This window comes from Bos javanicus, chromosome 16, assembly GCF_032452875.1.
Source record: "Bos javanicus breed banteng chromosome 16, ARS-OSU_banteng_1.0, whole genome shotgun sequence".
Lineage (NCBI taxonomy): Eukaryota > Metazoa > Chordata > Mammalia > Artiodactyla > Bovidae > Bos > Bos javanicus.
In genome coordinates, this window is record NC_083883.1 from 60,151,460 (window position 1) to 60,207,496 (window position 56,037).

General features: G+C 43.5%; 1 protein-coding gene across 1 annotated transcript; it reads right to left on the bottom strand.

Annotated features, from left to right (window-relative positions):
• Nucleotides 1–250: 250 nt before the first annotated feature.
• Nucleotides 251–32,834, bottom strand: LOC133228030 (quinone oxidoreductase-like protein 2). The gene is made up of 10 exons (XM_061383296.1): nucleotides 32,583–32,834; nucleotides 32,393–32,501; nucleotides 30,261–30,357; nucleotides 27,910–27,968; nucleotides 27,037–27,102; nucleotides 26,171–26,280; nucleotides 24,691–24,772; nucleotides 19,866–20,047; nucleotides 17,644–17,872; nucleotides 251–1,981 (listed from the first exon to the last, which is right to left on the bottom strand). The coding sequence occupies exons 1-10, from the start codon at nucleotides 32,756–32,758 to the stop codon at nucleotides 1,913–1,915; spliced, it is 1,179 nt and encodes a 392-aa protein (XP_061239280.1). The 5' UTR covers nucleotides 32,759–32,834; the 3' UTR covers nucleotides 251–1,912.
• Between the last annotated feature and the right edge of the window lie 23,203 nt (nucleotides 32,835–56,037).

Below are 56,037 nucleotides of genomic sequence, written 5' to 3' on the forward strand. Positions count from 1 at the left end.
GAACTGGAGCTCATCAAAAACAAGTAGAAGTACTTCCATTCCAGTGGTATCGGGTGTGTGTTTTTGCCCCCATCTTACTTCCCTCCTTTTAAGTGGCAATAAGGAGGACTGGAGAACAATGTTTATAACCAAAAAAGAAAGGACCTCTCCCCACAGACCAGGACTCAGGCAGAGACAGGAGCATCCTTCAACCTAAGCCAGTCACTCTCCTTACTCTCTGCTCTCTTCTCTGAATAAAGTCACTCAGATGTGAGGGTAATATATTCTTTTATTTTTTATTTTGATAAAATATATGCAATATGAAATTGGCCCTTTTAGCCATTTTTAAGTGAACAGGTCAGTAGCATTAACTATGTTTACATTGTTTTGCAGCCACTGTTCATCTCCAAAACTTTCTCATCTTCCCAAACTGGAACTTTAGACCCATTAAACAATAACTCCCCATTTCCTCCCCTCCACCCCAGGCCCTGGCAAGCACAATTTTACTTTCTGTTTCTAGGAATCTGACATTTCTAGGTACTTCACATAAGTGGAATTAAACAGTATTTGGCTTACTTCAATTTGCACAATGTTCTCAGGGTTCATCCATGTTCTGAATGTGTCAGAATTTCCTTCTTTCTCAAGGTTGAATAGTACTCCACTGTATGTATATACATTGGTCTGTTGGTGAACATCTGGGCTGTTCCCAAGGTAACATGTTCTTAATTTAATCCCACAACTTAAGACTTTCAGATCATTCAAATTCAATTCAGTTCAAGGGTAACTCACTGTGCTAGGTGTGTGTGGTACAAAGGTGACTCAGACGTGGTACCTGCTCTCTAGGAACTTACGCTATCTTGGGAAGGGAAGAAAGAAAGAACTCAAGTAACTAGCAAGTGCTAATCACCTACTGTGTGCCGGTGCTTTGCCCAATCACTGCATGTATTGCTCAGAATAACTTTGTGAGGTGGAGACTGTAACATCCACTTTTCAGGAGAAAATGAAAGCTTGAAGACCTTAAGTAACCACCTCCAACGTGCTGAGACTGAGATTCAAACCCACCTCTTGAATTCAGAATCCTGTGTTCATTCCTTTAGACATGCCACTCCTGCTGGTACAAGGCAGAATGTGACACAGCCTGAGGGAGGTGCTATAGGAAAGTAGAGAAGAGATGGCCACGCACCTGAGGGGGCAAGCTCGTGGCAGAGGTAGGTCTCAGAGGCCAGGAAGGCTTATGTTTAACAAAGATAAGGGAGAAGAGGAAATAGCTTGAGAAGAGGAAGGTGGAGGAGACAAGCAATCTCAGTGTACACTGAGAGACCAACGCTGCTGTCCAATATGGGCCGGAAAGCAGAGAGGGGCAAAATCCTGGTCGTGGTGAAATGCTCGCTCAAGGAGTCCAAACACCACCACGGAGACAATGGTGAGCCATTGTAGGGTTCTGAGACAACACACAATTGTAGCTGCACTTTGGGAAGGTCACCAAGGCAATAACATATAACAAGAATGGAGAGGGAGGGGGTAGATTAAAGGTAGGAAAGTTAGGAGGTCACTGGAATTAGCAGATATGACGTGATTAGTCAGAATGGAAAACAGGATGTGGTGTGTAAGACTTCTTAGAGGTGGAGATGACAGAACTTGGCCATGGATGCGTTATGAATAGGTGATCATACATCTTGGGACACCTGTTCTCCTGGTGTAATTACTTACAGCATCCTTTCACTCTCAACTGTGTCCAAGTCTGGACAATAAAGTACATGATCACACTATCTAGGAATAAGAAAACAGAATAAAAGATGACTCTAAAAGATCTTGAAACTGGATTAATAAGGAAGGTGGTAATATGGGGAAAAAAACATGGATGGGAAATCAGGTTTCTTTGGAAAGATGATGAGTTTGGGTTTAGACATGCTGAGTTTGCTGAAGTGAAAATTTATTTAAGGGAGAGAAGCACCTTGCCTGTGGATTTACGCTGTGTGACATGAAGGAAGGCATCATTGACCTAAAAAGAAAATCCAAAAATATGTGGTCAGACTTGCAACTATGCATATTTCAACAAAGATTTGTTACTGGATCAATTCTTAAAATAGCTAAAGTATTATCATGTCTCCAGCAAAATGTAGGTAACTATCTAATGCAATATTAACTAAGTAACTGATCACCACAAACTCAAAGGAAAACAATGAGGATAATCTAACCTCAGAATTTTTCTGTCTAAACTATAATTTTTAATATTATCAGATAAATAACATCAGGTTAAAACTCTTCAGGCCTGCCCATACTCTACTGTAATATTTCTGAATATTCTAGCTTTTGAAAAGAATGGAGCCACTGCCAGAAGGATCAATAATGTAATTTTTTACAATTTTTTTCTTTTTCTTTTTCTTTTTAATTACCTTGTTTTCAGTGCAACTGAAATTACAATCTCTCTGAAATCCTTTTTTAGAAATACAAAGATATAAAACATAAATTAAAAATTAGCCACAGTAATCAAGATTGTGACAGTGGTGTAAGAATAAACAAACAGGTCAATGGAACTATTACAGAACCAAAAAATAGACCCACACAAATACAGTCAGCTGATCTTTGACAAAGGAGCAAAAGCAATTCAATGGAGAAAGAATACTCTTAAAAAAAAAAAAAAAAGGTGCTAGAACAAATGAACATCCAATGCAAAAAAAATTAATCAAGACACTGTCCTTATGTCTTTCACCAAATTAACTCACAGTGAATCTTACACATAAATGTAAAAAGCAAAACTATAAAACTTCCAGAAGAAAACAAGAAAAAAAATCTAAGGCATCTTATGCTTGGCAATGAGTTTTTTAATATAACATCAAAGCATAATCTAGGAAAATAAAAATTGGTAGGACTGCCCTGATGGTACAGTGGATTAGAATCTGCCTGCCCATGCAGGGGATTACAGGTTCAATCCCTGGTCTGGGAAGATTCCACACGCCGTGCAGCAACTAAGCCTGTGTGCCACAACTACTGAGCCCAAGCTCTAGAGCCCGTCAGCTCCAGCTAGAGCTACTACAGCCCATACTCCAAAACAAGAGGAGCCACCACATGAGAAGTCCCTGCACTGCGACGAGAGAGTAGCTCCCCAGCCCTCTACAACCAGAGAAAGTCCTCAAACAGCAAAAAAGACCCAATAAATAAATAAAATGAATTAAGTTTTTAAAAATTGGTAAGTTGGACATCATTAAAACTAAAAACTGCTGTCTGCAAAAGACACTTCAAAGAATAAAAATATAAAACACAGCCTGGGATAAAAGTATTTGCAAAATGTATATCTGATAAAGAACTTTTATCTAAAATCCACAAAGAATTCTTAAACCTCAACAATAAGAAAACAAACAACCCCATTTAAGAATGTGCAAAAGGTCTAGGCAGACATTTTACTAAAGAAGACATACAGACAGTAAGTAAGCCTACGAAAGACATTCATCATATGTCATTAGAGAATTAAAACAACAGTGAGATCCTACTACACACCTGTTGGAACGTCTAAAATTCAAAACTAAGCATCAAATGCTGATAACAATGTGGAGCAATGGCAACTTTCATTCATCATTGGTGGGAATCGTAGTTGCAAAATGATATAGCTACTTTGGAAGATAGTTCAGCAGTTTCTTATAAAGCTAAACATATTCTTACCATATGATCCAGTAATTGTGTTCCTAAGTATTTACCCAAATGAGTTGAAAACTTGTATCTACACAAAAACCTACACAAGAGTGTTTATAGCAGCTTTGTTTATATTTGCCAAAACTTGAGAGCAACCAAGATGTCCCTCTGAAGGGGAATGGGCAAACAAGCTGTAGTATATCCATACCACGTAATATTATTCAGTGATAAGAAGAAATGAGCTATCAAGTCATGAAAAGTTATGGAGGAAACTTAACAAGATATAAGATGAACTTACAAAAATTATTAATATTTCTCTATATCAAAAATAATCAACTAGAAAACACAACAGAAAATATTGTTCTCAAGAGCAACAAAAACAAAAAGTACTTGTAATTAACATAACTCAGGCAATCCAGAAGACTTTAAGGAGAAAAACTTTAAATTCTATTTAAAAACAGGAATGATCTGAATAAATAGCAAAATGTCCCTGTTGACAAATTACAGAACTTAAAACTGTAAAACTATCACTTCTCCCCCAAATTAATCTGTAAAGTCAACACAGTTCCATTCAAAAGTTCAGCTAGAATTTTGAGGAACTTAAGAAATTTATTTCAAAATTTTTCTAAAAGGATAAAGATTCACAAATATCTAAGTCATATTTGAAAAAGAAGAACAGGTGGAAGAGTTACTCTTCCAGATACTGAAACATACTTCAAAGCTATAAATATAAAACAGTGAAATACTATTACAGGAATAAACATGTGAACCAGGAAACAGAATGGAAAGCAGAGTGCAGACACACACATGTGTACCTGGGAACTTAAAATAAGACAAAGGCAGTATCACAAATCAATAGAGAAACAATGAACTACTGAGTCTGATAAAGCAAGCTCATTATAAGGAGAAAAATTAAAATTGATTACCTAATTTATATCTAAATCAAAGGTAATTTCAGATGGATTTAAATCCTTAAATGTGAAACGAAAGTACAAAGTTAAAAAAGAAAAATAGAGAAGAAAATCACTGTGAACCAGGGATGACAAAGGACTTATGAAATAGCTCCAAATAGCACTAATCACAAGGCAAAACATTGATGTGTTTGCTTATATTAAATGCAAACAAAGGTGACACACACTTGACAACTCTGGAAGGACAGACTTTCTCAAAGCCTCAACATTGTCGTTTTAGTCAATTCTTTTGCAACTCTAGGGACTGTAGCCCGCCAGGCTCCTCTGTCCATGGGAATTCCCAGGCAAGAAAACTGGAGCGGGTTGCTACTTCCTTCTCCAGGGGATCTTCCTGACCCAGGAATTGAACCCACATCTCCTGCTTGGTAGGTGGATTCTTAACCACTGAGCCACCTGGGATGCCCCCAAACTAACACGTAGAACCTTGTTAATCACATTGTGGTTCAGGACCACAGGCTTCTGCATCATCTGGGAGCTTATTAGAAATGCACAGCCTTAAGCCCCACCCCACTCTTATTGAATTATAATGTGTATCTTAACATGATTCCTGTGCACATTAAAGTTTGAGAACCATAGGTTATACAGGAACTTTTGCAAATTAGTAAGAAAGAGCAATCTCCCATAGAAAACTTCCACAGGGCTAAATTACAGTTCAAAGAATTGAAGACCTGAAAGGCTTGCAAATATACAAAGAGATGCTAAAAATAATTAGAAACCAGGGAAATGCAAATTAAAATGGTAAAATACCACTTTATGCTTATAAATTTGAATAAGCCATCAGAAAGCTGGAAAGAAAGTGAAAGTCAAAGTTGCTCAGTCATGTTCGACTAGTCGCAACCCCGTGGACTATACAGTCCATGGAATTCTCCAGGCCATAATACTGGAGTGGGTAGCCATTCCCTTCTCCAGCGGATCTTCCCAACCCAGGGATCGAAATCAAGGTCTCCCGCATTGCGGGTGGATTCTTCACCAGCTGAGCCACCATGCTATATACCGACGGGTGGTAAATAAATAAAAACATTCTCATGCATTGCTGGTAGAGGCATAGACAGGGCAAGTCATTCTGGAGAACAGTTGGCAGTCAGATAAAATAGGCATACACCCTATGACCCAACTACTTTATTCCTGGGAAAATACTCCCCTAGCAACACTTGCACAAGTCCTAACAGTCACCCATGAGGCTGTTCATTATAGCACCAATCACAGGGGCAGGCAATCACATCAATTTTATCTTTAGGGAAGGGATCTGTAAACCATGGTAGATGCAGAGACTACTATGCAGCAATGAAGGGTAATGAACTGGACATAGGAACAGCAATGTGAGGCGATCTTTAAAAGACAGCACTGGGACTTCCCTGGTGGTCCAGTGGCTAAGACTACACTTCCCAATGCAGGGGGCCCAGATTTGATTTCTGGTCAGGAAACTAGAGATCAAAGATCCCAAGGGCCACAACTAAGACCTGGAGCAGCCAAATAAATGAATATTTTTTTTAAAAGATGGCACTGCATGAAAAAATAAAAAACAGAATAAGATCTACCGCACATTTACATCACTTGAAAATAGATTAGCACACAAAATGATTCTGTGTGTTTTACAGAGAAATTTAAATCCAAAGATAAGCATCAAATACATTATAAAGACTGACTCTGAGGGGAGGAAAGGAAGATAAGGGAGTAAGTAAATAGAGACAGCCATAAATATACAGACATAAAAGCCAAAGAGGGGCCTTGTGTGGTCCAACAATGAAAATGTGCTTTGAAAGAGGATTTTGATTAACCAAGCCTTTCCCCTTGAAATCCTCCCCCAAAAGCATAAGAAAAATAACTAAATAAAAATAAGCACAGAAGCAAATCAATCGTGGCAATCTCCCCGCAGCATGAAATGCCTGGTTTCTCAGGAACATGTGTCTTTCAGGGCTTTGTGCCTTACAGAGACCTTCCCAATCTATGCAGATTTAGATATACTCAGAGGAGGTGGGAGATGTCTCAGACAGATGTCTGAAACACTCATCTTCACCCTGTCAATAACTCAAAGATACGTCTCCAGGTGATTCACAGCTGCATCACTCTCCCTGTCAGTTAGAAGTCGCTTGTTCCCGGAGATCTGTCACAGGCCAACAACAGAAAATACTTGGGGAAACAAACATAACTGAAGAGAGTGGTATTTCTCTTCAGCTGGCATCCTAGACACATGAGGAATCCTCTGCAAATGAATGTTAACATAAAAAGAGAGCTGTCCCTTCAAATGTTAAAACTTATTTTGAATCTGTCTGCATATAAATCTTCATAAAAATGTAGCACATTTATCTAACTTCTTTAAAAGATAATATGGGGGATGGAAGGAAATAGAACTTTTTGTTCCATGACTTGGGAATCTCGTAATTCTGAATATCCATTATTCTGCCTTTTGTTTTTTAGATGCTCTGTTAACTCTATGTCCAGATGCTACCTCTGTTGTGACAGCTGCTTCTAAAAATAACCCAGCTCTGTCCCTTTCTACCTTTCGATTTCTATCTGGGCTAGGAAAATAGACAACTGGTGGTGTTGAAACTAGATATTTAATGAGTGATAAGACTCTCAGTCAGAGACTAGGAAGTGAAGCACACGGCTTTAGACCAGAGTCTTTTGATAGATAATTCAGATAGCTGGGGACATCCCTGCCCCCCCAACCTCTTCTGTATCCTACAGGCTGTGTCACAGAGAGAGAGGCTGCTCCATACTGATGCCTAGATAGATACACAGACTGTATCCAGCACCCTGGTTCTCTGCCCTGCCGTGGCTGAAGTCAATTACATTTGTCTCTGGAGATAAGCAACCTGGAATGTAGGGGCAGGGTGAGAACCTGTTTTAGGTTCTGCTGTTGGAATTTTTAATTAGCTCATTAGACAGGAGTAATCAGAGTAACCTGTGTGTGTGTGTTTGTGCTAAGTCACTTCAGTTGTGTCCAACTCTGTGTGACCTTATGGACTGTAGCCTGCCAGGCTTCTCTGTCCATGGGATTCTCCAGGGAGGAATACTGGAGTGGGCAGCCATGCCTTCCTTCAGGGGATCTTCCTGACTCAGGGATAGAACCCAGGTCTCTTAAGTCTCCTGCATTGGCAGGCGAGTTCTTTACCACTAGCACCACCTGGGAACCCCAGTCAGCGTAACCTACAGTTCCCTAAATATATTATGCTGATTCATGTTTCCCATTAGAAAGCAGCTCTTCCTCCCAACACAGCACTGTCCTGAGACTGTCCCAACCAAAAAAAAAAAAATTCCTTAAGTCTTACAGAATGTACCCAGCAAACATTTGATGAATAAAACAAACTCATGAATGAATAAGTATATCGGGGACTGAGTGGGATTGTTTTTAAAAGGTAGAAATGTTTAGTCAATGATACACTGTCATAGTTGAATTATATTTATCAGACCACTGCTCTGATAGAAGCAAACCTGAATCTTCTTTTACAAGTCAGTCAGTGCATTTCACCAGAAAAGATACAGCTGGCAAAGGAGCATATGAAAAGATATTCAGGATCACTATTCATTAGAGAAATGCAAATTAAACCGAGAATCAAATACCACACTACGCACCCACTGAACGGATGGATTTAAAGACAACAGCTGACAACACTAAGTTCTGGCAGGGGCAAAGCAACGTTCCTGCATTGTTGGGGGACATGCAAAATATTACAACCACTCGGATAAACAGTTTGATAGTTATTAAAAGGTAAACATATCATATCAGACCAGTAAAATGCTCGTACTGAAATGTCCACACAGACAGTCGTTGCCATTTCCTTCTCTAGGGGATCTTCCCAATCCAGGAGTCGAACCCAAGTCTCCTGCATTGCAGGTGGATTCTCTACCACTGAGCCACCTGGGAAGGCCGTATATTGAAGCACCAGTTTCTAATCCAGAATATACGAAAAGAAAGAAAATCTATGTACTATGGGCTTTGAAAGAAATGCAATAGTAGCAACCTTGCCTTCAAAATCATGGGCTGTAGAGCCTGTAACAGAATTGCTTCTCAGCAGCTGAGGTATAGAGAGCAAAATACTGATTTGTCTAGCTTGCCCTTCCTTGAGGAGCATAAGCACGTTATATTTAGAATTCTGCATAGATTGCTTTTAAACTGACGTTCTTTTTTTTTACTTGAGATATAGTTGATTTACAACATGTTAGTTTCTGATATACAGCAAAGTGACTCAGTTATGAATGCGTGCTAAGTCACTTCAGTCACGTCTGATTCTTTGCAACCCTGTGGACTATATAGCTCACAAGTCTCCTCTGTCCATGGGATTCTCCAGGCAAGAATACCGGAGTGAGTTGCCATTTCCTTCTCCAGGGGATCTTCCCGACCCAGGGTCAAACCTGTGTCACTTATGTCTCCTGCATTGGCAGCCGGGTTCTATTAACACTAGCACCACCTGGGGAGCCCCCATTCAGTTAAAGATATATATTTTTTCATAGTCATTTCCATTATGGTTTATTACAGAATATTGAATGTAGTTACCTGTACTATATACATATATATATATATACACACACATATATATCAGAACTTTGTTGTTTATCCATTTTACATATAACAGTTTGCATCTATTTATCTCAAACTCCCAATCCATTCCTCCTCACCCCTTCCCCAAATGGGAGGATGTTCTGTTCTCTATCAGAGAGTCTTAAATTGGTATTGCTATCTAATGATGTTATCTAGCCACCACTGTAGACTGGGAGGGGCAGTCAGGGGATCTGCTGCTCAATAAATAAAGCCAATTAAATGTGTAAATTAAAAAAAAAAAAAAGGTTAAGCATAACACTTACCACATGACCTAGAAATCTCAGTCATAAAGTAAATAAAAATGTTCAGTTCAGTTCAGTTGTGTCTGACTCTTTGCGACCCCATGGACTGCAGCATTCCAGGCCTCCCTGTCCATCCCCAACTCCCAGAGTTTACTCAAACTCTGTCCATCAAGTCGGTGATGCCATCCAACCATCTCATCCTCTGTCGTCCCCTTCTTCTCCACCTTCAATCTTTCCCAGCATCCAGGTCTTTTCAAATGAGTCAGTTCAGTTCAAAGGAACTTTCTGGAGTGACAGACATGATCTGCATTTTGACTGCAGGGTGGCGCTTACATGACTGTATGTTTGTCAAAGCTAGACAAAGTTTTACTATATGCTTCCCCGGTGGCTCAGCTGGTAAAAGAACCCACCTACAATGAGGGAGACCTGGCTTCAATCCCTGGGTTGGAAAGATCCCCTGCAGAAGGAGGATCCCCACTCCAGTACTCTGGCCTGGAGAATTCCACGGACTGTACAGTCCATGGGATCAAAAACAGTCGGACGTGACTGAGCGACTTTCACTACTACATGCAGTTCAGTTCGGTCGCTGAGTCATGTCCGACTCTTTGAGACCCCCGCATGCCAGGCTTCTCTGTCCATCACCAACTCCCAGAGCTTGCTCAAACTCATGTCCATTGAGTCGGTGATGCCATCCAACCATCTCATCCTCTGTCGTCCCCTTCTCCTTCCACCTTCAATCTTTCCCAGCATCAGGGTCTTTTCCAATGAGTCAGTTCTTTGCATCAGGTGACCAAAGTATTGGAGCTTCAGCATCAGTCCTTCCAATGAATATTCAGGACTGATTTCCTTTAAGATGGACTGGTTGGATCTCCTTGCAGTCCAGGCAACTCTCAGCACGACAGTTCAGAAGCATCAATTCTTCAGCGCTTAGCTTTCTTTAGAGTCCAACTCTCACATCTATACATGACTACTGGAAAAAACCATAGCTTTGATGAGATGGACCTTTGTTGGCAAAGTAATGTCTCTGCTTTTTAATATGCTGTCTAGGTTGGTCATAGCTTTTCTTCCAAGGAGCAAGCATCTTTTAATTTCATGGCTGCAGTCACCATCTGCAGTGATTTTGGAGCCCAAAAAAGTAAAATCTCTGATTGTTTCCATTGTTTCCCCATCTATTTGCCATGAAGTGATGGGACCAGATGCCATGATCTTAATTTTTTGAATGTTGAGTTTTAAGCTAGCTTTTTCACTCTCCTCTTTCACTTTCATCAAGAGACTCTTTAGTTCTTCTTCGCTTTCTGCCATGAGGGTGATATCATCTGCATATCTGAGGTTACTGATATTTCTCCCGGCAACCTTGATTCCACCTTGTGCTTCATCCAGCCCGTCATTTCGCATGATATACTCTGCATGTAAATTAAATAAGCAAGGTGACAATATACAGCCTTGACATGCTTCTTTCCCAGTTTGGAATCAGTCCATTGTTCCAAGTATGGTTCTAACTGTTGCTTCTTGACCTGCATACAGATTTCTCAGGCAGCAGTTAAGGTGGTCTGGTATTCCTATCTCTTTCAGAATTTTCCACAGTTTGTTGTGATCTACATAGTCAAAGGCTTTGGCATAGTCAATAAAGCAGAAGTAGATGTTTTTATGGAACTCTCTTGCTTTTTCAATGATCCAACAGATGTTGGCAATTTGATCTCTGGTTCCTCTGCCTTTTCCAAAACCAGCTTGAACATCTGGAAGTTCATGGTTCACATACTGTTGAAGCCTGACTTGGAGAATTTTGAATATGCAATTTTGGATTTTGAATATGCAACTATACCTCAATAAACCTGACTTTTAAAAAAAAGTCAAGCCATATATTATTAAACACAAAAATAAATAAATTTTCAATATCAAGTGTCAGCCTGGGTTCCCTAGAAAATCCAGCCTGATCAAAACATATGTTCTAGTGCTGCACTGCAGTGCTGGCGGGGCAGGATGAGGGAAACGGGTGGATCAAGGAAGGAGGAAGAGGAAGCACAAGCTGAGTGTTACCAGTCCTGAACTGCTCAGAGCTTCAGGGGCAGATGCAGCTGGCTGTTGTCCACATGGGTCCTCTCCGGAGAGGCAGTACAGGACCCAAGGCACATAGAAACAGCCATCAGGAAAAGAGGAAAGGCAAGCGATTTATCTCCGGTCTCTCACTTGTCGCAGCTTGTCCAGTTGCGGGGGAGTCCCCACACACTTCTGGACGGTGTTACCCAGAGCCCCGCATCTGGTTTCTGGAGAAGCTAGAGCTTCAGCAGCTCCCTGATGAACAAAGCAGCGACCTTGCCTAAGATCAGCCCTATACTTAGGGAAAGTATGAGACAGTCAACAGCGTCAGGAGACGGACCCTAGGGATGGGCCCTGGGCTGCATCATTGTGGGGACAAGAGAAGTGTGATAAGTGGCCAAGGCCTAGGGCAGGGGGCTGGCTGATGTGAGGGGCCCATAAACTGGGTCTAGAGCAATGGACTAAAATAATACATATCCTATCAAAACAGAGTAATTTAATTCTTTAGAATATTCCACAGATACACTGAGGAAACCTCAAACAATTTCCAGCCATTAAATCTGTTCATGGAGTGATCTCACCCAACCTTCACAAAACAACAAGTTCAGATCCGTGAAGTATTGTGTCAGGTCGAGATGTGTGTGGGCGGCTCCCTACAGAAAAGAAATCCAGCACATCCAAATAATGCCACCCTCTGAGCAGATCACAGTGCTAATTCATGATCCACCCATCATGGTACAGACATAACAGTTCAGAAAACAACAAATTCTAGTAAAAATTCAAAATCTGAAGACTGTGTCTCTAATCCTGTCCTCTAAAGTGTCAACAGGCTTCCCAGGTGGCGCTAGTGGTAAAGAACCTGCCTGCCAATGCAGGAGACAAATAAGAGACGCTGGTTGGATCCCTGGGTTGGGAAGGTCCCCTGGAGAAGAGCATGGCAGTGTTCTTGCCTGGAGAATCCCATGGACCAGAGGGGCTGGAGGCCTACAGTCCACAGGGTCGCAAAGAGTCTGACATGACTGAAGCGACTTATGCACAAAGAGTCGATGCAAAGTGTTACAGTTTAGGGACTGAAAATGCTCAACTCAGTTATTTTACAATGACTACACGTTTTCCTTTAAACATGTTTGCTATGTGCTTTTATGTGTATTATCTTCTTTAATCGTCAACCCTAGGAGACTGTGTCAGGGGAAACACTGCCTGCAACCACCCACCCTGGCCAGGCAGTGCCAGATGTAGTAACCATTTGTGTGAGTTATTTTACAACAGGAAGTCCTGGTATGGAACACGGAACTAACAAGCCACCACCCACCAGAAGAATCCGGGAAAGGTCAAAAGGAGGTGTCCTACGACCTCCCAGAATCCTCTTCCCTGACATCCATCTTGGCTGAGCAATGTGTGCATCACCAGGAAGACCTGAGTCAGAATGATCAGCCACAGATAAACGGGAAACTAAGCCCATCGCCAAAAAACCCAAGACTGCAAGCCATGAGGCAGAGCAGTTCTTCTGGGTTCCCTTATCCTCCTGCTCTCCATCTAAGCACCCTTTCCCAATAAAGTCTCTTGTTTTGTCAGCACCTGTATCTCCTCAGACAATTAATTTCTGAGTGTTAGGCAAGAGCCCACTTTTGGGGCCTGGAAGGGGCCCCCCTTCCTGCAACAGTTGGGTATGTTACTGCCCTCCCAACAGATGAGGGAACTAAATCACAAAGATGTAAATCACACAGCCAGTTAAGTTGCAGTGCCAGGGTGTGAGTTCTGGCAGTCTGACCCTAGAGCTCCATACTCTCAATCATTCATACTTGTACCCAATACTGTGTACCCGGCAGAATCCGGAGACACAGAGGTGCAGCAGCACATGGTCCCTGCCTCCATGGAGTTTATGGACTATGGGAATGACAAACATGGAACCAGTAATTACAAGTAGGTAAAGGAGAAGCACAGAAGGTTACAGACGTTCATACCTCATGCCTACTAAAAAGGCTATGATACAAAATATGAGACCATGTTGAAACAGACTAGAAGCTGGGACCCTTTGCTGTGGTGCTTACAACCTGGACAAATGTCCCCTCAAGCAACAGAACACGAAGAAACTGGAAGGGACTAAAAATAACTGCATGGGCACTTCCCTGGTGCTCTAGTGGTTAAGACTCCATGCTCCCAGTGCAGGGGGTTCAGGCTCAATTCCTGGTCGAGGAACTAGATCTCACATACTGCAACTTAAAGATCCTGCGTGCTTCAACTAAGAATTTGCACACCACAATAAGAGTTCACATGCCGTAACGAAAGAACCTGCATGCTGCAACAGACTGAAGATCCTGTGTGACACAACTAAGACACAGAGCGGGCAAATATTCTTTTAAAAAGTCTAATAACTGCACACACGTGCAGTTGGGGCAAATTATGAACAATATGATACAAAAAGACGAAAAACCTACTTCTGAGGTGTTGGGGGCAAAAGCCAGGGGCTGCGGCATGATCTCTGCAAACGGCACCACCAAGGGGGTGGGCACACCACCTAAGGCCCTCTCCAGCCCGACCCTACCCTCAGCCCATTTGAGGGCCCAGTTTGCCCCACTTCAGGGAGTGAGCAAGGGAAACTACTCCTTTTTTTGCTGTCTCTGCAAAGCCTTGCCTGATTTCTTCCTCTGGCCTCTTATCAACTTCTATTGATTAAGGAGTACAAGAACTCTGGTCAGGAACAATATTAATATCAACTATCAAGGTCAAACCAATAGTCTACATATTCAGGAGAAAATATAAGATGGGAAGCACCAATATCTCTGGTATTATAGAAATACAAGTACAACGGTCATTTTCCAAGCCCAAGCAGGTTCTGACAAATGTGTCCAATATGTTGACTGATTTACATGAAAAAAATATTATTACAAAAGCTTTAAAGTTTAGTGAAATTAATTATAATTTCATTTAATCTTCATTTTAAAAATTCACAACTCCTGGTCACTTTAACAGTAAGTTTGTTCACATAGATGCCTGCATGATAGATGGATAAACTTCATACTCTAGGATACGGTTTCTAAGAAGAAATTTTCTGATTTAAGGACAGAGTCTGACCTTACCTTAAGGAGCTCTGATTCAAGACTCAGAGACATACCTGAACTAGATTCCAGGTCTGTCATTACTACATGTCATTGGACAGGTTTCTTACCATTTACAAGTTCTGATTTCTTCATCTGTAGCATGTGATAAAAGATTGTTCATATTTCAAAGGTTTGTTGCGAAGATTGATTAGAAAATGCCTGTAAAGTGCTTAGCACAGCTCTTGACCCATAATAAACACCTACTGTCTGTGAGCTGCCATTATTACTAGTATTCTAAATAGCTTGCATACTGAAAGAAGAAGAAAGGGAAGAAATAGTAAATGGACAGAGTGTGAATGAGATGCTTGAAATGTGTTAGGGAACATGGCCTCGGACAACAGTTAATCACAGAAAAGTCAGCAGAGTGGGAAGAACTAGAAAAATCCTACATGCAGAGTCCTCATTGCAGAGTAGGCAAATGGAAGCTGAGAACTGTTAATAATAAGGTAATCTATGTTTAAGAGAAGAGAGAACTTCAGTGTGGGTAATTAAAACAATAATCACCTCTAGCTTTCTTTCATGCCTGAGCAGTACCTAGAACACGTCAAAGCAGAGAAGAAACAGCTCAAACTAGCACATGTTTCCACTTGGCTACTGCCTAATTGTTCTTATCCTCTATCAGCAGGTGTATATGAGCCTCAGGTAAAGCAAACCTCAGTTTACGAGTCACATAATAAAACAGGAAAGGGACACAGAAATTCTCTAAACTGATGGTTTTCAAGTTTTTAAGCCACAGAACCTTTTCCAAAAAGAAAAGCATGAACACAAGAAATAAAATATGCAGTACTGAGGTCCCGGGGCTTCCCTGATAGCTCAATGGGTAAAGAATCTGCGTTCAACACAGGAGACCCCATTTGATTCCTGGTTTGGGAAGATCCGCTGGAGAAGGGATAGCCTACACACTCCAGGATTCTTGGGCTTCCCTTGTGGTTCAGCTGGTAAAGAATCCGCCTACAGTGTGGGAGATGTGGGTTTGATCCCTGGGTTAGGAAAATCCCCTTGAGAAGGGAAAGGCTACCCACTCCAGTATTCTGGCCTGGAGAATTCCATAGACAGTATGGGGTCGCAAAGAGTCGGACACAACTGAGCGACTTTCACTTTCACTTCACTTCACTGAGGTCCCAGCAGAGATGGAGCCCCAGAGCCGAGCAGCTCACTCTCATTCAGAATGTGGCTCAGAAGTATAAACTGAAAGCCATAGATACTAACCCTCAGCATTTTTTTGGCCATGACATGTGGCTCATGGGATCTTAGTTCCCCCACCAGGGATTGAACCTGGCCCCCAGCAGTAAAAGCACCGAATCCTAACCACTGGACCACAAGGGAATGCCTACTCCTCAACTTTACACATGTGGAAAGTAAAGATCAGAAAGGTGAGGGGACTTCCACAAAATTGCAAATAGATGGGGACAAAGCTGGAAACAGAATCCAATCAGTTTTCTGATGGCCAATAAGTTTCTCTTTTTACCACTGAAGATTACCTTCTTGACTGACATACCAAAAAGATGAGGAAGAAAGTAAACCACGTTTGAGAAGAATGTGTCTCATCTCATCTTAGGAAAACCATAAAAATGGAAGGTGGAGAGAATGAAACCTGGCACCTGGGGCTCCATTAATCTGCATATGAACAAACCATCGCCTCCACCAGTGGCTGACTAGAGTTACCAAAACAGTCGTTTGAAGAGTAAAACATATTAAGGGGGAAAAAAAAAAAAGAAAACTCCATGAATCCCCTAGTAGTCCAGTGGCTCAGCACTTGCACTGTCAGGGCCCAGGTTTGATCCCTGGCTGGGGAGCTAAAGTTCCACAAGTCATGCAGCACTGTCCAAAAAGAAAAACCCTTCACAGTGAATATCTAACAGATTTGCATTTACAACTACATTGCATATGCATGCACATAATTACACTTTGGAGGACGCTGAAGCCACATTAATGGGACTGTAATGTAGTGAAAAAAGGGCTTGAATAGCCAACAAAATTAACTACAGTGACTAATGGATGAATTACAGTCATTTGATACCGAGTATGATTTGCTGTTCTGTTCACAGAACTCCAGCTTAGATCATCTGGTTGTACTTTAAGAGTCTGCATTCTAAAACCAAAGGTCAAATGAAGGGCTTCCTTTTTAAACTCGTATGCTGTGCAGTTCAGAGTTCATATCAACACCAGTAAATCATTTTCTAAAGTACTATCACAAACCTCTGTTTAAGACACCAGCAATGTAGACAGAGCCCTCAAAATCCAGCTCCTTCATGGCCTTCACAGTTTCAGTTTCCCTCTGATTTACTAAGCCTGAGTATATAACTACACAACCTACAAGACAGAGAGAAATCCTATGATCCTGCAGCCTGTGAGACCCCATTGTGTTTTCATCCTTTAATTCCATATTAGGAAGATTTATAATTTCTAGAGAGAAACCGGGGCTTCCCAGGTGGCTCAGGTGGTAAAGAATCTGCCTGCAATGCAGAAGACCGGGGTTCAATCCCTCAGTTGGGAATATCCACCCCCTGGAGGAGGGCATGGCAACCTACTCCAGTATTCTTGCCTGGAGAATCCCATAGACAGAGGAGCCTGGTGGGTTACAGTCCATAGCGTCACAAAGAGTCAGACAGGACTAAAGTGACTTAGCACACACGCATGCAGAGAGAAACTATCCCATAGTTTGACACATATTTCCTGGCCTTAGCTATATCACTGGGAAAGATTGAAGGCAGGAGGAGAAGGGGATGACAGAGGATGAGATGGCTGGATGGTAACACCGACTTGATGGACATACATTTGAGCAAGCTCTGGGAGTTGGTGATGGACGGGGAAGCCTGGCGTGCTGCAGTCTATGGGGTCGCAAACAGTCGGACATGACTGAACAACTGAACTGACTGACTAGCTATATCATATTCCTTAAGAGTGTCTCAGGGGTTTCCCAGGTGGGGCAGTGGTAAAGAATCACCTGCCAATGCAGGAGACACAAGAGATGTGGGTTCAACTGTTGGATCAGGAAGATCCCCTGGAGGAGGAAATGGCACCCTACACCTGTATTCTTGCCTGGAAAATTTCATGGACAGAAGAGCCTGGTGGGCTACAGTCCAAGGGGGGTCGCAAAGTCAAACACGACTCAACAACTGAACACAAGAGCATCTCACCTCTTCCAGTTCAAAAACCTCTCCAATGTGTGGCTGGATGCGCCCTTCTTGGCAGTACTGAAGTGCTGAGGACAGGCTTCTGGAGAAGACGGGAAAGTTCTGCTGCCGGTATCTGCCCCAGTACAGCCCCATGGCAGTAACATTCTTCAGCAGCAGCAGATTGGCTGGTACAGAAGCAATGGTTCCTCCAGCGAAACCTACCACTACGATCCTGCCCTCATACGCCAGGCTGAGGGGAAAAGGAGGAAAAAACAAAGATTATAAAAGACAATGCACATTCACAGCCACCAGGATGGCTACTATTAAAAATAAAATAGAAAATAAGTGTTAGCAAGGATCTAGAGAAGTGGACCCCTCAAGGAACATTGGTGAGATTGTAAAATGGTGCAAATGTTATGGAAAACAGCATGGAGATTCCTCAAAAACTCAAAACCAGAACTACCATATAACCCAGCAATCTCACTTCTGAGTCTATATCCAAAAGAACTGAAAGCAGAGTCTTGAAGAGGTATTTGAAGAGCCAAGTTCACAGTAGCACTATCTATAAAAGCCAAGAGGTGGAAACAATCCAAATGTCTATCCACTGATGGATTGGTAAACAGAAGGTGTTATATACATACAGTAGAGTATTATTTAGCCTTAAAAAGGAAGGAAACTCTGTCCCATTTTAAGACACAGATGAGCCTTAAGGTCATTACGGTAAGTGAAACAAGCCACTTACAGAAAAATGAATATTGTATTATTCTGCTTATCTGGGGTATCTAAAGAGTCAGATTCATAGAAACAAAGTAGAATAGCGATTACCAAGGGCTGGGGAGAAGGGGAGAAGAGAGTTATTTAATGGGTACAGAATTTCAGGTTTGCAAGAAGAAAGTCATGAAGACCTGTTTCACAATGTAAATATATTTAACACCACTGAACTCTACATTTTATAGCAATTAATATAGCAAGCCTTTTGTTACATCCTTTTTACCACACTAAAAAACAGTATGAGGGAAGAAAAAGCAACGGACAGTAATTAAGAGAGGCAGAAAATAGAATAGAGCTTATGGGAGTTGGCGGGCAGTTGTTTAATGGGTACAGAGTTTGTACTGGAGATGGTTACACAATATTGGAGATGGTGAACCAGTTTAACTGTACACTTAAAATGGTTAAAATGTTAAATACTAGGTTACCTGTATTTTACCACAATTAACAAAAAAAAAGCAACATGCTTTAAATTCCCAGTTGGGAATTCCTCTTGACCTTGCAAACTAGCAGGGGGGAACCATTCTGCACCAGTTTGGATTTCTCAGTAGGAAAAGATAAAAAATAAGCCATAAGCAAGAAAGACAGTAAGGAGCAGAGGAACTAACCAGTCTTGTAAGGGGACCACACGGATCCCTTCTGTGGGCAAGCTGCTCTCTCTGCTTCTTCTCCTTAAGCTAAGATAAAGCACAAAACTATGCTTGCCAGGATGACATGAGAAATGAAGCTAATACTATCAGAGCACTGCAGACTTCCTGGTTGAAATGGAATGAGAATTAGTATAGATACAACAGTCCCATGAAATCTCCAGTGATTTTTTTTTTTTTTAAATAAAACAAGTCAAGAAGACACCTACACTGGTGGTAGCTTCAGAAACCAGTAAGATCAAAAGAGACTCTCCCTTGGTGCATAGTGAACTGGGGGTCTGCCACCCCAGTAATTCTAACATCCAAACAATGATCTCCTCAAGAATTACCCACAGAGGAGAGTTTGGGGGAGAATGGATACAGGTATATACATGGCTGAGTTCCTTTGCCATCCACCTGAAACTATCACATTGTTAATCAGCTATACTCCAGTGCAAAATAAAAGGTTTAATTAAAAATAAAAAGAATTACCCATACCATGTATATAAAGTAGCTAGTGGGTGCAGGCAGAGCTGAATTTAACACATGTATAATTTCTAAAGCATTTGATATTGCCAACTAGAGAGTCTGCAGTTTTTTGTTTTTTGTTGTTTTTGGATATTTTCCAGTTGGCTATTTTGTTTTTGCTATATTTAAGCATTTCCTGATTTTCCCTCTGCTTCTATTCCTTTTCACCCACCCACTCAGCTGTTCCCGTTGCTGCCAGTGCCTACAGGAAAAGTGAGCAGCAAAAACAAGAAAGCAGAAAGGCCAGAAGGAAGCCAGAGGTCTGGGAAGGTTTCAGCAGAGCCCCCGGTCTAGCCCACCCAGGAGGACCACCTCACCTACCTGCGGAGAGCCTCCAGGAAGATGTCTCCTCCCACCATGTCAATGACCACGTTCACCCCGCCACTGCCCACCAGCTTCCCCACAGCCTCCTTAAGGCTGCCCCGACTGTAGTTCACGCTGGACTGTGCCCCACTCTGCATCGCCAGCTGACACTTTTCATCACTTCCAGCTGCAGCTATTACCTACATGAAGAACACAACACTTCAGATGGTCCAGAATACATAGCAAGGGGCTCACCTGACCCGCCCAGCCTCCAAACAAAGGGTGCTGATCAAGGAAACCAATATGACCTCTGCTTAGCACCAGCCTCAATCCAACACAGCAGGCCCATCACACAGCATCAATGTGCTGGCCTCTCCATGCCCCACTGACAACCGGGTCCACATTTCCAGGAACCCTGGAAGCTCAATGGGTCTAGCTAAGAAATAATTCAGGAGACACAACGTCTTCTTCAAATGAAAATTAAAACCACTATTTATTGCTGTGCATAGTCGTTCAGTCATGTCTGACTCTCTGCAACGCCATGGACTGTAGCCCACCAGGCTCTTCTGTCCATGGGAATTCTCCAGGCAAGAATACTGGAGTGGGCCGCCATGCCTCCTCCAGAGGATCTTCCCAACCCAGGGATTGAACCCAGGTCTCCCACATTGAAGGTGGATTCTTTACCATCTGAGCCACCAGGGGAAGCCCATCATTTACTGAGTACCCATTATGAGTCAAGTAGTAAGGATACAACCTAAATACCAAGCTTGGAGCCAAGAAAGCATGATCCAGCAGTATGATGGGGAAAGCACAGAGGGCTCTGAAGTGCAAGCTAGAGGCACCTAACCTAGAGCTAGAAGATCAGAAAGGGCTTCTCAGGGGGTAAAACATGATTCGGTGGAAACAGCTTAAAGTCAGACAGACCTGAGTTCAAATCCTGGCTCTGTTACTAACTAGCTGTGTTACTTAAGGCAAATTACTTAGTAAGATCTAATATTTACATAGTGCTTACTCTCTGCCAGACACTATTCTAAATGCCTTACATATATTAATAACTCATTTCACTTTAATAGCCCAATAATATACACACTATTATCATCCCCATTTTGAAGATGAAGAGACAGGCCAAAGAAGTCAAGTATCTTGCCCAAGGTCACACAGCTCATGGGAGGCAGAACTGGGATCCAAACTCAGGTAATTCATCTCTAGAGTTTATGCTTTCAACATCTGTCTGCATTACCTGCCAACTTCTCTAAGTTTCAGTTACCCCCATCCATAAACTAAGATATATTTTTAAAATTAAAAGGAATAAGCACTTGGGAAACAAAGTATTAGATCAATTGAATCTATGGTTAAACACAGGCAATTATTTATTCTATTTAAACCTAATAAGAACATTATGGGGGACTTACAGTTAGTCCCATTCTGAAGATGGAGACATTGACCCAGAGAGGTTAAGTACTTAAGCCAGGATTATTCATGTAGCAGGTGGTAGAACAACTATTCAAATCCAATGCTACTGATACTGAGGCCCACTCCTTCGAGCTGGGAGAAAGCCATGCCTACGGCCTGCCAAAGAGGACATAAATGGCTGTGGGCCATACTGTGAGGAGGTCTGAGGTTTGGAAGTCTTCAGAAAAACTTCAGACACTGAAGCACTGCCTCCATGAATGAAGTTGCTCAGTCGTGTCCGACTCTTTGCGACCCCATGGACTGTAGCCCGCCAGATTCCTCCATCCATGGGATTTTCTAGGCAAGAATCCTGGAGTGGGTTGCCATTTCCTTCTCCAGGGGATCTTCCAGACCCGGGGATCGAACCCAGGTCTCCCGCATTTCGGGCGGATGCTTTACCATCTGAGCCACCAGGGAATCCCTCAACATTGCCTAGAGGTGCCTGTTCACTGGGCAGCCCCCACCACCCCAAGCACTTTGGCTTCAAGGTGACATTCAGAATGTGCGTTCAAACACCCAAGAACATCTGTGCCCTTAAAAGAGTCCAGACTCACCCTTAACTATTTGAAGCTAAAAGTTACCCTCAAATGCTCCCCAGTGGAACCCTCAAACGGCTGCCCTGCACAGCAGCACCCACACACAGTGGGCACACAGTGGACACACAGTGGGCACACAGTGGGCACACACCAGACTAGGGCTGGGCACCTGACTCCAACTCCAGGATTCCTTGTAAGTCCCAGGGAGGCTTGCTGCGAATCATTTCTTTCCAGGTGCCTCACTTTCTTTATCTGTGAAATAGGGATAATAAACACTTCCATTCCCCATCTCCCATGGGTTCTGTGAGGACTAGGGTAAGATAATTGCTGTGCAAGCAATGTGAAAGCAACCTGAGACGCTGTGAATGGAAGGTGTTATCAAAATGACATGTTATAAGCAGTGACATGATGACATTATTTTTTTGTTTGTTTGCTTTTGCTTAAAACCATTATTCCTGCTAAAGAAAATACACGCATGCATGCTCAGTCACTAAGTCGAGCATGGCTGTTTTGCAGCCCCATGGACTGTAGCCCACCAGGCTCCTCTGTCCATGAGATTTTCCAGGCAAGAATACTGGAGTGGGTTGCCACTTCCTCCTCCAGGGGATCTTCCTGACCCAGAGATCGAATCCACATCTCCTGGGATTAAATATTGGAATTAAAGCAAAATTTTGTATTTAATTTCTTGTATCTATTTAAAACAAACAGTACAGTCTTGTCTTCCCAGAAATGTAAAATAGTCAGTGTTTCTAAACAATGAGACTAATTTTGGTCTCCCACTTAAGAGAGGTGCTATAAGCCCTTATTTTGAGTGTGAATGTGTTAATATCCCATGAGGAGCCTCCTGGTATCTGAGACTAGTTTCAGAACTCACATGTCCTTCCAAAAGAGAGTCAATGTGAGAAGAGAGCTGCCACCTGGAGAAATTCCAGATCAGTCCAATTATCACCAAACCAGGACAGTATGTTTGTGCCTCTAGGCTCCAGAGGAAGCTCACACTCAGCACATCCAACACTGAGCTCACCACTTCCTCCGAGGCTCTCAGTCCCAGCAAATGGCAAATCTCTAAGTGCATCTAGTTTGCGCCTTCCCACTCAATGTCTGATAATACCAGGATCCCTTTGTAAAGGATCCTCCCCAACACACTATGCCTCAGACTGGTACATGACACATGTGATCTCAATATGCCCACAACCACACGATGAGAAAAGCACTATCATACAAATGAGGTGACTGAAGCTGTTAAGCTAGAGACAGCGAGAACTTGCACCTAGGTCAGGCTAACTCCAGGGCTTCCCTGGTGGCTCAGATGGTAAAGAATCTGCCTGCAATGTGGGGATCCCTGGGTTGGCAAGATCCCCTGGAGCAGGGCATGGCAACCCACTCCAGTCTTTTTGCCTGGAGAATCCCCAGAAACAGAGGAGCCTGGCAGGCTACAGTCCATGAGGTCAGACAGATCTCATGCAGAGTCAGACACGACTGAGCAACTAAACACAACGCAGCAGGCCAACTTCAAGGCCCTTGTTCCTTCAACTATTTTAGGATGCTCTCCCGTTACCAAATTCTCTATTTTCTTCTGCTTTGGTATCTTTCTGATCATCACCTCCAGTGCCCTCTTTCAAGGATCATCACCTCGGGCCTCAATTGCTTCAAGAATCTGCCCTACTGCCTCCAGACTACACCTGACCCCCTGACCTTGTCCCATCCCTCATCCCCATCATTACCAAAGTGAACTCTGCAAAAATGCAAAGATGATCATGTCATTCCTCTGCGAAATCTTCAATAGCTCCTGACAGCTTCCAAGAAGTGTTCAGATTCCTCAGTGCCTCATGATCCTATCCCTTCCACCTCTCTAGAGTCACCCCCCACCATTGCCCACATCCTTTGCTCCACAGATGCTATTTGCCATTCCCTGAAGGAATCATGTTAGTACCTGTGTCTCTGTCTTCCCATGGCTTAAATGGCTTTCCCTTCCCTTCTCTTCTTCCGCTATTCAACTGTAAATGTCAGCATAAATGTCCACCTTCTCCAAGAAATTCTTCTTCTCTGCCACTTAACTGGGTCTTTCTTTCATGTATTTATTTATTCACTTAAGAAATAATTATTTAGGGAATTTTCTGATAGTCCAGTGGCTAAGACCACACACTCCCAAAGCAGAGAGCCCAGGTTTGATTCCTGGTCAAGGGACTAGACCCCACAAGCCACAACTAAGAGTTACTCATGTCACAACTATAGGATACAATGAAGACTGAAGAGCCCACATGCTGCAACTAAGACCCAGCATAGCCAAATAAATAAATAAATTTACAAAATAATAATAATAATTATTGAATGCCTACGATGGTCTCAGCACCATGCTAGGTGCTGCAATTATAATAATGGATCAAACCGATACTGGTCCTGCCTTGAGGGGGGATTACAGTCCAGTGGGAAGGAGACATTGATCCAACAGGGCTAATCACACTATGAAAGAGAGTTACAGGACGCTCAGAGACCACATAGAGATAGTCCCATGGAAGGGAGGGACAGAGAATACTCCCCTGAAAAAGCAGCATCTGAGTTTAAATTTGTAGTTCAGGGGAAGACAGTTTAGAGCATTACAGGTAGAAGGAATAGAATCTTCAGAAGCTGTGAGGCGAGTTGAATCTTACCAAGGTCTAATAACTGGAAGCACAAGAGACTTACTCCTCAGTCCCCTCACTAGTCTGCAAGCAAATAGATGGCAAGACTCTACTCCAGGCTACTTAACGTTCCCAGTACCTCACACCTGATTTTTTTATAAATAAAGGAATATATTCCATGTTTGAAAGCAGGAGGTATGATATTTTTTAATGGAGACTCGAACTTGCAAATACCTTGGCCTGAAGAATGTTTGTTGCCACATCTATCACGGCGAGGCCTGTGGCTCCAGCTGCTGCCGTCACTAAAACAGTTTCTCTGTGCAGGGAAAGAGGAGTGTTACTCAAGAAACCAAAAGTCATCCAGCAATATGATTTCATGAACATTCTGAAGATGGGACATTTTAAAGCAAGACGAGAACTGAGAGTTCATCACGTGAGTTTAACCCCCTCGTGTCCAGGTACACGTCCATGAACACTCTCCAGCCTCCTGGGCCGTGTCATATATGTAGATCAGTGCTAATCTGGTCCAGTCCTGAAGAATTCCCAGGTGAGGGTCCTTAATCTCTCTAGGTAGCCTCTTCCTCATTTCATTGGTAGCCTTCCTTTGCGCTACCACTCCAATTTCTGCTTCTTAAATTCTGTCCTAAAATCACTCCCATACTAAACATTGCCAACTTTCAGAAGTTGATGATCACGTAGCAGTCGCCGCTCTTCTAAGCCCATCTCCCTGGAGCAATTCTGAGCTCTCAGAAAAGAGCAAGAAGCTGTGGGAATGCTCCTGGTGAAGTGAGAAATTCAGCACCTCTGAGCTTGAAATACCTGTTAAGTATACCCAGCCAAGCCTCACAGAGGCAAATACCACTGTGTGTGCGCTGGGCTCAGTCACTCAGTGCTCAGGCCTGTCTCACTCTTTGTGAGACACAAAGGGACTCCAGTCTACAGACCCCATGGACTGTAAACTGCCAGGCTCCTCTGTCCATGAGACTTTTCAGAATACTGGAGTGGACTGCCATTTCCTTCTCCAAGGGATCTTCCCCACCCCAAGATCAAACCCGTGTCCACTGCATTGGCAGGTGGATTCTTTACCAACACACCACCTGCCTATGGTATTTGTGATCTGTGATGCCCAGCCAAGCCTCACAGAAACAAATGCCACAGACTTCCACTAAAACCAGAGTGAAATGAGTTGAAATAAACCAGCTCTCTAAAATTTAAGGTTTTCTAGGAAGTGATCTCCAGAGGGGTCAGACTTGAGAGAAAGATTTCTCCAAATTTATATTGGCCAAGTCTACCGTCCCCTCTCAGGCAAAAGGGTATCCCCACTGTCACCAGGCTCCAATCTTGGGCCACTCCTTTCCTTTGGCTTTTCCTTAGATAGCCGTGAGGGTCAGGGAGGGCTTCCCATGTGGCCCTAGTGGTAAAGAACCTGCCTGCCAATGCAGGTGATGTAAGAGACTCCGGTGTGATCCCTGGGTTGGGAAGACCCCCTAGAGGAAGGCATGGCAATCCACTCCAGTATTCTTGCCTGGAGGATCCCATGGACAGAGGAGCCTGGTGGGCTACAGCCCATAGAGTCGCAAAGAGTCGGGCATGACCGAAGGGACTTAGAATGTACACAGGGTCAGGGAAGGAAACAGAGGGCCACGGTCTTGGTGGACATTTCTGGTACTAGAAGAGGTACCATCTAGCCCTCTGTCGTCGACATAGTCCTCACCCAGGCTGGGTACAGGCCCGATGCTCCAGGGCGAAAATAGCAGTGCCATACGACACGGGCAGAGCAGCAGCTTCTCGGAGGGACACTTTTTCTGGAATCTGCCACAGGTTCTATAAAAGAGATAACAGTGACTTACAGATTAAGCACTGTACCTCTTCATAAAGGCTGCTCAATACATATTATGACTTGACTTGCAAAGGGCAACACATGTCAGGAACCAAGCCCAGTCAAGACCAAGCAAGTGATGGTCAATTTCAAGACTTGGGCACATCAGCTTTCAAAAATCCTAAAGCTGGCATCTGGATCAGGAAGGAACCAATATGCACAGGCTATAACACATGCCACTGCGGTATTAATATAATTAAGTGAATAACAAGGTACAAAAATTTTGCCTTAAATAAAGCTGTTTAAAAAAAAAAGTGTGTACTAGCCACCACTAGGGGGCACCATTCACATCCTGGACAGCCACACCCCTACACCAGCCTGCTACCTCCCAGGAGGATTGTCTTTCACAAGCTTGGTGCGGAGAAGCTCATTACATCCAGGCTTCAAACCAGTTTTTCTACCAAAACCACCTAACTATGGTCCAGTTGGACAGCCAGTCGATTGTTCCAGGCCTCAGAAAACAAAATGCCCTTCTTCATTAAACCACTCAACACAAACAAAGCTCTATGCAATGGTTGTCACACCAAAACAAGCAAACCAAAAAAAAGGGTTTAGCATTTGAAAGAAAGAAGTGCTTGGCTGAGAAACAAGATATAACCAAAAGAATACAAAAAAAGAAAGGAGAAGGACTGAGGGATAGGTGAAAATGAAAGACAGCAGAAAAAGAATCTCCAAGGATGAATATTGAGGAGTAGGGCTACCTTGTGGTCAATGATGCATTCTTCAGCCATACCACTAAAGCCAGGCAGGCCAATGACTCGATCTCCCTGAAGGGAAAATGCCATTAAGGGTATGTTCAAAAGTACGCTCTTGCCATTCGACCCCTTCCCAAATTAATCCAAAAAAGAAAGAAAATTGTTCTTTCTGATCCAGTAAGACAGCAGAGAAGGCAATGGCAACCCACTCCAGTACTCTTGCCTGGAAAATCCCATGGATGGAGGAGCCGGGTAGGCTGCAGTCCATGGGGTCCCTAAGAGTCAGAACACGACTAAGCGACTTCACTTTCACTTTTCTCCTTCATGCATTGGAGGAGGAAATGGCAACCCACTCCAGTGTTCTTGCCTGGAGAACCCCAGGGACAGTGGGGCCTGGTGGGCTGCTGTCTATGGGGTCACACAGAGTCGGACATGACTGAAGTGACTTAGCAGCAGCAGCAGCAAGACACAGCTTCCCTTAATTATCTATTCAGTTTTACTACTTAGTAAATAATTCAGCTGTTTTCACACAACCCCCATCAGGCGGCCAAACCAGTTTGAGCACATTTTGGATGATGACTTAACCAAGAAAGGAAAAAACTGATATGAATTAGAATCCCAGTATTCATTTCTCTCACAAAATACTGAAACTTGAGAATTCTCTATCCTTTCAGTAACTAAAACCCAGGTGCTGCCTTTCATTAGTAATAAAAAGTTTAACTAAGCCAGGACAGGCTTCCTTCCCTCAATTCAGAATTCGTTTCTCCCCGCTCTGCCTTTGGTGTCTGCTGGCAAAGTCCAGGAAAAGCAAGACCCTCTGGCTACAAACTATTTCTCATAGTTACCCACACATCAGTTCCCTAGATTCAACTAATTTACCTCTTTCACCGTGCTGACATCTGTGCCTGTCTCCAGTACCATCCCAGAAAACTCCATTCCTAAAACAAATTTTAAAAATCAGGTTATCTGTAAAGCCCAGCACCAGAGAGATAGGAAAACTCTGATCGACAGGGTGTCCTATGAGCTTTCTGGAGCCAAAAGGGTTTGTGTTCTGCCCCCTACCCCATCCAGGAAGAAGAATAGGAGTGTTATACCCAACACACAGGAAAGTGAATTAAGATTTCATGATACAACTTGAAAAGCTATAGCAGTTCCATTCTTACCATGACACAAATGAAAATTTCAAGAATGGGCAAAAAAATAGAGAATCATGAGTATACAAGTACTTTTGACCATGATCTCTGGGGCCTTAAGCTCCTCCAGCACCCCCATGATAATATTCATCATATGGTATTTATCTGTTCCCAGGTCTCCTCTTCTGGACTATGAGGCCCCTCAAGGACATGAACTATATTCATGCATACAGCACTTGGTTCAGTTGGATGAACTGGTGTTGTCTGCTCTTTCCTCCTCCACCTCCAAAATTTCTGAGTTTAATGATCATACATTTCCCACTTGAGCTGCCAGAAGAAAAACTCAATTGAGTAAGACCTCTTCCCCCTCAACCAGCATGTCAGCAAATACAAACAGAGGGAACCGGTTCCAACTGTTGAGGCAAAACCAAATGCCCTAAGGCCAAAACACTGCAACTGTTTTGCAATCACTGTATCCTTAGTGGTGTCTATCTGTATAAAATATACATGTACTGTATATTTACAGTATATAACTGTATATTACTTATGTATATATATAGATACACACCAAACTATACTTATATCTCTTTTAATAAATTTCACCAACAAAAATGAGTCATTGGTCCACATACTCGGGATCTAAATGTAATCAGATTGAGTATAATGCAAGTCAGAGAGCAGCCCACTAAGAAATGGATAAACTCTATATCTTCTTTCTGATCCTTTGATATTAGGTTTCTTGGGGAATGCATTTGTGAGGACTGAGAGTTGTAGCTGCAACCAGATGTTTATGATCCTTCATTGAAAAAGTAAAATTGAGGAACTGTCAAGGAATGAAAGAGAATGACTATGGCCATTGATGATTCTGATCAGGATTCTGGTGAGCATAATAATACATAAAATTTTATTTGTTCATTTATGCCTTTTCAAAGTATTTATTAAGGGGTGGATGAAGTAAGTGAAGGGGATTAAGAGGTACAAGTCTCTAGTTAGAAAACAATAAAACCACAGAGATGTAATATACAGCAGAAGGAAATAGTAATATTGTAATAACTCTGTATGGGACACATGGTTACTAGACTTATTGTAGTGTCATTTCATAATGTATGCAAATGTCACGTCACTGGTACACCTGAAACTAACATAACATTGCTTGTCAACTGTATTTCAATCAATCAATCCATCAAGTATTTATGGAGTATTTAGTATGAGCCAGATACAAGAGTACTAATGGGGCCAGGGTGGGCAGGCAGGATAATGTTGAACAAGACAGTCATAGAACCTTCCCTCACAGCACTAGAATCACTAGAATCTAGTGATTCTAATTAGCAGTGAGGCTGAGATGTCTTTTTTTTTTTTTTTTTTTTTGGCCATACCACACAGCATGTGGGATCTTAGTTTCCCAACTAGGGATCAAACCTGCATTGGAAGCATGGAGTCTTAACCCCCGGACCACCAGGGAAGTACCGAAGCTGACATATCTGAATCACCACTGATAGCAGGCAAACACCACCATGGAACTACTCATGAAGCACATGGATCTTTTTTTTTTTTTTTTACCAATTATGATTTTTTTTGAACTTTTTGTTTTGTGGTATAGCTGATTAACAATGTTGTGAAAGCTTCAGGTGAACAGCAGAGCGACTCAGATACACCCATACATGTACCCATTCTCCCCCAAACCCCACTCCTATCCAGGCTGCCACATAACATTGAGCAGAGTTCCACATGCTGTAAAGTTGGTCCTCATTGGTTATCCATTTTAAATATAGCAGTGTGTACATGCCTCATGCGAAGAGTTGACTCATTGGAAAAGACTCTGATGTTGGGAGGGATTGGGGGCAGGAGAAGGGGACGACAGAGGATGAGATGGCTGGATGGCATCACTGACTCGATGGATGTGAGTCTGAGTGAACTCCGGGAGTTGGTGATGGACAGGGAGGCCTGGCGTGCTGCGATTCATGGGGTCGCAAAGGTTCGGACACAACTGAGCAACTGATCTGATCTGATCTGATCTGACATGTCCATCAGGCAGCTCTTTTAAAAGTCTCTATATCTTCTCTTTTTGAAGCAATCACTTTGCCCTTTCATACTCACCGGGTGTGAAGGGAAGTTGATGCCTCTCCTGATACTGACCCTGACAGGCCAAAATATCAGCGAAGTTAATCCCACAGAAATGAACATTAACTCTGACCTGCAAAGGAAATAGAGCAACAAGGCAGATCAGTACACATCTTTGGAGACAAAGTTCATTCAATTATATGGTAATATTTACTGAATGTCCACTATATGCTAGGTACTGAACTAAGTACTGGTGCACAATCACAAGACAAAATGGACAAGGAGCTAAGAGTATAGTACAGAAGACAGACATTAACCAGATAATTAGGAAAGTTTATGGGCTAAACTACAACTCCTACACGAAATGTTAGATAGAAATATATGGTGCTATGAAAGCACATAATGGGGAGATTTGACCTTTGAGGGAAGTAAGAACTGTGAGGAGTTAACTATTCAAAGTGGGGAGGGGGAGCCTGGCACAGACAAAAGCAGTGGCCTGTGCAAAGGCCCAGTGTATGCTTAGTTGCTCAGTCGTGTCCGACTCTTTGCGGCCCGGCAGACTGCAGCCCACCAGGCTCCTCTGTCCCTGGGACTTTCCAGGCTAGAATACTGGAGTGGGTTGCCACTTCCTTCTCCAGGGGATCTTCCCAACCCAAGGATAGATGGAACAATGGAAGCCATTAAAAGATTTTAAGCAGAGGGTAATATGATCAGCTGTTGTGGGATTCAGGAATTCTAGAAGCGAGAACTAGACTCCCCAGCTTGTGTGTTTCATGACAGAGAGAGAGCAGAGGCAGCCCTGTAGCGGTTTCTGTAGCCCTTGTTAAGCAGTGGTTCTCAAAGTGTGGTCCCCAGACTACCAGATTCAGTGTCACCTGGCAACTTGTTAGATGTTCAGATTCTCAGCCCCAGACCTACTGAATCAGAAACTTTAGAGGACCAGCAACCTGTTTTGACAAGATAAGTCTGATGCAGCCTGAAGTTAAAGAACTACTGTCACATACCAACCCAACTCAACAGGGCTTGGAATCATGGGAGGAAATGAAGGCTGAGACAGAATCGGTGACATTCATTTATCTGTTTACATTTCCTATATCATACAGAGGTGACCATATTGATGAGAAGATATTTTATGAACAAAATGCATTCATTCAACAGTATTTTAAGCATCAGCCACATGCCAGGCACCATTCCAGACTATGGAGATTTAATGATGGATAAACTCACATAGTCCCAACTCTCATGAGCTAATTCCTGACACAACAGTCTGGGCAAATAACAGAACGAAGAAGCCCAGCTCTCAACCTGTTTGTGTGCTCTCTCAATGACTGTCTCAAACATTGTGTGCTGACACGCATAGCACATATAAATTCCTGAAGCCACTCTACCTTAACTCAACATGGATGTCTTTCAGCATGTGAATCCCAGGAAGCAGGGCTGGCTGCTAGCCTACAGTCACCCAAATTATCCATTTAGTCCCAGGGTCTGCATTAGTGATACTTTGGGACTGCAGCCACATTTCTTCCCCTCCCAGGGGTCTCCAACCCTGAGACTCACTGTCTGTTTCACCTTGTCAGACGGTCTCATTCTCCACACCAGATGAGTGTCACCAGGGTGATCGAAAGGCAAAGCCAAAGTGACCACCACATTTTCCACCTCCCTAAATGTGGGTAGATGCCCACAACACTAACATAATCCCACCCACCCCAAATCACTGCAGTACACCAGAGGAGGGCACAAGGCACATTATCATGGAAATAGGGCTGGCTGAGGGGAGGAGGGAGGGCAGATAATTAGATGCCGCAACTGAAGGAGGGGAAGCAAAGAATGGAGTCCATTTATCTGTGTTAAATCAATAACGTGCAGGCGGTTATGCAAAGTCGTGTGCAAATCAGAATTCTCTGTTTCTTTTTTTTTTTAGAATTCTCTGTTTCTGAGGCAACAGCTCTGGGGCCTTCTACATTTGTGTTTGGGGGAACAAGCTTCCCTTTGCATGGGCTTTTGTGACCCTGGAAAGGGCCCATCAAGAAGACCAGCAGAAAGTTGTGCTCCAGTCTCACGGGCGCCCCCTAGCTGAGCACTCGGGAACTCACTCCGAAAGGGGACTAGCAGGTCATGAGTGGTGGCCGCAAGGAAGGGGTCGTCCAGGGGCCGGGCCAGTCACCTACCTCGTGCGGCTGGACAGGGCGAGGGGTCACCTCCTCAATGACCAGGGGCCGCTTCAACTCGGCGCACAGCGCGGCGCGGTAGTTTCGGCCGCAGCCCTGCCAGGCCGTTCTGCAAAGCGGAACAAGGGTCGGGTTACTGGGGCCGAAACTGGGGCCGCCCTTAGGGGTCTGGGGATGAGTCAGGTCGCACCTGCAGAGCCATGCCCGAGACAGGAACCGTCCCCACGCCGCCGCCATGGCCCAGAGCAAGTGTCGCCAGAGGGGAGAGGTCCGAGTGCGGCAGTAAGAGCCGGCCGCCCCCTGCCCCGCCCCGGTGACCGGAAGAGCGCGAGGGCGCCGGGCGACAGGCCCGGGGGCGTGTGACATGAACTGACCCAGGCAGGCGGCAACAGCCCGGACCGCGCCCCCCGCCAGCTTCTCCCGGGCGCCGGAGCCCCCTGGTCCCCCGGGGACCGCCCCCCTCCCCGCCCCCGGAGGTGGAGCCCGCGGCGGGGCGTGTAGGGAGGGTGGAGGGAAAAAAAGAGTAGATAGAACTAGATTCCCGGAGATAAACGTTTGTTATCGTTTTTTGTCGCCAATTCGGGAGACTTTTAACCCACACTTGAGGTTCTTGTATAAAGAGCAAACTCGTGGTTAATAGTGGAAGTGAGGGGAGGGGCAAGATAGGGGAAGCGGAATATGAGGCACAAACTACTAGGTATAAAATAAATGAGAAACAAAGATGTAATGTACAGCACAGGAAATACCGCCAATATTTTATAACTTTGGGGTAATTATTGATTTTTATCAAAGTACTCCTTTCCAAAAGTATTTTCTGTTCATAGACTATTTCTTGACTGCTTCAAAAGGACATTTGACGCTGTTGACCTCACATCTTTTGATATAAACTCTTCCCTTAACTTCTTATAATAACTCTAAAAAATATTGAATGATTATATTGTACACCTGTAACTGATATAACTTTGCAAATCCACTATACTTCAACAAAACAAGGTATAAATAAACAACTACGGTCCGTGGGGGTGGACCTCTGCATGTGCAAAATCCTAAATGCATAAAGGCTTTATGGCTGCCTTCAACATCTTACTAGGATTTGAGAGGGTAACAGGCAGGAAAGCTGGGGGTCTCCAAACGGAGGAAATAGGCTGCAAGTGTCAGACATTTTTTGTTTCTCTCTTAAGGTGCAGGAGGTAACCAACAAGTGTTAGATGTTTTCCCCTTCTCTACACAAATTTAAAAAGAGGTTTCTCTTAAAATTCTGTGTTGCCATGATGACACTGGTTCCACCTGAACTTAACTTTTCTCAAACCTTGAGCTAACCAATGCATTTTTCTTATGGGAATGTTTGTCTTCAGTTCAGTCCCTTATGTTTGTCTTAAGCTATGTTAATGAATTATGTATTTACCCTCAGTTCAGTTCAATTCAGTTGTTCAGTAGTGTTTGACTCTTTGCGGCCCCATGGACTGCAGCATGCCAGGCTTCCCTGTCCATCACCAACTCCCAGAGCTTGCTCAAAGTTATGTCCATCAAGTCAGTGATGCCATACAACCATCTCATCCTTTGTCGTCCCATTCCCCTCCTGCCTTCAATTTTTCCCAGCATCAGGGTCTTTTCAAATAAGCTGTCTAGGTTGGTCATAGCTTTTCTTTTAATTTCATGGCTGCAGTCACCATCTGCAGTGATTTTGGAGCCCAAGAAAATAAAGTCTCTCACTGTTTCCATTGTTTCCCCATCTATTTGCCATGAAATGGTGGGACCAGATGCCATGATCTTAGTTTTCTGAATGTTGAGTTTTAAGCCAACTTTTTCACTCTCCTCTTTCACTTTCATCAAGAGGCTCTCTAGTTCTTCTTTGCTTTCTGCCATAAGGTTGGTGTTATCTGCATATCTGAGGTTATTGATATTTCTCCCAGCAATATTGATTCCAGCTTGTGCTTCATCCAACCCAGCATTTTGCATGATGTACTCTGCATATAAGTTAAATAAGTAGGGTGACAATATATAGCTTTGACGTACTCCTTCCCAACTTGGAACCAGTCTATTGTTCCATGTCCAATTCTAACTGTTGCTTCTTGACCTGCACACAGATTTCTCAGGAGGCCAGGTAATCTGGTATTCCCATCTCTTTAAGAATTTTCCACAGCTCTTTGTAATCCACACAGTCAAAGGCTTTGGCATAGTGAATAAAGCAGATGTTTTTCTGGAACTCTCTTGCTTTTTTGATGATCCAACAGATGTTGGCAATTTGATCTCTGGTTCGTCTGCCTTTTCTAAATCCAGCTTGAACATCTGGAAGTTCACGGTTCACATACTGTTGAAGCCTGGCTTAGAGGATTTTGAGCATTACTTTGGTAGTCTGGTGAATTCTCTGGCAGTTCAAATGGTTAGGACTCTGTGCTTCTACTGCAGAAGGTCTAGATTGATCCCTGGTAGGAGAATTAATATCATGCAAGCCTAGAAGCCAAAAAACAAAAATAAACTCCTCAAAAAGGACATCTGGTCAAAGAGCATATAGCCTCTGAGGTTCAAGCCCAACTCTACCACCTATTTGTGTGTTTTTGGCAATTCTCAATTCTGTGGAGTCCAGTTCCTCCCCTCAAAAGTGAAAGCATCAGGCAAAATAATCCCTAAATTGCTAAATTCTCTATTTGACAGAAACAATAGTCCAAGGTAGCACAGAATTATGGAATGACCAGGAATGGAATAAAGGAAAACTAGAAAGCAAAAATGAAGTAGCAATGAACTTCTAAAATTATGGCCTAAAGAAAGGCTTTGGTAGGAAAAGAATTTAAGAAAAGTGAAGGTCACTGTTCTCTTAAGAGCACTGGCAAGGGGCGGGGCAGGGGTGGTGGTGAAATTGGTAGTCATTTTAGCCCCACCTCCCTCAGGGGCAAACTAAGCAGAAGAGGAACAAGGACTGGAGGGTGAGAAAGTGGAAGACATTATCTTCCACGAAATACTTTGTAAACTCTTAGTCATTGTGTACATAAACCAAACCACAAGGAGTAGAGAATTACCAACATTATCATCATCGTAATGGAATTCTGGGACTTCCCTGGTGGCTCAGTGGTAAAGAATCCACCTGCCAGTGCAGGAGACACAGGCTCCATCCCTGGGTCAGGAAGATCCCACATGCCCGCAGAGCAGCTAAGCCTGTGTGCCACAACTACTGCGCCTGTGCTCTAGAGCCGACGAGCTTGCAACTGCTGAAGCCCACACACCCTAGAGCCGGTGCTCTGCAACAAGAGATGTCACCACAGCGAGCACCGCTGCAAAGAGTAACCCCCCATCTCCGCAACTAGAGAAAAGCCCAAGCAGCAACAAAGATCCAGTTCAACCAGAAACAAAACAATTTTTTTAAGCAGTCAACATTCTGGTTACCAAATAACAGTGAGCAACAAGAAATCTCAAGTTCATGAAATGTAAAATGAGGATTGACTTTGGGATGAAATGAGTTTACATGTGGAAAATATTTTGTAAAATATTAACTATTTATCAAGTGAAGTAAGAGTCACTTAGTTGTGTCTGACTCTTTCCAACCCCATGGGCTGTAGCCTGCCAGGCTCTTCTGTCCATGGATTTCCCAGGCAAGAATACTGCAGTCGGTTGCCATTTCCTTCTCCAGGGGACTTTCCCGACCCAGGGATCAAACCAGGTCTCCTGCCTCGGAGGCAGATTCTTTACCATCTGAGCCACCAAGGAAGTTCCCGTAAGTATTTATACAAGATATAAAGTGAGCAATTTTGTATTGAATTATAGTTGATTTACATAAAGCAAGCAATGTTTAATTGAGGTCCTTGAAAGAACACCCATTTCTTAATCTCCTTTATGTTTGTACTTTGCACAATGCAACTTTTAGGCACCTAATACACGCTTATCACTGAATTGTTGAATGAGTATTCCAGTTTAGTTCAGTTGCTCAGTTGCATCTGACTCTTTGCAACCCCACGGACTGCAGCACGCCAGGCTTCCCTGTCCATCAACAACTCCCGGAGCTTGCTCAAGCTCATGTCTGTTGAGTCAGTGATGCCATCCAACCATCTCATCCTCTGTCATCCCCTTCTCCTCCCACCTTCAATCTTTCCCAGCATCAGGGTCTTTTCAAATGAGAGTTCTTCAAATCAGGTGGCCAAAGTATTGGAGTTTCAGCTTCAGCATCAGTCCTTCCCATGAATATTCAGGACTGATTTCCTTTAGGATTGACAGGTTGGTTCTCCTTGCAGTCCAAGGGACTCTCAAGACTCTTCTCCAACACCACAGTTCAAAAGCATCAATTCTTCAGCACTCAGCTTTCTTTACAATCCAACTCTCACATCCATACATGACTACTGGAAAAACCATAGTTTTGACTAGATGGACCTTTGTTGGCAAAGTAATGTCTCTGCTTTCTAATAAGCTGTCTAGGTTTGTCATAACTTTTCTTTCAAGGAGCAAGCATCTTTTAATTTCATGGCCGCAGTCACCACCTGCAGTGATTTTGGAGCCCCCCAAAATAAAGTCTCTCACTGTTACATAGTATCAATTTTTCAGATAATTGGAAGTGTCTTTAAGCATCAGGTTTTTTATTTTTTATTAAGTATTCTTATGGAAATTTTTCTATTGTCATTTTCATAATATCCTTGTCATCCTCAGGGAAAATGAAAATCAGTGAGTTTGAAGAAATCTACCAATACTTCATTCTACATTCATAACAGTATCTGAAAAAAATAGCAGACATCCCTTTTAGAAGAGTCTTGGAAGGAAATGAAAGTATCTCAGGTAATTGAGGGGATTTTAAGCACTTATATGCAAAATAACTTTCATTTTTCCAAAGAACTTCAAAGGTAAGCGATAAGACATTTAATAGTAGTTGCTACAGTGGCAAAAGAAGTATTTCGTTTACCCATCAATGTGCTGCCACCACACAGTACTATCTAGTTTTTGTTACCATTTTTGGTCATTTTGTTTTCTGTTGGGGTAAGTTATGAAAGTGGAGAAGGGGATGGCAAGTCACTCCAGCATTCTTGCTTGGGAAATCCCATAGACAAAGGAGCCTGGTAGGCTACAGTTTATGGGGTCACAAGAGTCGGACACGACTTAGCCACTAAACCACCACCAACAAGGTAGGAAAGAGGGGAGGAAGAATAAAATTTGAGTCCTGGGGGAGAACAAGCAGCTAAATCTGGACTAATCAGTCCTCTGAGAAGAAAGAGAACGCATCTATAATTGCCCTATAAACCAGTTTGAGGGCTCATTAGGAAGTAAAAGAGTAACAGATGACTCTTCCTTCTGGTACAACTCACTTGAAGAGATAATATTTAACACCCAGAAGCTGCTGGAAGGCTGAGGGTAGAGAGATGAATACACAAACAGCTATGCTTTCACAGAATAGTAGAAAAGCAATGTATAAACAACATTAACACCATGCAGGACTACACTGAACATGTAAAAGAAGCTCACAGGGTTAAAAGGCTTTATCCAATAGTTTGTCAGCATCTTGAGAATAGTCTGTGTGTCTCAGTAACCCAGTTTACCACCGCATCTAACACAAAGTAGATACTCGGGACATGAGGAAGGTAAAAAGACTGATGCCCCACAAGCTGTGTAAGAGAGCTACCAGCACTTTACTGTTCAAAGCCACATCCAAAAATGTTAAAGGGTCTTGCACATACTTTCCTGTTTAAGGACGCATCTGCCTGATACACATAATCTGATCCTTTTTTTCTGACTAGTGCAGTATTGCCGTTAGAGATACGTTATTATCTTCTACCAAAAAGATGTCTCCCAAGAGTCTTGAGCTTTGTTGTAGTTTGCCTTTTTACTGGATTCCCCCAGACTGCTCTTTCTGACTGTTGCAGTTGGGGTTAACTTTTATCAACCTCAGAGACGGACTTTGGTTATTGATATATGTGGGCCATATTAACCTTCTAGTCTATTCCAAGAATTCTGTAAGATTTGTGACATAATTTATCAGCTTCATGGAACCGAAATTCATGGAATAATAGAATTTCAGAGCTGGGGTGGCTCATCAAAATGATCTAAGCAATGGGGCCTCCCTGGTGGTCTAGTGGTTGAGAATCCACCTTGCAATGCATGGCACACGGGTTGGATCTATGGTCAAGGAAGATCCCACATGCCACAGAGCAACTAATCCCGTGTGCCACATCTACTGAGTCTGCGCTCTGGAGCCAGAGAGCCACAGCTACTGAAACCTGAGCACCACAGAGCCCATGCTCCACAAGAGAAGTCTCTGCAACAAGAAGCCCGCGCAAAACAAGGAAGAGTAGCCCTTGCTCACCGCAATTAGAGAAAGTCCAATCACAGTGAGGAAGACTCAGCACAGCTAAAAATAAACAAGTTTCTTAGAAAGATGATTTAAAAAACTGCTTCATCTACAAGTGAGAAAGTGAAGACTCGAAGAGGGACTGGCCCAAGTCACACTGCACGTCACTAGCTAAAGTAGCATTAGGATCTGTTAGGACCTGGCTTTCCTGATTTCTTATTCAATGCCCTTTCTATCAAGCTCTTTGGATTTAACACAATACAATACACATAATAATATTTCACATTTTCATAATACTTCATAGGTTTCAAATCACTGTCATCCAAATTGCTTTATCCTGCCAGTGATGCAAGTGATAATAGTGATTGCTACAACCAGCACTTACTGGTGACTTAGAACAAACCAGTCACTAAGTGCTTTTGCATTCTTTTCTTAGTCCTCACAATAGTCCTGTTACTATTATTTTCACTCTTTTAAAGATCGGGAATGCAGAGTAAGAAACTTGCCTGAGACCACAGCTAGGAACCGGAGCAGTTTAGAAGCCTCCTAATTGCCTGATGCCAGAGGCCGGCCACCCACTGTTTCCTCCCTCACCGATCCGGGGCAGACAAAGGGGGTATTGTGCCATACATTACAGAGCCATGCTTTTTACTTGTAGTTTTAAGTTTAATTTTATAGGAATTTTACAGTAGTTCAAGCCTAGAAAATAGATGAATTCCCTGAAGAGGAGAATAGAGAGAAACCAGCCTCCAGGGATGCCTGCAGTTAAGACACAAGAGCAGGAAAAGGTAACACATAATTAGAAGTACTACCCTATTCCTTATAGCCAAGAGCTTGAAAATGTATTGATTTTATTTAAAGTGTAGTAAGGTTAAAAATGTGATTATGTAAAGTAGTTTTCACACACCACACACACACACAAAAAGATTTTAATGAAACAATGTGCTGACTGGTTGCCTGGTTACCACTTAAGCAGGTACCAGCAGGCATTTGGACTAAATTCCTGGCACCCAGAGGGACTCATTTGGAAGCAGTGGTGACCTGGGCTATGTCTGCCATGGGCCCCAAAACTAACCACCAACATTTGATGCAGGAATCTATTTTCCATCTTAAGCCATCATTATGGAATCAGTTTACAAGTTCCCAAGCAGTCTGGCAACTTTATGAAGCCTTTCCAACCCCACCTCCCCCAAAGAGGACAGCTCCTTTCCTTCTACATGTTTCCCCCAAGAGCTTTATAAACTTGGATTAGCTCGCTAATCTCATTGTTCAGGTGGTATTTATCTGTTTATCCCAACAGTTAAGCTGTGAGCACTGTGGATGGTTCTGATGATAACATAAGAAAAAGAAAAGAATTTAGGCCTTGGAACCAGATGTACTTATGTTGGATTCCTGCCTTAGTCACTTAGCCATTGTGACCTTGGGAAAATTATTTAACCTCTCTGAGCCTCCATCTTTGTTTTCATCGATAAAACAAATGTAATAATGGCCTCCTCAGGTGGTAGCTGTGAGAATTAAATCAAAAAAAGCCAGCACATGGCAGCCCTCAATGAATGGCAGCTCTTATTATGATGGCAGTCCTGTCCTTGAACCTCTCACCATCTAGTGGAGAAAGGCACATGAAAATAGGCTTCTAAGAGACTTGCCTGGTGGTCCAGTTGTTAGCAATCTGTGCTTCCACTGCAGGAGGCATGAGTTCGATCCTTAGTCCAGGCAGTAAGATCCTGAAAACCATGCAGCATGAGGAAAAAAAAAAAAAAAGATTTTTACAATGCCTGTGAAATGTCCTGACCTTGCACTGCAAAGGAGGCTGTGAGAGCACACAGAAGGTCAACCTACCCCACCTAGAGAGCATCATTTCAAGAAAGCCTCCTAGAAGACGGATGAGGAAGAATTAGCCAGACAAACAGCAGAATTAAACATGTCCCAGGCAAAGAAATGTATGAGAGAGAAGGTGGCACATTCAAGGAATTATAGGTGGTCAGCTGTGACTGAAGTTATGATTTGAGTCAGAGAATGGTGAGAGATGAGGATGGAGAAGCAGATGGTGGTGTAGAAAGAGCATGGGTTCAGGGAGGAATTCCAGCTTCACCACTTTCCAGCCATATGTCCTCATCCAAGTGACCTCTTTCTGGGTCTTGTTTTCCCATTTGTAAAATGATTATAATCTAATATATGTAAAGTGCCTGGCACAGAATGTACTTTTTAAAAAATGCTAGCAAGTATTATTTGTCTGTCTTTATCTAGGATGAGTTTAATGGTTGGTCCATTTCAACTGAGTAAATGGAAAGATGGATGAATGGATAAATTCATTCACTTATTAATGTTAGTACTTATTAGACACCACCCCTGTGCCAGACAAAACAGGCAAAAAATCCCTGCCCTAATGAGACTTACAGTTCATGAAACTGAGATGGGAAAGGGGCCACTGATGTCTATGAGAGACAGTCTACTTCACAGCCCATGTGGCTCCAGACTTATCTGATAAAAAGTTAATAAACTGACAAAGCAAGTTTCTAACAGAGCTGGATGCGAGTCCCACCTCCTGACAAAGCAGAGGCTCCTGTCCTCTCCCTTAATTGCTTCTCACTTATCAACCCCCAGCTTCCTGTTGTGATCCAGGAGAACTGGTGAGTTGTGTTGTTTGGCAGGAAGAAATGTCAAGGAAGGCTCAATTCATTCTTGGGCTCTAGGTCTAAAGTGGTGGTAAGAGGAAACAGGAAAGCAACTCACACAAAAAGGCTATGGAGAGGGAGATTTGCCTATCTCAGAGCCCAGTGATAAGTGAGCTCAAATGCCTTGTGATGCACTCAGGTTTTATTTCAATAGCAGGATAATCATATTCACATGTGTGTATCTCATTACAAAAAAGGTTCCCCAGGAGATTTAATTTAATCCTCAGAAAGACTCATTGTTTTTCAGTCGCTAAGTCATGTGTGACACTCTTTCGACCCCATGGACCGCCACACCCTAGGCTTCCCTGTCCTTCACCATTTCCTGAAGGACCCCATAAGGTAGGAATTAACCCCATTTAATCCCATCTCTCCCCTTGAAATTAACTTCTCCCTCTCCACAGCCTCCTGTGCTATAGTAAATAACCATATACATGCTTTAATCATAAACAAAAACAACAAAAACCTTTGTTCATCTCTTTGTGATTCTAAAAAACTCGACATACACACACACACAAGTCCATTCAATGTTAAAAATATGCTCATTAGATAGAACTGTCATATGATCCAGCAATTCCACTCCTAAGTACCTGAAAAAAATTAAAATGCTAATTTGAAAAGATGCACGGACCCCAATGTTCACAGCAGCTCTATTTATAATAGCCAACATACAGAGGCAACCCAAGTATCCATCAAAAGATGAATGGATAAAAAAGAAGATGTTGGATGTAAACACAGTGGAATATTACTCAGCCATAAAAAAGAATGAAATTCTGCCATTTGCAGCAACATAGCTAAATCGAGAGACTATTATGCTTAGTGAAATAAGTCAGATAGAGAATGACAGATGCTGTATGATATCACTTACATGTGCAATCTGAAAAGTAAAACATACCAGTGAATATAACAAGAAACATTTAAGATACAGCAAACAAGCTAGCAGTTACCAGTGGCAGGAGGGAAGGAAGAAGGGGCACCATGGGGAAAGGGATTAAGAGGTACAAACTATTATGTATAACATAAATAACCTACAAAGATGTATTGTACAAGGAATTATAGTAACTTTTAATGGAGTACAATCTGTAAAAATACTGACTCACTATACTGTCCACCTGAAATCAATATAATATTGTAAACCAATTATACCTCAATAATAATGATAATAATAAAAGGCAGATGCTCATTGGCTCTGTTGCTCTCTTCCCATTTGCTCTCCACTCTATTCTTCCTCTAAATGCCACTGGCCTGATGGATGCTTGTCAGTCAGTCCCCATCACCGTTGGCCTCCCTCTTGCAGCATTTGAAGCCAGTCTCTGCTGGTTCTCCTCCTACTTCTCAACCCACCGCCCAGTTTTGTCCTTAAGGTTCCTTTCCTCTGCCACTTCTTTAATGTTGTTAGCCAGGGTTCTTTCTATCATCTTTCTCTCTCTCTTTCTCTTTAAGTGAACTCTCTGTTTTTTCAAAATCCTGCTCAAGCTCCTGATTTGGGAGCCCTTCCCTAACCACAGTCTCACTACTGCTCACCTTCTCACTCTTCTCCTATTTCCAGAACATACAGAGTCCCCACTCCTCTCACTTCCCTGGGAACTCCTCTGTAGCTTCCATAAAGCACATCCCACATTGTGTTGTAACTGTGTTTGCACCTGTCTCCCCAAGAGATTACACCGGACTGCAGGGTGGAGCCAGCGACTTCTCGATTTCTGCATTCTTGATGCCTGGCACAGGGCCTGGCACATGGTAAGCTTAGAGATTCAGAGGCATTTGGCAAGTTCTCAAGAGTCAAACAGCCAGGAAGCTTACAGGCAGGACCTCAACCTTAGTCTTCTGATTTTAAAGGATAGGAGCTCTCTACCTCAGTACAGAAAAGAACCAGGTAGCAAGCGTTTTATTGTAAGTGCTTCAACCCTAGCAATTTATATACATCAAGGGGCAAGGCAGTGCAAAGTTTTGCCCAAGTGCAAACATTGCCCAGCTACCAGGTGTGGAAGGAATTTTTGGCATTTGTAGCGTTCCTTTTGCAAACTCCAAGATGAAAAGAAGGAAGAAAAAAATAAAACCCACCTCTCATGTCTTCCTCCCAGTGGACAATCACTACCATCACTTCCTTTTGAGCCAGGAGGCTGGAAGCCAATCCTAGCTCATGAAATTCCCCACTTGAGAGGAGTACACGGTGACTTAACAAGACACCTTGTAGCTGGGTCAGCCCTGAATATGACTGTTGCCATCTTGAAGTCATACTCTGGAGAAAACCTTCCAAAGGTGGTCACAGATAACACCTAGAAGGAAAGAAACTTCCCCTTTCCCCAGGAATAAACAAGCTTTCTAGGGAGAGGCTCTGAAATCTGACAATGTGCACATTCCCCAATTACAAGCTCAAGTTCCACCCAAATACACACAATCAAAGGCTTTACCAAGGCCATCATTACACACGCAGGGCCCTCCTGCTGTTTGGGCAACATTTCAGTGCTGCAGTGAAGCAAGATAAATGTCATCAAAGCGGCAAGGTAAAGACAGATCCATGCGACAGTGCCTTTTTCCAATCTGATGACTCACTTCGCCTTCTCATTTATAATGTCGCAGTCTGGGAAGGGGAGAAGGAAATGAAGAGGAAAAGAGTGGGCTGTGTTGTGCATATAATTTGTTTCCCCATTTCAGACGGCTTTTTAATGAGCTTTCTCATTAAGGGCTCTGTGAGCCTATGCTTAAAGTTTTCCAGACAAGCTAAGGAGCAGGACTGAAATCAGATGGTATCAGGCCAGCATCTTATGTTTTGTTTTAAAGATACAGTAAGGGAGGAGAGGGTAGTATGAAAGAAAATATTGTTATTTGCAAGAAGAGTGATTTGATCCAAAATAGTTTGGAAATGAATGATGGGGTTTTCCCCACTCCCCATGAAAATCCTAATATTCGTCAATGTTTGGAATATTAGAGTGTATCTGTGATAGCATTTCTCTATCCCATGGAGACAAGTAATTGTCCTGTGCTATCCTAACCCTGGGTTCATATTTCTGATAAGGTACTCACCACATTGCATCAGAGATAATGTCCTCTCTAGACTCTTATCTCCCGTGGGGTAGGCACTCAACCTCACCTAGTCTCCTTTACATTTCCACAGCCAATACAGTGTCCGGACACATCGACACTCAATAAATGTGATTTTTACCATTTAACTGAATTCATTAGGTGCTGTTAGCACAGGAGAAAGTACATAAAATAATTAGACCTAAGTACTAGACTGCAAATCAGCGTAATTTATCACCTTGCAAGGTTCAACAAATATTTTAATGTGCTGCTGCTGCTAAGTCGCTTCAGTCGTGTCCAACTCTGTGCGACCCCATAGACGGCAGCCCACCAGGCTTCCCCATCCCTGGGATTCTCCAGGCAAGAACACTGGAGTGGGTTGCCATTTCCTTCTCCAATGCATGAAAGTGAAAAGTGAAAATGAAGTCTCTCAGTCGTGTCCGATTCTAGCGACCCCATGGACTGCAGCCTACCAGGCTCCTTCATCCACGGGATTTTCTAGGCAAAAGTACTGGAGTGGGGTGCCATTGCCTTTTAATGTGCTAACAGCCCCTAATTAAAGAAGCAGCCTTCAACTGAAATTATCAAGAGGAAGGAAGGAAAGTACAGTCAGCCCTCTGCATCCATGAGTGCCACATCTGTGGATATGGAGGCAGACTGTACTACACTTTTTTTTTTTTTTCACTTTGGCTGTGTCACGTGGCCTGTGGGATCTTAATTCCCTGACTAGGGATCAAACCCATGCCCCCTGCATTGGAAGCGTGGAGTCTTAACCACTGGACCAGTAGGGAAGTCATGGTACTATACCATTTTATATAAGGCACTTAAGCATTTGTAGATTTTGGTATCCGCTGGAGGTGTGGGAACAAAGTCTCCCCCCCCCCCACTCCCCCAGGTTATCAAGGGATGACTGTACAGATAGGAATTCAGAGACGAAAATATTTTTTTATCATTGATGGATGTTACTTGGTTTCAGAGTAGGAATTAGCTCCTTTACAATAGAGAAAAGGATGCGGTTTTTGCTCTATTTATCTTGCTAGTGAGTTTTCTTAACAGAACATAAGTACAGAATTCAGGAAAGTGGTTTCTAGCTGGTGCCTATGCTTGAACTAGCTGCCCTGCAATCTTTCCCCTTGCTTGTATGGCATAATGCATGCCTTACTTGGGATCATTCCAGGGACTTCCAGAGATAATATACTGATATATGTGAACAGTCTGACACAGTGTTCACTGTGGAGTGTATGTGCAATAAGAACCCATTGCTAGGAAGGGCACAAAAAGAGGAGAGGGTCTCCCCTCCACTAGACTGGAGAACAGACCTCAAGAGACGGTATTAATAACACGATCTACCTAAAACGTTTGCTCGGTGTTCCAGCTAAAAATGCTGCTGACTCTTCTTGTGTATCCTAGATTGTATTTCATTCCAGAGGTCTAGGTTACCTCTGTGTCTCCCTCTTTCTCACTCACATCCACATCTGAAGAGTCAGCCAGCAGTCAGTGGTCCAGCCTGACAAGCAGAAAAATGAGACTGAGTGTTCTCAGACTATGTATTTGGCACATTTTCTCTGATGGGCATCACCTAGTCTGTATTCCACAAAGTATGACCTGTGGACCATGCATCAGAACCCTGAAGGTACTGATTAGAAGGACTGGTCTCCCAGCTGGCATCGCAATCTGGCATCTGTAGTTTTATTAGGCTTCCCCCTGGATCCTGCTTTCTGCTGAAGTTCAAGAGCCTCTGGCCCTGGCTTCTGACCTAGTGGTGCCTCAGATCACTAGAGGGCACCCTGGAACAACATTTTCCCCAGGCTGTGGGCTTTCTGCCAATGGACCAGGGCTGTGGCGCCCTAGTAGTTCTGGGCTACAGTTTCCAAGCCCATCCTGGAACCGCAGTTTCCTTTAAGAAACAGTCCAGTTGCCACATCACCAAATATATCGAGCAGGCATGTCCACAGTGGCGCTGTAATAAATTCAATTCCTACAGAAAAGTTTCACTTTGTCATCCTACCTCTATTCATTGAACACAGATTGTGAACAACATTAGATACCAAAAGGATTGCTAAAAGAAGACAATCTTCCTATTTTCAAGAAAAATGTAGGGAAAGATTAAAGCATATGTATGAAACCATTTGGAAAATATAATTAATTGTAAATTAAGTTTCAAAGTAAGGAAAAATAGAATAAATGACTAAATATGACACAAACAGGTGCCAGTATATGCACAAACAAGGAACTCCACCAGTGGCCCTGAGCTGACTGGGAAAATTACACATCAGATCTCGGGGAAGGCATCATGGAAAAGGAGAAAGGAGGTCCAGGGCAGTCCAACACAAGCCTTTTCTTTTTAAATATCAATTAATTTATTTATTTGGCTGCCTGGGGTCTTACTGGTAGCTTGTGAGATCTTTTAGTCATGGCATTTGAACTCTTAGTTGCAGCATGTGGGATCTAGTTCCCTGACCCAAGGATCAAACGCAGGCTCCCTGCATTAGGAGAATAAAGTCTTAGCCACTGGGCCACCAGGGAAGTCCCAAAACATGTCTTTGTAATTCAGGGCTCTTCCTAGTGTCTCAGCAGACACTTAAATAAACATGCAAATACAAATCTGGGGAGGACCATAGGGACTTCTTTTGTCATGTTGGCATAATGCCCATTTATTCAACGAATCATTGCGGGGCACTGTGGTGTGCCAGGCACTGGCCAGCACACTGGGAAGAAAACGGTGGGCAAGACAGATGCCTTAGTCCTGCCCTGGGTGTTTACCATCCAGCAGGGCAGACAGACAAACGAACACATAATTACAAAGTAGTGTGTAAGTGATAGGTTTAGTAGAAGGCTTGTGGGACCTCACAGGGGAGAAACCTAACTCCGAGTCATGGTGGTGAAGGAAAGCTTCATGAAATAGAAATAGTCAACGAAAGAATTTAAAGGATGAGTTAGGAGCAGAAAGGAAAGGCATGCTTGAAAGCTGGGAAGAGAAGCTGCAGCTATTTAAGGATCTATAAAGAAATTCAGTAGAATTCAACTGATGGAATTGGGCAGGGAGGGCAGGTGATGTGCGGCTACACGGTGTGTGTGTGTGTGTGTGTGTGTTGGCAGGGTGGGGGGTGGGGGAGAGCAAGGCAAGCCAAGGCCAGCTCATGAGGAGCCTTCAGGGGGATATGGAGACATTATCCTAAGGGTAGGATATCCTAAGGGAGTCATTGAAGGATTATGAGCAAGGGTAGTGCCACGATCAGATCTGTATTTTAGGAGGCTCTGCCTGAGCCAGGGTCACTGTTAATAAGTCAAGAAGGAATTAGTCTCTGCCTTTAGCTGGACCTCTCCAGTTTCCTTCCTCCATCCCCAGTTACCAACTCCCCAGGAAACCCTTTAAAAGCAGAGGTTTCTTTTTAAGGTCAGCTTCACAGGGGAGATAGCAGAGGAGACAGGAATAGCCTGCGAGGTGTGGCTGTTGTAAGCTGGCCGCCCTTCGCAGTGTACCCTGTGGTCCTCAGGAAAGGCAGAGTGGAGGCGAGGCCTTGTTGGATTGGAAGGGGGTGGTCTGAACCCCATTTCCTTGGTTGGATGTCCTAAGCACCACACTTGAACTGGGTAAAAGGCTGTACAGAGGAGAAACAACAAACTTGCAAATGGTGTAGACAGTTGAAGCAAAATGTACAAGGGGAGGCCTTATCTACCTAGGTGACTGCTGTTTTATTATGCTTGTTACTGACTTAGGACTTTGGCTTGGTCTACGTATCAAAACCCTTAATCAGGCTTCTCATTCTTATCTGCCTGGTAGCCAGGAGGCAGGCGAGAGCAATAAACCTGAACGACCAGAAGAAGCACAACACTGAGGCAACTGATTGAATTTTCCGGTTAAAATCTAGTGCCACGATTGTTTGCCTAGAGAACAATCAGAGAAGTTTTTCTTTTTTTCTTTTACCAATACCACTCAGGCCAGCCCCAAAGCATCCTGTACTGTATCTTTATTTCCTAAAATGGAGGTTGTACGGGGACCAGGCCTTCGAGTAATACAAGCTCCTCAGTTCCGGCCTCTGTGACAGGGAGGCCTCACGCCCAGTTTCCTTTCCTTCAGGGTAAGGAAGAGTCTGTGTGCAGGGCCTGGAGCCTCTGGGCACAAAAATAGACTATTTGAGCCGTTTGGATTTTCCTTTCCTGACAGTGGACTTACTCAGGAAGAGGCACTTAAACAAGATTTTTTTTTTCTCAGTGTTTTTCAAAAAACACATTTAATGGGGGTGGGCGGGGGAGGGGGAGAAGGGCAAATTTGTTTTTGGAAAGAAGACTCACCCTCTCCTCTTTGCTCCCTAAACAGGCTCAGGTGAGGCAGTCCTTTTGCCGGTAGGTAATTGCCTTGTCTGCTTACACTCTCCCCCCGACCCATCCCCCATCTCCCCCCTCCCCCCACCTCCCCTCCTCCCCCCTCCCCCCACCTCCCCCTCCTCCCCTCCTCCCCCCTCAAGCTCCCAGACTCCTTTGCTGGGCCCCCACCAAGTCCTAAAAGCACCAACATCTCTTCCATTGTTAGGCTGGTAACTGAGACTTCCCACACAGTGATATGAAGAGACATATGATTCAAGCCTCCCCGTTCCAGAAATATTATTCTAGTCGCAGGAAAAAATAGGGGCCTGCTCTATGTCTGTCACCTGAAATAAACTCCCAGTTCCTTCCCTAGTGCTCCCCAGATGCTCGATTCTGGAGATGGTTCCAACTGATTTTGCCACCCACCGCCAAGGTCCCTAACCCCCTCAAGGAGGAGCCAAGGGAGAGGGAGGAGAAAAGGGGGCCTCTGAAGTTGGTCACCTCAGGGCTTGTGAAGCACATGCTTGTCACGTGGAGAAAAAATGTGCCCGCTAACCTCTGTAGCTCCCGCGGGAATCCAGAGTTTGCGTCTCTTTGCAGAGCCCAGAACAGCCTGTCTGTTCTCCTCTCCCTGTTGTGTGCCTGGCGCTTCCCCAACGAGATATCTCCTGGAAAAGCTTTTCCTGTGAGGGGTGGGGAGCTTTTGTTCTCTGAGAAATATGGTGCGGCTAATTAAGAGCATTGTCCTGGGAGGGGGAAGGTTTCAGAGGCTGTTTCCAGTGAGGGTGAGTGCTACCGCCTCAGATCGCCGCCATGATGCTCTTGATCTCTCTGCCCTGCTGGGCGAACCATTTTGAGGGGAGATTAAAATAATATCCAATAAAATAAAAATAGATATTGAAGTGGAATCTCCCTCTCTTAAAAAAAAAAGTTCTCTGCAATGAATTGCATTTCTATTACTAACTTGTTTCAGAGAGGGACCCTCTCACAGTTTGGTATTTGACCCCTACCCATCAGGTAGAAACTGGAGGTCCTACGACTAAAGCCATATTCTGTTTCACTCCTTTTCCTCCGTAATAAAACATAACACACAAACATGCAGCTAAAGTAAAATTTCTAGCAACGATTTGATTTAGCTGTTGGTTGTCAGCATAGAAGAAGTTCAACAACTCTCAGCTCTTGATTTGAAAAACAGGGGTAACCTACTTCATGACATTTGTGGCAACAGGACCCGAAGGTCTTAAAATCTCAGACAGGCTCTGATTGTCCCCATAGCAGCAAACCCAGTTAGAATCGAACTTTGTGGAGGCAGCATTCAGCACTTAGTTTGCTCTCTCTGGATTCAGGAATTTGTATTCATTAAATGATATAAGTATTTATTGAGCATTTACTATGTGCTCTGGTATTCTGGTGTTCTGGTGGCTTGGGATACATTCAGTTCAGTTCAGTTGCTCAGTCGTGTCTGACTCTTTGCAACCCCTTGGACTGCAGCATGCCAGGCCTCCCTGTCCATCACCAACTCCCAGAGTTTACTCAAGCTCATGTCCATTGAGTCAATGATGCCATTGAACCGCCTCATCCTTTGTCGTCCCCTTCTCCTCCCACCTTCAATCTTTCCCAGCATCAGGGTCTTTTCAAATGAGTCAGTTCTTCGCATCAGGTGGCAAAAAGTATTGAAATTTCAGCTTCAGCATTCCAGTGAATATTCAGGACTGATTTCCTTTAGGATGGACTGGTTGGATCTCCTTGCTGTCCAAGGGACTCTCAAGAGTCTTCTCCAAAACCACAGTTCGGGATACATTAGGAAACAAAACAAATACAGATTATGGCTCTATGGGGCTTATATTCCAGGAACAGAAGATCAAGAATAAACAAAACACAGTAAATACATTATCTATAGAAAGGTGATAAGTGCTTTGGGGGAGAAAGGAAAAGTAGATCAGAATAAGAGCAACTGGGAGAGTTGGGATAAAGGAAATTGGGGTGGTCATGAGGTCATGACCTCATGTGGTCATGAGCTAGGTGCTCCCCTCCCCCAGAGTAAAGCAATTGGAGATTCAGTCTCTGTGGACTGAAACTCCAAGAAGAGAATAGCAGGACAATTAAGGGGGGAGACTGGGCCCTGCCCAGACCACATATTTCTCATTCTGGAAGTCAGGAGACCTCCCCAGCCACACAACAGCACAGAAAGTTTTCTTGGAGATCAAACAGTGAGTGATGTCAAGGGATGCTATACCCATACACATTTTTGGTTGAATTCATCTTGGCTAGGAGATGGGTGTGCCTACATGGGAGAATCCTGAGATATACCAAATAGAGACTGTGAACCAGGCAAATCAAGATGATTGGCCAAAGGAAACCTGGAAGAAATGCCCCATAAAAGTAATTCAAACTCTCACGAGATTGCAACTCGGTGATTCTGTCCCAGAGTCCACCCGTGTGTCTATCCACACTGTACTCTTTTTTCTCCTAATAAACACTTGCTTCACTACTTTCCATCTTTGTAGGAATGCTTTTCTGCAAAGCTGAAGGACCAGGGCCCTTGTCACTGACCACTGGTCTAGTGGCTAGGCTCTGGTGCACTCACCGCTGTGACCTAGCCTCTATCTCTGGCTGGGAACCCAAGTCCTGCTTCGAGCTCCTGCAGACTGAGACCACCCAAGATCAGTCAGAGTAACCATGAGGAGGTCACGGAAAAGGCCACATGAACAAAGACTTGTTGGAGGTGATGGAGTTAGCCATGTGGATGCCTGTGGAGGACAGATGTTTTCAAAGAGAGAAGAGCAAATGTGCAGGACCTGAGATGAGAATGTGCTAAAAGGAGCAAAGAGGCCACTGTGGCTGGAGAAGCAGAGCATAGGAGGAAAGGGCAGACAGGTGGCAGGGTCTAGGTCAGCAGGGCCCTGAATGCTAAGGTCAGGACTTTGTCTTTTACTGTCACTGAAAGGGGAACCACAGGAGGTTTTGGAGCAAAGAAACGAAATGATTAATTTTAAAGAATCACTATAGCTTCTTGATAGGAAAAAAGACTGTATTAGGGTATCAGCAAAAGTGATGAATCCCAAGTATATGAACACATTTATTTTTCTTAGAAGCATTTTGAAAGTAGACAGAGCCCACAAGATTTGTTGATGGATTGGATGTGAGGTGTGAGAATAAAAGTTAAGGATGATGCCAAGGCTCTTGGCCTGAGCAACTGGAAGGAAGAAATAAGCATCTCTTGAGAAAGAAAAGGCTCCACCAGGGTCACCTGGGGTCCATTTGATCTGAGTAACCTTTTCTGCAGTTCTCATCCAAGTGCAGGAATCAGAATCACATGGTAGCAAGTTTGCCAATTTCACTTGCCAAAGGACCCGAGATTTGGCTTTAGTAGATCTAGAGTGGGGTCCCAAAATATGTTCAGTGTGCACTTTGGTTGAGAACCACAGAATTGTAAAATAATATTTGGTGGGGTTTTCTGTTTAAAATTCTGGACTTTGTGACAATTGAAAGGATTTCTAGAAATTCTCCCACTCTCTGGGATGAACTGCAGGTCCTCCTTTTAAAATTAATTTTGAATGAACTACATCTAGCTTACAAAACAGTTAAAGCTACAGAAACATATAGAAACAGTTAAGCATACAGAAATGATAAATGAGATAGAATGAAGCAGTGAGATTAAATTCTGATCTTTTTCACTAGAAAACTAGTTATGAGACAATTCTGTTCTGAGTCTATTTAGGCTCCTTTGATACTTTTCTAGTGTGGGCTAAACATCGAGCCAGTGGCTATCCCTCCAGGCAGGGACCAGAAGAGAAGAGATGGAAAGGCAAACCCTTAGTGTGAAACAAACAAGAAGAGGGAATTCCCTGGTGGCCCAGTGGTTAGGACACCATGCTTTCACTGCTGTGGGCCTGAGTTTGACTCCTGGTCAGGGAAGATCCTACAAGCCACGCAGTGCAGCCCAAGTAAATAAGTGTGTGTGCGTGCTTAGTCACTCAGTCGTGTTCGATTCTCTGCAACCCCATGAACTGTAAACTGCCAGGTTCCTCTGTCCATGGGATTTCCCCGGCAAGAATATTAGAATAGGTACCATTCTCTTCTCCCGGGGATCTTCCCAACCCAGGGGTCGAACCCAGGTCTCTTGCATTGCGAATTCTTTACCATCGGAGGCACCAGGGAAGCCCCCAGATAAATAAATAAATAAAACAAAATGACAAAAAAGAGTACTCTTGGGGAAGTTTGGGGGATGGTGAAAAACTAACTTGATGGCATCCTCAACTTGGGCACCATGCATAAACATTAATCTAAGATAAAGCCTACAGATCCAGATTTTAAAAACTCAGACTCATGGAGGCCAAGTTCACTTGCCTAACTCGACTAACAATTCAGCGACAGGACTGGGCTTCAAAGCAACAAATCAAAGGCCCGCGTTACTGGTTCCCAGGGTTGTCAGCACTCCCTTGTCACAATTGGTTCCACCAAGAATCGGAATCCCTCCCTGAAAGGAAAAGCTGCATAACGAAGCAGTGTTCAGTGGGAACCGTCTATTCAGTCTGACTCCCAGCCGGACCATTCTTTTATCCCGGATCATTTTCTCCAGCTATTCATTTCTGTGCGGTGGTGGTGGGAACATTGATGACAAAATGGCACCTTCTTACTCCATTTGGCTGCTCCCTGTGTGTCTGACTCACACCTGCTGACAGGAACGAGCCTCAGCTTCTTCATTCCCTGTGGAGCCGGAGGTGGATTTTAACTTGCCCTGGCCCTCCCCATCTTCATGTAGACTGTCAGCTTAGCTCTGATTTAAAAACAAAAAGAAACAAAGCAACTCCACAAACCTTTATTACTCAGCGGGTCACTAGAGGCAGAGCTCCCCAGGCTCACGTGGAGGGCCCAGGGCTGGCAGCTGAAAAGCCAGCTTTTGACTTGTAAAGCAGCAGCTAAATTGGCCGCAGAGCCTCTTAGGCCAAAGGACCAAGGGCTTCTCTTTGTGTTCAACCTTTATGCTGAAAATATTCTTTTCACTAGGTGGAATGTCCACTTGATGAGGTTTATTTAGAGGATATTTAGAGGGCTGCTGTTGTTGAAATCAACCATTTATTTGACCTGAAAAATAATGCTCACCCAAAGAGAGTATAGGCTTCCCTGCTGGCTCAGATGCCTGCAACGCAGGAGATGAGGGTTCGATCCCTGGGTTGGGAAGATTCCCTGGAGGAGGGCATGGCAACACACTCCAGTATTCTTGCCTGGAGAATTCCATGGACAGAGGGACCTGACAGGCTACCGTCCATGGGGTCACAAAGAGTTGGACACAATTGAGCATTTAACACTAACAACAAAGAGTATACAACAAACAAAAGTAATGTGCTGTTTTATTATTACCAATAGGCTCTGAATATGAGTGGCTGTTTCCTTTACCCATTAATGACAATAGACCGATCCTCTTTCTTAGGCTTCTCCCCATCCCAGACATGCTGAAGGACGGACATTTGCAAGACGACTGGTCTTGGATTCAGGGTTGTTTAGGGAGCAAACATGAATAGTTATATGTTATTTAAAACCCTAACCTTATTTTCCTGAGTATCTTGCTCTATGACACTGAGACAGAGACCCTTTGGCCCAGGGATCTATGAGATCTATTTAGATGTAGCCGATCTTGGGAAATTTTTCTCTGGAAGCAGGACTCAGGTTACCTTCCCACTGGGTTGAAAGCTTTGACCTTTACTTGCACACTCATTAAGTGGCTAGTGAATGTGCTTTTTTGCCTCTCTCATAGAGTTGCTTTGGGATAATGGGAAAGGGGGAACAATTCAAGAGCAAATTGCTCTGATTAACATTGTATTTATAGTTCAGTCTATCAAGGTCATTTCCCTAGATGCCAGCCTTCCTTTATGAAGACAAAAATACTGTGTCAGTGCCTCCCTATCCCTAGAAGAGGCAGGAGGCCAATGAGGGAGGCAATGAGTAATAATGAGTGGGATGCACATTTATTTATTTACATATGTATACACATACACAGGCTTCCCAGGTGGCGCTCGTGGTAAAGAACCCAGCTGCCAATGAAGGAGATGTAAGAGACACAGGTTCAATCCCTGGGTCGGGAAGATCCCCCGGAGGAGGGCATGGCAACCCACTCCAGTATTCTTGCCATGGATAGAGAAGCCTGGCAGGCTACAGTCCATAAGGTTGCACAGAGTCAGACACAGCACGCATGCATGCGTACACACACACACATATTTGGCAGCTTGCTGCTGTGCATGTCTGGTGCAGTTTTTTCTCTTACTCTGATACTTGTCTTAGGCTCCTCAGTTCCCTTGTTGACTATTTCTTTGGGGAAAAAACCCTCCTTTGTTAAATAATTTTACTCTGCTTTATCTCTCCCCTGATCAAAGCCTCTAGTGGTGGTACTTTTGTTATTAAAAACTGACTTCTTTTTGGCTCTGCTGGGTCTTCCCTGCTGCACAGGGCGGGGCTTTCTCTAGTTGCGGTTAGTGGGCTTCTCATTGCAGTGGCTTCTCTTGTTGCGGAGAGGCTCAAGGGTTCTAGAGCACAGGCTCCGTAGTTGTGGTGCCCGGGCTTAGTTGCCCCAAGGCCTATGGGATCTTCCCGGACCAAGGATTGAATGTCTGTCCACTACCTTGGCAGGCAGACCACTGGAACACCAGGTAAGTCCAAAACCTGACTTTTAAATCACAAAAGTTTGTGAAGTCTAAACTAAAGTCTAGCTTTTATGGGAGAGAAGGGAAAGCACCCTAAGAACACAGCCCCTCCCCTTGAGCAGGATAAGAGAGATGAAGGTGTCTGTGACACTGGCAGAATGGAAGGCCCAGTAGTCTTAAATTACTGGAAAACATGAAACAGTTACCTTAATGTTTCCTTGCTTTTAACAGTCACATTTATGTAAAGAAGACATTACCTCAGAGTCAGTCATGACGCCTTCAAGAACATTGAGGTGTCCTGTTTGATTCAGACCTCCCTCCTCTAGGGAGAATAATTCCCTGAGCGCTTGGGTAGAAATAGAATGACCTCATTTCCAAAAAGCTCCAAGTGACCAGTGACAGTATTGGTATAATTTGTATGCATGATGCTTAGCTTATTTATTAATCACTTTTGGGTTAAGATTAAGAATTTTGATGACAAAGCTTAGATACAAACATTTCCTTCATATATTCATTTCATAAATATTTAGTGAGTAGCTCTATGGACATAAATGGTACAGTACCGGCCTTCAAAAGTAATAACAAGTCTTCCCTGGTGGCTCAGCAGTATAGAATCCACCTGCCAATGCAGGAGACAAGCATCCCACCCCTGGTCCAGGAAGATCCCACATGCCGCAGACCAACTAAGTCCGTGTGCCATGACTACTGAGCCTGTGCTCTAGAACCTGGGAGCCACAGCCA

Coding starts and splice junctions, on each gene's coding strand:
- LOC133228030 (XM_061383296.1), bottom strand. CDS start 32,758: ATGTCACACGCCCCCGGGCCTGTCGCCCGGCGCCCTCGCGCTCTTCCG. Junction 26,281..27,036: donor AATGCATCATTGACCACAAG/GTAGCCCTACTC, acceptor TCTCTTTTATAG/AACCTGTGGCAGATTCCAGA. Junction 24,773..26,170: donor CGGGCCTGTACCCAGCCTGG/GTGAGGACTATG, acceptor TTCCCTGCACAG/AGAAACTGTTTTAGTGACGG.